Source organism: Cervus canadensis, chromosome 26, assembly GCF_019320065.1.
Source record: "Cervus canadensis isolate Bull #8, Minnesota chromosome 26, ASM1932006v1, whole genome shotgun sequence".
Taxonomy (NCBI): Eukaryota; Metazoa; Chordata; class Mammalia; order Artiodactyla; family Cervidae; genus Cervus; species Cervus canadensis.
The window spans coordinates 21,600,286-21,672,374 of record NC_057411.1 but is presented as its reverse complement, the minus strand read 5'-3'; the positions used below and the strand labels follow the sequence as shown (position 1 = coordinate 21,672,374).

The window sequence follows — 72,089 nt, the reverse complement described above, 5'->3', positions numbered from 1 at the left end:
GCTGTTGTTGTTCGGTCATTAAGTTATCTGAATCATTGCAATCCCATGGACAATAGCATGCTAGGCTCCCCTGTCCTTCATTATTACCCAGGGTTTGCTCAGATTCATGTCCATTGATTTAGTGATGCTATCTAACCATGTCATCCTCTGCCAGCCCTTCTCCATTTGCCTTCAACCTTTCCCAGATCAGGGTCCCTTTCAATGAGTTATCAGGTGGCCAGAGTATTGGAGCTTCAGCATCAGTACTTCCAATGAATATTCAAGATTGAGTTCATTAAAGATTGACTGGTTTGATGTCCTTGTAGTCCAAGGTATTCTCAAGAATCTTCTCCAACACCACAATTCAAAGGCATCAATTCTTTGGTGCTTAACCTTCTTTAAGGACTTCCTTGGTGGCTCAGACAGTAAAGCGTATGCCTACAATGTGGAAGACCTGGGTTCTACCCCTGGGTCAGCAAGATCCTCTGGAGAAGGAAATGGGAACCCACTCCAGTACTCTTGCCTGGAAACTCCCATGGATGCAGGAGCCTAGTAAGCTACAGTCCGTGGAGTCCCAAAGAGTCAGACACGACTGAGTAACTACACATTATCTTACCTTACCTACCCTTCTTTACTGCCCAACTCTCGTATCCATACATGATTACTGGAAAAAAAAATAACTTTGATTATATGGACCTTTTTTGGCAGATTGATGTCTCTGCTTTTAATACTCTGTCGAGATTTGTCTTAGCTTTTCTTCCAAGAAGCAAGTGTCTTTTCATTTCACGGCTGCAGTCATGATCCACAATGATTTTGGAGCCCAAGAAGATAAAATATGTCACAGCTCCCACATTTTCACCATATATTTGCCATGAAGTGATGGGACCAGATGCCATGGAGTTATTGTTTTGAATGTTGGGTTTTAAGACAGCTTTTTCACTCGCCTCTTTCACCCACATTAGGAGTCTCTTAGTTCCTCTTCACTTTCTGCCATTAGAGTGGTATCATCTGCATATCTGAGGTAGTTAATATTTCTTCCAGCAATCCTGATTCCAGCTTGTGACTCACCTAGCCCAGTATTTTACATGATGTACTGTGCATATATAAGTTAAATAAGCAGAGTGACTATATACAGCTTTTTTGTACTCCTTTCCCTATTTTGAACCAGTCTGTTGTTTCATGTCTGGTTCTACCTGTTGCTTCTTGACCTGCATACAGGTTTCTCAGGAGGTAGGTCAGATGGTCTGGTATTCCCAACTCTTTAAGAATTTTCCACAGTTTATTGTGATCCACACAGTCAAAGGTTTAGTGTAGTCAATGAAGCGAAAATAGATGTTTTTCTGGAATTCTCTTGCTTTTTCTATGACCTAATGAATGATGGCAATTTGATTTCTGGTTCCTCTGACTTTTTGAAACCCAGATTGCATATCTGGAAGTTCTTGGTTCATGTACTGCTCAGGCCAAGTAAATGATTTTTGAGTATTACCTTGCTAGCATGTGAAAGGAAAATAATTTTGCAGTAGTTTGAACATTCTTTGGCATTACCCTTCTTTGGGTTTGGAATGAAAACTTGCCTTATCCAGTCCTGTGGCCACTGCTGTGTTTTCCAAATTGGCTGGCATAGTGAGTGCAGCACTTTAACAGTATCATCTTCTAGGATTTGAAATACCTCAGCTGAAACTCCACTAGCTTTTTTCATAGTAATAGTTCCTAAGGTCCCATTTTCTTCACACTCCAAGATGTCTGGCTCTAGATGAGTGACCGCACCATCACGGTTATCCACGTTATTAAGGCCTCTTTTGTATAGTTCTTCTGTTTATTCTTGCCACCTCTTCTTAATATCTTTTGCTTCTGTTAAGTCCATACAATTTCTGTCCTTTATAGTGCCCATCTTTACATGAAAGGATCCCTTGGTACCTCTAACTTACTTGAAGAGCTCTCTAGCTTTCATATCCCATTGATTTCTCTATTTCTTTGCATTGTTCATTTAAGAAGGCCTTCTTTTCTCTCCTATCTATCCTCTGGAATTCTGCATTCAGTTGAGTATATCTTTCTTTCCCTTTCTCCCTTGGCTTTCACTTCCCTTCTTTTCTCAGCTATTTATAAAGCCTCCTCAGATAACCACTTTGCCTTCTGGCATGTCCTTTTCTTTGGAATTGTTTTTATCACTGCCTCCTGTACAATGTTACACACCTCTATCCACAGTTCCTCAGGCACTCTGTATATCAGATATAATCCTTTGAATCTATTCATCACCTCCCCTGTGTAATTTTATGGGATTTGATTTCTGTCATACATGAATGGCCTAGTAGTTTTCCCCACTTTCAATTCAAGATTTTCTTCAATTCAAATCTGAATTATACACTAAGGTGCTTATGATCTGAACCACACTCAACTCCAGGTCTTCTTTTGCTGACTGCATAGAACGTCTCAATTTTCAGCTGTAAAGAATATAATCAATCTGATTTTGATATTGACCATCTGGTGATGTCCATGTATAGAGTCATCAGTTCTTAGAAAAGGAAGTTTACTATGACCAATGAGTTCTCTTGACTAAAGTCTGTTAGCCTTGCCTGCTACTTTTAGTACTACAAGGCCAAACTTGCCTGTTATCTTAGATATCTCTTGACTTCTTACTTTTACATCCCAAACCCTATGATGAAAAGACTTTTTCTTCTTTTCTTCTTCTTCTTCTTTTTTTTTTTTTTTTAGTGTTAATTCTAGAAGACCTTGTAGGTCTTGCTGAATCAATCAACTTCAGCTTCTTCAGCCTTAGTGACTGTGGCATAGACCTGGATTGCTGTGATGTTAAATGGTTTGCCTTGGAAATGAAACAAGATCATTCTGTTGTTTTTGAGATTGCACCCAAGCACTGCATTTCTGATCTTTTTGTTGACTGTGAGGGCTACTCCATTTCTTCTATGGGATTCTTAACCACAGTGGTAGATATAATGGTCATCTGAAATAAATTCACTGAACTTGTCCATTTTAGTTCTTGGATTCCTGAGATATTGATGTTCATTCTTGCCATCTCCTGCTTGGCCATGTCCAATTACCTTGATTTTATTGGTCTAACCTTCCAGGATCCTATGTTCTTTACAGCATCAGACTTTCACCACCAGACATCTACAACTGAGCATCTTTTCTTCATTGGCCCGGTCACTTCATTCTTTCTGAAACTCTTAGTAATTGCCCTGCACTCTTTCTCAGCAGCATATTGGACACCTTCTGACCTGGAGAACTCATCTTCCAGTGTCATATATTTTTGCCTTTTCATATTATTCATGCAGTTCTCATGGCAAAAATACTGGAGTGGTTGGCCATTCTCTCCTCCAGTGGACCACACTTGTCAGCACACTCCACTATGACCCGTCTGCCCTTGGGGTGCCCTGCATAACATAGCTCATAGCTTCATTGAGTTACACAAACCCCTTTACCATGACAAGAATGTGATCTATGAAGGGGGTAATAAATTATAAATAAGCCAAAATATTAATCTTAAGAGATTGATTGCATACATTTTCCTCTTTGTAATCAAAACATGTAAAATTCTAATAAAATAACTTCCCATTTTAACTACTTGATATAATTAAACTTTTTTATAACAGTCAAAATAAATAAATCAGTGACCATTAAATCTGAAAATAGCACTCCATATAAAGAAAGCAAATAAATGTGTAGGTTACATGTAATCTGCCACCAACTTATTGTGATAGAAAAAAAATCAGCTATCCATGGAAGAACAGTTGTGATAAACTTAGACAGCATATTAAAAAGCAAAGACATCACTTTGCCCAGAAAAATCCACATAGTCAAAGCTATGATTTTTCAGTAGTCATTTATGGATGTGAGAGTTGGACCATAAAGAAGGCTGAGTGCCTAAGAATTAATGCTTTTGAATTGTGGTGCTGGAGAAGACTCTTGAGAGTCCCATGGAGTGCAGGATCAAACTAGTCAAACCAATGGAAATTAGCCTTGAATATTCATTGGAAGGACTGATGCTGAAGCTGAAGCCCCAATACCTTGGCCACCTGATGCAAAGAGATGACTTATTGAAAAAGACCCTGATGCTGAGGAAGATTAAGGGCAGGAGGAGAAGGGAGTGATAGAGGATGATTTGGTTAGATAGCAACACCAAATCAATGGATATGAATATGAGAAAATTCTGGGAGATAGTGAAGGATAGGGAAGACTAGCATGCTGCAGTCCATGCAGTGCAAGGAGTTGGACACTACTTAGTGACTGAAAACGAACAACAAAACAGTTTTTTAAATATTTGAGTTGGTCATTGAAAATCTCACTTGTCTGTGCCATCATGTGTACATAATTAACACATCAAACATAGGTATTCCTATTTATGTCTTTGTATTAATAGTTACCATTACTTAATATGCCTTCATATCCTTACATGTCATGTGGAGGACATGTAATTCTATGTATTTGAGTCAATTTAGAAATTATTAGTATAACTTTGATGTTCAACTCATAGAATAAGGTATTTCTTTTACCTTTAACAGGTTCTATGGAGATATGATGGCAAAAAACCAGATACCTTAGGACCCAACACCCGGTTGTATAAATGGCTTCCCCAGAATGACCTTCTTGGTGAGACTTGTCAGAACAAATAATGAAAACATGAAACAGCTGAGCAGAGTGAGAATGCTTCAACAGGAAACAAACTTACAAAGCAATTATTCAAACACTGAAAAAGAAAACTTTACTACTTTATTATAATTTTCTTTGCTATGGGAAAAAAGGAGAATATATAAAAGTTGTCATTTTATTCTACATAGTCACATCCCTTACAGCCAGAATCTTTACTTTAGCTGTAATTGCTTCTCACAGTGAACTTTTCAGTAACTTCCTGGATTGTTGTTCTCTCTCTGAATTCTTTCCTTATACTTATCTTTTCCATTCTATAGAAGCATAATAAATGATACTAAAAATGAGAACTCTCCTGCCATTACCAGTGACTCTCAATTTTCTATAAGAAAAAATTCACAATCATTTCTGTGAAGCAATAACACACTTCAAGATAAAATTTAGCTTTCCCTTCCTCTGGTTCCAGTGCCATTAACATTATCCTTCTTTTCCCCTGACACCATTCTTATAGAAATAAATGACTTTACTCTATCTTTAGGAGAATAAATTCCAGCATGCCCTCCTCTTTTTTTGCACATGTGGTTTCTTTTACCCAGAATGCTTTTTCAAGTTGTTCACCTGCCAATCCTGGATTCATTTGTGACGTTCAAGTCACTCAGTGCCTTTTTCACAAAGTCTTCATTTACCCCTTCAGCAGACATAGCCGTTTCTTCTCTGAGTTCTGAAAGCAAGTTAAAAACACTTTCATATACATAATAATCTGTTATCTTAAAGATAGTGCTTCTTCCAGTGCCTTATAATAAACACTTCTCATTTTATTCTGTTATAATTAATATTTTTACTGAAATCCACTCAATCCTAGGCCATCCAAAAACCAAAGCCTTTATAACTCATGGTGGAAGCAATGGCGTTTATGAGGCCATCTATCACGGGATCCCTATGGTGGGCACTCCTTTGTTTGATGATCAAGATGATAACATCGCTCGAATGAAAGCCAAGGGAACAGCTGTCAGGTTGGATTTCGAAACAATGTCAACAAGTGATTTGCTCAACGCATTGAAGGAAGTCATTAATAATCCTTCGTGAGTACATAGTTCAGTTCAGTTCATTTATATATATATATATATATATATATATATATATATATATTTTTTTTTTTTACTAGCTACTCTTTCTAGAGAAGTTCTCATTTGAAGATCAGGGAGGCAGCCATGAGTCTTAACATAAGCACAATGAGGTGTAAGATTTGCTCAATGCTTTGAAAACAGACAATAATAACAGGTTGTGAGTGTCACATTAAGATTTTTTCATGGTTTTATGGAAAAGGTTTGTCAGTGGTTTAAAGATAGTGGAGAAATTTTGAAAAACTTAATCATTAGAATGCGAAGAACTACTGAAATGGTAATAGAAGGATTAAGAAGCACTGAGAACAGTTACTGTAGGGAACCATGAATGCTGTGGATCCTCATCTGCCCACTTTACTCTCTTTCAGCATGTGAACTTCTCAAAGGTTTTAAACTCTTAAAATATGGTTTATTTTCATAAGTACCATGAAATAATCCATTAATCCATTTCAAATTCTGATTACATTTAATATTTTCCAAGTTTTCTATGCTAATATTTTGACTCCATCTCTGATAAATGATAAACAGTTATAACTTTCTAATTACCCAGTTTCAACTATGTATATACTATTTATAAAGGTGGGTATATTCTTGGTTTTTTTTTTTTTTTTTACTGTGGTCATTTTGTCTTGTTTGGAAGAATTATAAAATCTAAATGTAATTGACTTGGGAGGAGTATGCTGACGTGAAAATGTGAAAGTGTTGGTTTCTCAGCTGTGTTCGACTCTTTGGGACCCCATGGACTGTATCCCACCAGATTCCTCAGTCCATGGAATTTTCCAGGCAAGAACATGGGAGTAGGTAGCCATTCCCTTCTCCAGAGGATCTTGCTGACCCAGGTATCAAACCAGGTCTCTGCATTGCAGGCAGATTCTCTACATCTGAGCCACCAGGGAAGCCCATATGTTGGGATATTCCTTTTTTTAAAAATGCTACACAATTTCTAAAGGTTATTTTCCATTTAAAGTAATTAGCAAATAGCGGTTAAATTCCCGGTGTTTTGCAGCACCTCCTTGAGCTTATATTATTCCCAGTAGTTTTGCCTCCTACTCCCCCACCCATGTGATTCTACTCCCCCAAATCTGGTAACCAATAGATTGTTCTCTATATCTGCTGCTGCTGTTCTGCTGCTAAGTCGCTCCAGTCATGTCCGACTCTGTGGGACTCCACAGACGGCAGCCCACCAGGCTTCCCAGTCCATGGATTCTCCAGGCAAGAACACTGGAGTGGGTTGCCATTTCCTTCTCCAATGCATGAAAGTGAAAAGTGAAAGTAAGGTCGCTCAATCGTGTCCGACTCTTGGCGACCCCATGGACTGCAGCCTACCGGGCTCCTCCATCCATGGGATTTTTCAGGCAAGAGTCCTGGATTGGGTTGCCATTGCCTTCTCCGCTATCTGCTAGTCTGTAATAATATTTTGATCCCATCATTGATAAATGGTAAACAACTAGAATTCTCTAATTTACTCAACTACAACTATGTAGATACAGCTTATAAATTTAAGTTTATTCAGAGTTTTTTATTTGTGCTTGTTTTTGTCTTATTTGGAATAGATAGTTATGTTGAGATATCCCTGTTTCAAAGCCACATTTTCTGAAAACAGAAATATTTGATTTCCAAATCACTTCAGGATATACATGAATTTCAATGACACAATTATATTAATATCACAAATATGATGTATATATTCCCCTTTTTTTAATCATAATGACTTTGTAAATAAAACATTTTGAGAGTGTGTCAGTAATGACAGCAAAATGCATTTTGTGTTTCATAAGCAGTGTTATTTAAATTTAATTTTGGCACAGCTATTGTCCTAAGTGAGCAGCATGAAAAGCAATTTTTTTTTCTTTTTTTAAAAGAAACAACTCTATCATTTGCTGTTTTTATGGAAATGTACATATCTCTAGTATTTATATATCTTTTGAATTTTTAATAGTGTAGTGTTGGTGTCAAAAATGAAGATGTACTGAATGTTCATGATATGCTACATGTTGTATTTAGTAAAACAGTGTTACTTTACACATATTAAGTAACTTCTTTATTGTAGTCTATTCCTATTGTATTAAAAATATATTTCCAGGATTACTGTAGTCTTCTCAAAAACCCAGTTCTCATCCTGTGTTTTTGACAGAAAAGGGAGAAAAGTTACTTCCATTGTTATTACTACATTGCCATGATACAGTACTTTGTGATTTAAAGTTCATGAGCTATATCTCTTTATTCTTCTTTCTTGTCTATTAGTCTGCCAGCATTTCAACAGTAGAAACAAGTGTGTCTGCAATGCCTGAGAGTGAAATGTTGAGCCTTCTCCAGAATTTCTAGAACAAGAACCAGAACAACAATACTAGTAAACATCTACTGAGTGTCTACTGCATGCTAGGAATGCCTCTAAGAATCAGTAAAATATTCTCAAAATAATTAGATAAGGTACTATTCCTAGCCATTTTATATAACAATGAAAACCTGAGAAACAGGTTCTATCATGATTGAGCACTCCGAAGTAAAATTAAGAGTTTAAAAAATAAAAAAAGTTTTAAAACGTTAATAAAAAAAAATTTTTTTTTTTAAATCTGAGTAACAGAAAGAATAAAAAAGCAGCCAACAAAGTAAGAGTCAGGAATCAAACTGACTCAATCTACTTCCACACTTTCAACCACCACTTCACTAATGTAAGATCAGCCCTGTCTGGACATGTCTCCAAACCACATCACTGATTTACCTGCTATACCTGGATTATAACGTTTTGAAATACATCTACCAGGTCTATTAACAATTCTTTACGAGATAATTCAAACTCTGAACAAACATATTACGAATTTCTTTTTTTTATTGCCCTTTGGGACAGCTCATTCCATTCTTCAGAATGTACAATCTTGTTCTCTCCCATTTTCTTTCTTTTCTTTGTATCTTGAAATGCTATGCATTTAAGAAATCCTAGCCCTTAAGCTAATATCTCAATAATCACCTTGGAAAAAATTATCTATTTTTCTTCCACTCTGTGTTGCACTTTGTGTTACCATCTGCAAGAAAATTTCACATATTTACCTATTATAGCTCATTCCATAAATGATCACTGTTTGATTTTCCTTCAGCTACAAAGAGAATGTGATGAGATTATCAGCCATTCAGCATGATCAGCCGATGAAGCCCTTGGACAGAGCAGTCTTCTGGATCGAGTTTGTCATGCACCACAAAGGAGCCAAGCACTTGAGGCCAGCTATCCATGACCTCACCTGGTTCCAGTACCACTCTTTGGATGTCATCGGGTTCCTGCTGGCCTGTGCGGCAACTGCCATGTTTGTCATCACAAAATGTTGTCTATTTTGTTGCTGGAAGTTTGCTAAAACAGAAAAGAAGGGGAAAAGAGGCTAGCTGTATCTGAGACCTCAGCGCAGGGGTCCCCAACCTCTGAGATCTAATGCCTGATGATCTGAGGTCGAGCTGATGCAATAATAGAAATAAAGTGAGCAATAAATGTAATGTGCTTGAATCGTCCCAAAACCATTGCTTCCTACCCCAGTCCATGGAAAATTTGTCTTCCTCAAAACCAGGGACCTAAAAGGTTTGGTTCTGCTGCTCTAACAGTTCTGCCTCATAAATAGAACTCCTCCATAAAACTATGTGGGTATGTATTGAAATTTATTATTTTAATGCAAAAGTTGTACTAAAAAGATATGATTGAATTTAACGGTTTTTCACATGTTGAGTGTAGAAACAAGAACAATGAAAGTCTATTCATAGTATCAATATTACTTTGTAGATATTCAGAATTTTGTCTTCATTTCTGTATAAATTATAGCTTTTCCTTGCTATAGAAATTGTTCAATAATTGGAATTCTTTTGAAAGATTCACCCTTTACTTTTATTTGTGAGACCACTAATAGTTCTTCATTTTTATTGTGCATCTAGCCTCAACATCACTTTTTACCTAAAGGCATGGCAAGACACTTGCCTTCATCCAGTTAAACTCATTTGCCTTTGGAGTGTTTGTGGAATTAGAAGTATAGCAACTGCTACATGCTTCCTTTTATAAAATTGAGATATTTGCAAAAATCTTTAATTTCATGACCTAATTCTCTTTTTGTCATCCACCATTTATTCACCTATTATTTTGACTCCCATAATCAGCCTTTGCTAATGGATATAAGTTCTCAACTGTATGTTAGGAAAATTATAGCCTGAACTCTAAAGGGACTTTTGAATTTTCATTCTCTCCAAAGCTACCTGATTATATTTATGATTTTATCTATATCGATATACATAGCTAAATCTATGTATATTTTTACAAGTCAAGACACAGCACCACTTACTTGCAGATATGATGAAAAATTCAATGGGTTTGTTGAACATAGACTGAATTATTTGCTATTATATTATAATATGGGCTTCCCTGGTAGCTCAGCTGGTAAAGAAACCACCTGCAATGCAGGAGGTCCCAGTTTGATTCCTGGATTGAGAAGATTCCCCTGGAGAAGGGATAGGCTACCCACTCCAGTATTCTTGGGCTCCCCTGGTGGCTCAGATGGTAAAGAATCCGCCTGCAACAAAGGAGACCTGGGTTCGATACCACATTGGGAAGATCCCCTGGAGAAGGAAACAGCCACCAGCAGGCCAGTACTCTGGCCTGGAGAATTCCATGGACAGAGGAGCCTGGTAGGCTACAGTCCATGGGGTCTAAAAGAGTTGGACATGACTGAGCAACTTTCACTTTCACATTATGTTATACCATAACCACACTTTAGATCAGCATTTATCATTCTTTTGTCTCTTTCCTCAGGAAGCTACTGGTCATCCTTCTCATAACACTTACATGTGAACATTCAATCCTTTATCATGACAGAAAATATTATAGATACTATTTTCTTTAAACCTAGGTCCACTATGACTGAAATAATCAGAAACAATGAGCACAATACAAAAATCACATAAATTTTGTAAAAAATTGGTGAATCAGATGAAACAATCTGAAGGTACTGATGAAAACTATACATTAGGAAAGCAGTTTATAGTCAAAATATCCAGGTGATGGAATGAGTCTTGTCTTGTTGGTCAACGGGATCACCATCCACAACATATAAAAAACATTCATCAGCCTTAGGCATAATTTATTTTAAAAAAGAAACATTGATGTTCAGGGAATTATAGGAAATTTTACCATATAGAACACACCTAGGTAATTGGCATATACTTAAAGAAAAGTAGAACTAACAGAAAAGTAAGAAGGTAGAACCATATGTTTCCATAGTAGAAAATGTTTTTAAATCAAACGTATAGGATTACGCAGTTTTCCTCAAATCTACGTGGTGGCACTTTTAATAGACAAAGGGTTGGTAGTCACTGTGCAATAAGAAAGACTACAAATCGCCAATGAAAAGTCTAGCAGTCCAATATGAAAATAAATGAAAAGTATGAACAGCAAATTCACAGAAGTGAAATGGCCAATGATATGTAAAAGGTGACATGGAAACTCTGGGAAATTGAAATTGTCAACAAGTAATACTCCTACAAATAATCTGTCGAACAAGTAAACTGGTAGGACTAATTTTAAGGGAGTATAATGTGGAAATACCATTTAAATAAAATTTATGCACATTGTTTTATATTATCTGTCATGCAGAAAGACTTGCACATGTTCATAATTACATACTGAATATTCCCACTAGCACTTAAATGGCTATCAATTAGTGAACACATTCATCTACAACATAGGTATGAGTTATACAGCCATGAAAGAAAACAGGTAATTATGGGCAATATTGTTAAATACTCTCCATGTCACATTACTAAACAAATAAAAAGTTTGAGAAATTCTAAAAAAAAATAAGCATGAGACACGTCTTTGGAAATAAAATTAAACATATGTTGTGTAAATAAATGTAAATTTGTACACCACAGAGGAAACGATCTTTAGAATGCATTGAATATCCAATAACTTCCGGATGTTCAAGGTGGTTTTAGAAAAGGCAAAGGAACCAGAGATCAAATTGCCAACACCTGCTGGATCATTAAAAAGCAAGAGAGTTCCAGAAAAACATCTATTTCTGCTTTATTGACTATGCCAAGGCCTTTGACTGTGTGGATCACAATAAACTATGGGAAATTCTTCAACAGATGGGAACACCAGCCCACCTGACCTGCCTCTTAAGAAACTTGTATGCAGGTCAAAAAGCAACAGTTAGAATTGGACATGGAACAACAGACTGGTTCCAAATAGGAAAAGGAGTACGTCAAGGCTGTATATTGTCACCCTGCTTATATAACTTATAAGAGGAGTACATCATGAGAAACCCTGGGCTGAATGAAGCACAAGCTGAAATCAAGATTGCTGGGAGAAATACCAATAACCTCAGATATGCAGATGACAGCACCTTTATAGCAGAAGCTGAAGAAGAACTAAAGAGTCTCTTGATGAAAGTGAAAGAGGAGAGTGAAAAAGTTGGCTTAGAGCTCAACATTCAGAAGACTAAGATCATGGCATCCAGTCCCATCACTTCATGGGAAATAGATGGGGAAACAGTGGAAACAGTGGCTGACTTTATTTTTGGGGGCTCCAAAATCACTGTAGATGGTCATTAAAAGACACCTACTCCTTGGAAGGAAAGTTATGACCAACCTAGATACCATATTAAAAAGCAGATATGTTACTTTGCCAACAAAGGTCCATCTAATCGAGGCTATGTTTTTTCCAGGGGTCATGTATGGATCTGAGAGTTGGAATGTGAAGAAAGCTGAGCACCGAAGAACTGATCCTTTTGAACTGGGGTGTTGATGAAGACTCTTGAGAGTCCCTTGGAGTGCAGGGAGATCCAATCAATCCATCTTAAAGGAGATCAGTCCTGAGTGTTCATTGGAAGGACTGATGCTGAGGCTGAAACCCCAATACTTTGGCCACCTCATGCGAAGAATAGACTCATCGGAAAAGACCATGATGCTGGGAGGGATTGGGGGCAGGAGGAGAAGGGGATGACAGAGGATGAGATGGCTGGATGGCATCAAAGACTCGATGGACATGACTTTGGGTAAACTCTGGGAGTTGGTGACGGACCAACTGGCGAGCTGCAATTCATGGGGTTCCAATGACTGAGAGACTGAGAGAGACACGACTGAGAGACTGAACCGAACTGAACTGAACTGGACCGCAACACGGACTGACTGACAGTAGTTTAGAGTATCTTTTACTAACAATACTTTGGATTAATATTATCAAAATGGAAAATATTTAAGAGAAACAGTATGAATTTTGATATTATAATGGGATTGTGGGCAGGAAGATAAACCATCAAATTCTGCTTTGTCATTTGTTCCTTCTCATTGAAGGACTCTTGAGGACACAGTAAACATACAAATGTTCTCAAGAGTTAAATTTTAACAGTAAATACAGTAGCACAAGGACATTATGCAATAGTGATAAAAGTCTGGAATGCATCATGCAGATTGTGCTTGCTAGATAATCCTGGCCCCTTTCATTTCCCCTAAATTTTAAAGTAGCCCTATCAGTGTGCTTTGCAGGGTGCTCTTCAGAGAAAGGATGGTCAGGGCTCCCCAGGAGACCTCCAGATCCCATCCAGACACAGTGACTTAGAGAAAGAGAAACATCAGCCTCCCTGGTGACTTGGTCCTGCCAAAGTCTGAATCAGGAAGATCGAAGTGAAGATGGGATCCTGCCCTTAAGTAAACCCTGTGCATTGTAAGGTCTGGCCTTTAATGTACTCTGCTTCTAACCTGTCACATTGCTCCTCCTGCTTGAGGAGGGAGAGGGACTGTAAGAAGGAATCAAGCATAAGGAAACTGGCATGGAAAAGATTCAGCAGCCTCTTTCTCCATCAAATAGATTGGTACCTTATTTTCTAATACATAAAATTCCCCTGGAGTCTTTGGATATTTTGAAACACTTTTATAATTTGCTATCTGATATTGTAATCTTCTCCTAATAACCTATGTTGTTTCTTTGCTGATAGAATTACCTTACACTCCCAGAGCAAATAGAGGTTAAACACTGTAAATTATAATCCAATGTATGAGAATTGATTGGGAATTCCAAAATCCATACCTTACTTTTGTACTGGGTATAGGAACTACATGATTGCCACTGTCACTCCTTCGTAGTTCATTGTTAGTAAGTTCATGGTCAGCTCAATCAATTTTATTATCACAAAGGTGGAACTTTTTCAACAGCCTTATTGACACTTATAAATTACAAAAAAAAAAAAAGTCTTCCTTTATAAATGTGAACTATATCCAAACCAGGAAAGTTGAAACACTATTGATTCATATCAAAAATTACTAATTATTTTTTTCTTGTAGGTAATGCTTTACAATTTGTAATCTAAGAAGCTATACTTTTCAGGTGAAGTGAATTGAAGTGAAGTCGCTCAGTCATGTCTGACTCTTTGCAACACCGTGGACTGTAGCCTACCAGGCTCCTCTGTCCATGGGATTCTCCAGGCAAGAATACTGGAGTGGGTTACCATTTCCTTCTCCAGGGGATCTTCCCAACCCAGGGATCGAGCCCAGGTCTCCCACATTGGAGGCAAACGCTTTAACCTCTGAGCCACCAGGGAAGCTCATACTTTTCAGGTAGCCTTTATTAATTTATTACTAATAAGTTATATATAAAATTTATTTCTCTTAAGTGGCTGATTCAGTTCAGTTCAGTTCAGTCGCTCAGTCATGTCTGACTCTTTGCGACCCCATGACTGCAGCATGCCAGGCTCCTTCTCCATCACCAACTCCCGGAGCTTGCTCAAACTCATGTCCATCAAGTCGATGATGCCATCTAACCATCTCATCCTCTGCCATCCCTTTCTTCTGTCTTCAATCGTTTCTAGCATGAGGTTCTTTTCCAATGAATCAGTTCTTCACATCAGGGGGCCAAAGTATTGGAGTTTCGGCTTCAACTTCAGTCCTTCCAATGAACACCCAGGACTGATCTCCTTTAGGATGGACTGGTTGAATCTCCTTGCTGTCCAAGGGACTCTCAAGATTCTTCTCCAACACCACAGTTCAAAAGCATCAATTCTTTGGTGTTCAGCTTCTTACAGTCCAACTCTCACATCCAATCATGACTACTAAAAGCAATAGCTTTGACTAGATAGACCTTTGTTGGCAGAGTAACATCTCTGCTTTTTAATATGCTGTCTAGATTGGTCATAGCTTTTCTCCCAAGGAGCAAGTGTCTTTTAATTTCATGGCTTCAGTCACCATCTGCAGTGATTTTGGAGACCAAAAAAGTAAAGTCTCTCCTTGTTTCCATTGTTTCCCCATCTATTTGCCATGAAGTGATGGAACCGGATGACATGATCTTAGTTTTCTGAGTGTTGATTTTTAAGCCAAATTTTCACTGACCTCTTTCCCTCATCAAGAGGCTTTTTAGTTCTTCTTCACTTTCTGTCATAAGGGAGGTGTCATCTGCATATTTGAGGTTGTTGATATTCTCCTGGCAATCTTGATTCCAGCTTGTGCTTCATTCAGCCTGACATTTTGCATGATGTACTCTGCATATAAGTTAAATAAGCAGGGTGACAATATACAGCCTTGCCGTACTCCTTTCCTATTTTGGAAACAGTGGCTGATTACACATGTATTTTCCTTGTATATCAAAAGATGCATATCAAAATATATATATTAATGAGTGGATATATATAGCTCTCTTCTATAACATAAGCCAGTAAATGTCAATTTTGAAAATGAGGACTAGTATAAAATATAAAATTGTAAAATATATAATCAGCGTAAGCTTTGTAAAACTTGTGAATTCTGAATTTTTGTCAGTGACGTGTACAAAACTCTGAGGGCTGAAGATTTAAGGGATGTATAATTTTAAAAAATTAGAAAAAAATAAAGTATGTCAGTTATTAGAAATTTCCCACTGTCTTTTTGCTTTGGAATAAAGACCATCTAGAAACTTTTTAAAATATCTGAATTTGGCAATAAACCATCATTTGTCTATGCCATTATGTGTGAATGGTCATGATTATACTCCATAGCTGATTGAATATAGTAATAAGTATGTAAAATGTAGGTATTCCTACTAATGTCAATGCATTAGTAGTTATCATTGCTTAAGATCATTAATCCTTTCTTCCTTACATGCCATGTGGAAGACATTTAACTCGTTATTTTTTAATCTCTTTTGAATTCTAATGCTATAACTTTAAACTCATTGAGTAAGGTATTTGTGGTACCCTAACAGGCTCTATGGAGATACGATGGCAAAAAACTGAAACCTTAGGAGCCAATACTCATCTGTATCACTGAAACCCCAGAATTACCTTCTTGGCAAATATTGGCAAAACAAATGCTAAAAACATGATTAACAGCTGAGCAGAGTGATAGTACTTCAACAGGAAGCAAACATGCCCAGATTTCACAAAAGGTAAGTAAAGTAATTTAATAGTGGAAAAATATTTAATGAATCACTTAAATAATATAAAAGGTGTGATTACAATTTCTGCAAGAAAGGTAAACTACTATGATAGCTCCAACTTATCTCAGTTCAGTTCAGTCGCTCAGTCGTGTCCGACTCTTTGCAACCCCATGAATCGCAGCACGCCAGGCCTCCCTATCAATCACCAACTCCCGGACTTCACCCAAGCTCATGTCCATCGAGTAGGTGATGCCATTCAGCCATCTCATCCTCTGTTGTTCCCTTCTCCTCCTGCCCCGAATCCCTCTCAGCATCAGGGTCTTTTCCAATGAGTCAACTCTTCTCATGAGGTGCCCAAAGTACTGGAGTTTCAGCCTCAGCATCTGTCCTACCAATGAATACCCAGGACTGGTCTCCTTTAGGATGGACTGGTTGAATCTCCTTGCAGTCCAAGGAACTCTCAAGAGTCTTCTCCAACACCACACTTCAAAAGCCTCAATTCTTCAGCACTCAGCTTTCTTCACATTCCAACTCTCACATACATACACAAGCACTGGAAAAACCATAGCCTTGACTAGATTGATGTTTGTTGGCCATGTAATGTATTTGCTTTTTAATATTCTGTCCAGGCTGGTCATAAATTTCCTTGCAAGGAGAAAGCAGCTTTTAATTTCATGGCTGCAACCACCATCTGCAGTGACTTTGGAACCCCCCAAAATAAAGCCAGCCACTGTTTCCACTGTTTCCCCATCTATCTGCCATGAAGTGATGGGACCAGATGCCATGATCTTAGTCTTCTGAATGTTGAGCTTTAAGCCACGTGTTTCAGTCTCCTCTTTCACTTTCATCAGAGGGCTTTTTAGTTCCTCTTCACTTTCTTCCATAATGGTGGTGTCATCTGCATATCTGAGGTTACTGATATTTGTCCTGGGAATCTTGATTCCAGCTTGTGCTTCTTCCAGCCCAGTGTTTCTCCTGATGTACTCTGCATATAAGCTAAATAAGCTGGTGACAATATACAGCTTATCTGAAATATTTATAAAAACCAAAATATATATGGCAAGTGCTACAGTAGTTTAGAGTATCTTTTACTAACAATACTTTGGATTAACATTATCAAAATGGAAAATATTTAAGAGATACAGTATGAATTTTGATATTATAATGGGATTGTGGGCAGGAAGATAAACCATAAAATTCTGCTTTGTCATTTGTTCCTTCTCATTGAAGGACTCTTGAGGACACAGTAAACATACAAATATTCTCAAGAGTTAAATTTTAACAGCAAGTGCAGTAGCACAAGGACATTATGCAATAGTGATAAAAGTCTGGAATGCATCATGCAGATTGTGCTTGCTAGATAATCCTGGCCCCTTTCATTTCCCCTAAATTTTAAAGTAGCCCTATCAGTGTGCTTTGCAGGGTGCTCTTCAGAGAAAGGATGGTCAGGGCTCCCCAGGAGACCTCCAGATCCCATCCAGACACAGTGACTTAGAGAAAGAGAAACATCAGCCTCCCTGGTGACTTGGTCCTGCCAAAGTCTGAATCAGGAAGATCAAAGAGAAGAATGGGTCCTGCCCTTAAGCAAACCCTGTGCATTGTAAGGTCTGGCCTTTAATGTACTCTGCTTCTAACCTGTCACATTGCTCCTCCTGCTTGAGGAGGGAGAGGGACTGTAAGAAGGAATCAAGCATAAGGAAACTGGCATGGAAAAGATTCAGCAGCCTCTTTCTCCATCAAATAGATTGGTACCTTATTTTCTAATACATAAAATTCCCCTGGAGTCTTTGGATATTTTGAAACACTTTTATAATTTGCTATCTGATATTGTAATCTTCTCCTAATAACCTATGTTGTTTCTTTGCTGATAGAATTACCTTACACTCCCAGAGCAAATAGAGGTTAAACACTGTAAATTATAATCCAATGTATGAGAATTGATTAGAAATTCCAAAATCCATACCTTACTTTTGTACTGGGTATAGGAACTACATGATTGCCACTGTCACTCCTCTGTGGTTCATTGTTAATGAGTTCATGGTCAGCTCAATCAATTTTATTATCACAAAGGTGGAGCTTTTTCAACAGTATTATTGATACTTATAAATTACAAAAAAAAAAAAGTCTTTCTTTTAAATGTAAACTATTTCCAAACTAGGAAAGTTGAAACACTATTGATTCATATCAAAAATTACTAATCATTTTTTTCTTGTAAGTAATGCTTTGCAATTTTTAATCTAAGAAGCTATACTTTTCAAGTAGCCTTAGTTAACTTATTACTAATAAATTATAAATAAGATTGATTTCTCTTAAGTGGCTGATTCAGCTCAGTTCAGTTCAGTCACTCAGTCATGTCTGACTCTTTGTGACTCCATGGACTGCAGCATGCCAGGCGTCCTTCTCCATCATCAACTCCCAGAGCTTGCTCAAACTCATGTCCATCAAGTCAGTGATGCCATCTAGCCATCTCATCTTCTGCTGTCCCCTTCTCTTCCTGCCTTCAATCATTGCATCAACAGCATAAGGGTCTTTTCCAATGAGCCAGTTCTTCACATCAGGTGGCCAAAGTATTGGAGTTTCAGCTTCAACATCAGTCCTTCCAATGAATATTCAGGACTGATTTCCTTTAGGATTGACTGGTTTGATCTCCTTGCAGTCCAAGGGACTCTCAAGAGTCTTCTCCAACACCACAGTTCAAAAGCATCAGTTCTTTGGTGTTCAGCTTTCTTTATAGTTCAACTCTCACATCTATACATGACTACTGGAAAAACCATAGCTTTGACTAAATGGACTTTTGTCAGCAAAGTAATGTCCCTGCTTTTTATTTTATTTCTTTTTCATTTATTTATATTAGTTGGAAGCTAATTACTTTACAATATTGTAGAGGTTTTTGCCATACATTGATATGAATCAGCCATGGATATACATGTGTTCCCCATCCCGAATCCCCCTCCCACCTCCCTCCCCATCCCATCCCTCTGGGTCATCCTAGTGTACCAGCCCTGAGCACTTGTTCATGCATCAAACCTGGACTGGTGATCTGTTTCACAATTGATAATATACATGTTTCAATGCTATTCTCTCAGATCATCCAACCCTCGCCTTCTCCCACAGAGTCCCAAAAGTCTGTTCTATATATCTGTGTCTCTTTTTCTGTCTTGCATATAGGGTTCCCATTACCATCTTTCTAAATTCCATATGTATATGTTAGTATACTGTATTGGTGTTTTCCTTTCTGATTTACTCCACTCTGTAGAATGGGCTCCAGTTTCATCCAGCTCATTAGAACTGATTCAAATGTATCCTTTTTAATGGCTGAGGAATATTCTGTTTTGTATATATACCACAACTTTCTTATCCAGTCGTCCATTAATGGGCATCTAGGTTGCTTCCATGTCCTGGCTATTATAAACAGTGCTGCGATGAACATTGGGGGTACACGTGTCTCTTTTGGTTCTGGTTTCCTCGGTGTGTATGCCCAGGGGTGGGATTGCTGGGTCATATGGCAGTCCTATTTCCAATTTCTTTAAGGAATCTCCACACTGTTCTCCATAGTGGCTGTACTAGTTTACATTCCCACCAACAGTGTAAGAGGCTTCCCTTTTCTCCACACCCTCTCCAGCATTTATTGTTGTAGACTTTTGAATAGCAGCTATTCTGACTAGAGTGAGATGGTACCTCATTGTGGTTTTGATTTGCATTTCTCTAATAATGAGTGATGTTGAGCATCTATTCAAGTGTTTGTTAGCCATATGTATGTCCTCTTTGGAGAAATGTCTGTTTAGTTCTTTGGCCCATTTTTTGATTGGATCGTGTATTTTTCCAGAATTGCGCTGCAGGAGTTGCTTGTATATTTTTGAGGTTAATTCTTTGTCTGTTGCTTCATTTGCTATTATTTTTTCCCATTCTGAAGGCTGTCTTTTCACCTTGTTTATAGTTTCCTTTGCTGTGCAAAAGCTTTCAAGTTTAGCTAAGGCCCATTTTTTAATTTTTGCTTTTATTTCCAATATTCTAGGAGGTGGGTCATAGAGAATCTTGCTGTGATTTATGTCTGAGAGTGTTTTGCCTATGTTCTCCTCTAGGAGTTTTATAGTTTCTGGTCTTACATTTAGATCTTTAATCCATTTTGAGTTTATTTTTGTGCATCGTGTTAGAAAGTGTTCTAGTTTCATTCTTTTACAAGTGGTTGACCAGTTTTCCCAGCACCACTTGTTAAAGAGGTTGTCTTTTCTTCTTTGTATATTCTTGCCTCCTTTGTAGAAGATAAGTTGTCCATCAATACGTGGATTTATCTCTGGGCTTTCTATTCTGTTCCATTGATTTATATTTCTGTCTTTGAGCCAGTACCATACTTTCTTGAATACTGTGGCTTTGTAGTAGAGCCTGAAGTCAGGCAGGTTGATTCCTCCAGTTCCATTCTGCTTTCTCAAGATTGCTTTGGCTATTCGAGGATTTTTGTGTTTCCATACAAATTGTGAAATTATTTATTCTAGTTCTGCGAAGAATAACGTTGGTAGTTTGATAGGGATTGCATTGAATCTATAGATTGCTTTCGGTAATATACTCATTTTCACAGTATTGATTCTTCCAATCCATGAACACGGTATATACCATGTCTCTGCTTTTTGATATGCTGTCTAAGTTGGTCATAGTTTTTCTTTCAAGGAGCAAATGTCTTTTAATTTCATGGCTGTTATCACCATCTGCAGTGATTTTGGAGCCCAAAAATGTAACGTCTCTCCCTGTTTCCACTGTTTCCCCATCGAATTGTCATGAAGTGATGGGACTGGATGCCATGATTTTAGTTTTTTGAATGTTGAATTTTAAGCCAAGTTTTTCACTCATCTCTTTCACTTTCATCAAGAAGCTCTTGAGTTCTTCCTCACTTTCTGCCATAAGGGAGGTGTCATCTGCATATCTGAGGTAACTGATATTTATCCTGGCAATAACTCTGCATATATGTTAAATAAGCAGGGTGACAATATACATCAGTGATGTACTCCTTTCCCAATTTGGAAACAGTGGCTGATTACACATGTATTTATCTTGTATATCAAAAGATGTAAAAGATGTATATCAAAATATATATTAATGAGTGGATGTATAACTCTCTTCTATAACAGAAGCCAGTAAATATCAATTTTGAAATTTAGGACTAGTATAAAAAATAAAATTATAAAATAGATAATAAACTTAAATTTTGTAAGACTTGTGAATTCTGAATTTTTGTCAATGACATCCTTAAATGTCTGAGGGTTGAGGATTGAAGGGGTATAAAAGTTAAGAAAATTAGAAAAATATAAAATAAAGAAAGAAAGTATGTCAGTTATTAGAAATTTCCCAATGTCATTTTGCTTTAGAATAAAGACCATGTAATAACATTTTAAATATCTGAATTTGACAATGAAAACATCATCTGTCTATGCGATCATGTGTGAATAGTCATGATTATATTCCATAGATGATTGAATATAGTAATAAGTATGTAAAATGTAAGTATTCCTCTTTATGTCAGTGCGTTAGTAGTTATCCTTGCTTAAGATCACGCATCCTTTTTTCCTTACAAGCCATACGAAAGACATTTAATTAGTTATCTTTCAACCTCTTGAGTTCTAATGCTATAACTTTAAACTCAAGTATAAGGTATTTTTCTTACCCTAACAGGTTCTATGGAGATATGATGGCAAAAAAACAGACACTTTAGGACCCAACACTCGTCTGTATAACCCAGAATGAACTTCTTGGTAAATATTGGCAGAATAAATCCTAAAACATGATTAACAGCTGAGCAGAATGATAGTACTTCAACAAGAAACAAACTTATCAAGTGTTTATTATTAAAACATTCAGAAAGAAAACTTTACTTCTGTGTTTTTACTCCCAACAATAGAGGGGAGAAGGAAAATATATCATAGTTGGCACTGTATTCTACCTGGTCATGTCCCTTATGCCCAGAATTAAAATATCTTTATTTTGCCTGTAATTGCTTCTAACAGTGAATAGCTTAATGAGTTATTGTTCTACCTCTGAATTCTTTCCTTACACCTATTGGTTCTCCTGTGTAGGAGTATTTTAAATGCTATTGATAAATAACAGCTTCTTATTTATTACCAGTGACTCTCCATTTTCTACAAAAAAAAAAAAACAATCCACAATCATTTTCATGAACTGGTAGCATATTTCTTAATAAAATGAAGATTCTCCTTTCTTTGGTTCCACTGCCACTACCATTACCCTTTCTGTGACCTTGACACCATTCTCATCAGATTAAATGACTTCCTTAATCTTTATAGAGTATATTTCTGAATGCCCCCTTTTATGCATATGTAGTTTCTTTATGCAGAGAGTTCTTTAAGAAGTTCATCTACCAATCTTGAATTCACTTGTGAAGTTCAAGTGACAAAGCACTTCTTTCATGAAGTCTTCACTTATCTCTCCTCAGACAGGACTTTCTGGCTGTGAGTCTGAAAGCACTTTAAATGCAGTTTCCTATATGTAACCATCTGTTATCTTTAAAATACACTGCTTTTTACAGTGCTTTATAATGGCCATTTCTCATTTTATTCTGAATTATAGTTAACAATTTTACTGAAAGTCACTCAATGCTAGGTCATCCAAAAACCAAAGGCTTTATAACTCACGGTGGAACCAACGGCACTTATGAGGCCATCTACCATGAGGTTCCTATGGTGGGCTTTCCTGTGTTTGCTGATCAACCTGATAACATCGCCTGATGGACCACAGCACACCAGGCTTCCCTGTCCTTCACCATCTCCCAGAGTTTGCTCAAGCTCATCTCCATTGAGTCGGTGATGCTACCCAACCATCTCATCCTCTGTTATCTCCATCTGCTTTAACTCCTCACTGTCATCAGTAGGCAGATCGTTCAGACAAAAAAATCTATATGGCAATAGTGATCATAAATTATACAATTGACCAGTCAAATTTCATTGATATGTTTAGTATTGATGCATTACACTCAAAAAATCAGAACACACATCCTCAGTCTTTGAAGACTGCAGGATTTCTGCTGCTTTTTCATTTTAGTCCAGAACTTTCCCAAAATAATTTACATTGGTTTGCAGTTGGTCATTTACTGTTTTTGCTGTTTCTCTGAGGGACACAATTGTTGTGACCTCAAAACCCTCCATCTTGTTGATGTCACCTTATCTCTCTGTGTCACAGCGACTGCAGACACAGGAGTCTCACACTTGCTATTTTACACTAGTAGTCTTTCTCACAAAATATAATTGATGTGTGTGTACAAGATGGGTGACAGCACTGACAAATCAATACTAAACACACTGTATCATCTCGAAGTGCTCTGCACTTTGTCTTTTCATTGGATTTCCACATCTGCTGACTATTCATGTAATCTACTTTTTTAAGGAATACGGGTTATAATTTAACTTCTGGTTGATTTCTTCTGGATATAAGCCTGAGCAATAGCAAAAGTTTACAGTAATTATTTAAAAAGTACTACATATGAACAAGATGTCTATGAAAAGGCTCTCACTTCTGCTGCTGCTACAGCTGACTTCCTATTTTAGCACTGGGAATTGTGGAAAGGTGCTGGTGTGGCCAGTGGAATTTAGTCACTGGCTGAATATAAAGACAATTCTGGATGAACTTGTCACAAGGGGTCATGAAGTGACTGTTCTGATATCTTCAGCTTCCACTATTACTAATTCCAGCAAACCATCGACTATGAACTTTGAGACTTTCCCTGTATCTTTAACAAAAAGTGATTATGAGAATTTTATAGAACGTTTTCTTGAGAAATGGACGTATGCGGAAAAAGATTACTTTTGGTCCTATTTTTCAACAGTGAAAAGTTTATTTGGGGAATTTTTTGATATTGCTATAACTATGTGTAAAGACGCTGTTTCCAACAAGAAATTAATGACAAAACTAGAGGAATCAAGGTTTGATATCCTTATTGCAGATGCCGTTGGACCCTGTGGTGAACTGCTGGCTGAATTACTTAAAATACCATTCGTGTACAGTCATCACACCTCACCTGGCCATATAATTGAAAGGAATAGTGGAAGACTTCCATTCCCACCATCTTATGTACCTGTTATGTTTTCAGAATTAAGCGATCGCATGACATTCATGGAGAGGATCAAAAATATGTTATATACACTTTATTTTGACTTTTTCTTCCAGACACACAATGAGAAGAAGTGGAATCAGTTTTACAGTGAAGCACTAGGTAAGTTGGGCTTCCTGATAGCTCAGTGGTAAAGAATCTACCTGCCAATGCAGGAGACACAGGTTCAATCATTTGGTCAGGAAGATCCCTTGGAAAAGGAAATGGCATTCCATTCCAGTGTTTTTGCCTGGGAAATCCCATGGACAGAGAAGCCTTTTGGGCTATCGTCCATGGAGTTGGACAGAATCAGTTACCACTTAGCAACAAACAACGAGGTAAGTCATGTTTTTAGTTGGTTTCATTAAGTCCTATTTTTCCTAGTGCCTTGGAAGTTGAGTATGTATAAACATAAATTCACAAAAATTTACCTCAAATAAGTGAAACAGTGAAATAAAAATATAAAATGACCCTCAATCTAACCAATATTATGCAAACACTTAAATTATAGGGTAGGGTAAAGCGCATTACTAGTATCGGATACCAGGAAGTCACTTACCACAAATTGAAGTACCTAGGACTTCTACAAGTGACTATCCAAATTACAAAATTCTTCTTTTAATTTAAAGTCTTTAGGAATCTCATAAACTGTCTTGATAAATGAAGACATGTACATTGAGAGTTATACACATATTTGTAGTACAAATATCCAGTTAGCTTTTAGAAATTCTTTCTTCTTGTGTAAAAACAGATGTATTCCAGATCTATTTTATTATCCTATACTATGCTATGTTATATATTTATCAAACAACAGACACATTAAAACAACTTTGGCCACAACATCCAAAGTTGTTTTACAAAAATTATCTAATGTACACACATGACAATAGTCTCATTTCATCAAACATTTATTGGTTTTCTTTCTATTTTCAGGAAGACCTACTACCTTATCAGAAACAATGGGGAAAGCTGAAATGTGGCTCATTCGAACCTACTGGGACTTTTCATTTCCTCGTCCACTACTCCCAAATGTTGAATTTGTTGGAGGCCTCCACTGCAAGCCTGCCAAGCCCCTGCCCAAGGTCACCTACTCTTCCTTGTTGCTCTTTGTGAATGTTGTGTTTTCAATAGGAATCATTCTGTATTCTTTCTTTGGAATGTTTGATTATAGGTAGTCAGATGTGGGAACCTGGATAAAGTGACCTTCCACCTAGAAAGTGATGTATTTCTATATCAACACAGCTATCTGAATTTCATTATCATTACAGAATAAACTCCCTAGAGTACATTGGACACTTTAATAATACATCGATTAAATACAACTTCATTATTCAACACATAGAGAAGCATCATTCGTTAAAGAACAGTTATATTATACTTTTACATAAAAATATATATTTTATATAAATAAAATAATAGTTTTATTATCATCCGGTGATGCCATCCAACCATCTCATCTCACTATAATATGTTACATTACTATTGTATTATAATTATTATAGGATAATTTTGTATATAGCATATTCCAGAAGTGAGTATGAACATAGACAAATGGTGTAGGCACAGTTTCTACCACCTGACAGGCCACCTGGAATGACAGAACACAATCAAATTTTTTAAAATGTTATAATATGCAAAGACCAGAGTGTTAAAGAAATATTCAGCATGAATCATAGAAATTATCTCTGATTCATAGAAAATTATGAGATCTGAAGGATGCTCAGGGATAAACAGAAGGATTAGGGCAGGGTTGAAAGAAGATACAGGCTTCCCTCATAGCTCAGTTGGAAAAGATATAAAAGAAAGGTAGGTGGAGTAGTTATGACAGTTGCCAAAAAGTCCAAGTTTAGTCTAGATAGGAAAAGGCTGAATAAAAAGAAGATGATGCTGATGAGGTAAGTTGCAAACAGATAATTATAAAGATTTGAAACATCTAGTAGGGGCATTGGGAAGAATATTGAAAGGATTAAGAAAGAAAGAGATGGTGGTGGTGGTTTAGTCTTTAAGTCGTGTCTGACTCTTTCAATTCCATGGACTGTAGACTGCCAGGCTCCTCTCTCCATGGGATTCTCCAAGTGTGAATACTGGAGCAGGTTGCCATTTCCTTCTCCAGAGGATCTTTCCAACCCAAGAATCAAGCCCGGGTCTCCTGCATTGCAGGCAGATTCTTTACTGACTGAGCTATGACAAGAGCCCTGAGAAAGAGATAGTCATATATAACGTAAAAATAAAAAGCAAGACGTAGTCACTGGGTTGGATTGTAAATGGTTAACAGTAGGAAGAGACCATTTAACAGATTGTTGCTAGATACAGACAATAATGAGTGAAAACTAGAGTACAGTGTTCACAGAGATATTAAATTAACTCATTTTTTCTTTATTTTAAATTAATTAATTTATTTTAATTGGAGGATAATAACTTTACATTACTGTAGTGGGTTTTGCCATATATTGACATGAATCAGGATGGTTTACTTTAAACAAATTTAAATAAATCTCTGGGTTGGGAACAAAAACATATATTTATATATACATTCATATACATTTATATTGCTGGGAAAAGGCATTTATTTTAGCTAGTGCACTGGTGAAAAGCCTTAAAACTTTCAAAAATACTTTAGTATTTCATCTTCTTCATCTGATCTCCAAAACCTTAAAAATTCCTAACATTAAAAAAGTTGATATTAAATGCTGCTGCTGCTAACTCATTTCAGTCATCTCTGACTTTTTGTGACACTATGAACTGTAGTCCTCCAGGCTCCTCTGTCCACAGGATTCTCCAGGCAAGAATACTGGAGTGGGTAGCCATTCCCTTTTCCAGGAGATCTTCCCGACCCAGGGATCAAATCCTGCTTTCCTGCACTCCAGGCAGATTCTTTACCATCTGAGACACTAGGAAAGCCCAAACAATGCTAAATTATACCAAATCAGATGTAATAAAATATTTACTTGGAAAATACCAAACATAATAAGATCACAGTTTTCTTGAAGGTTAAAAAAGCATAAACTAGATTTACAATTTTCAGGATGTATATCATAGTGTATGTTTGATTATAGGAATAGAGTAAAGATTAAAATGAAAACACAAATTTTAGCATAATGTCTTCAAGGTCCACCCATGTTGTCAAAAACGGAAGGATTTCCTTCTTTCTCGTGGGTGAATAACATTCCATTCTGAGCATGTGTGTCTGTCTGTGTGTGTATGTCTGTGTGTATCTATGAAACATCTTTAAATAATTCATCCATTGGTGGGCACTTAAGTTTTTTCCCTTAGCTAATTGTGAATAATGTTGCAGTCAACATGGGAGCACATATACCTCTCACTGTCCTGTTTTTCTTTCCTTTGACCATATACCTGGAAGTAGAATTGCCAGATCATACAATAGATGTATCTTTAATTGTTTTAAGATCCTTCAATTTATGTTCCATAAGGGCTAAACCAATTTACATTCCCACTGAGAGTGTACAAGCTTTCACTTTTCTCCACATTCTCACAACACTTTTTTCTTCTTGGTTATAGACTTTCTAACAGGGGTGAGGTAATATCTGATAATATCTGATTGTGATTTTGAAATACTTTCCCTGATGATTACTGATGTTGAGTATCTTCTCCTATACCTGGTGATCATTTGGAAATCTTCTTTTTAAAGTGTCTATTTGTTCATCTGCCCATTCTTTCATTGAATTTTGCTGTATGAGTTGTGTATATATTCTGGATCTTATCCCCTCATTCAATATGTGGTTGCAAAACTTTTCTTCCATTCTGTAGATCACATTTTCATCTTGTAGATTATTTCTTTGGCTGTGCAGAAGCTTTTAAGCTTGATGTAGTCCCACTTGTGATTTTTTGTTGTTGTTGTTGTTGTCTTGATGTCATATAGAAAACATCATTTTCAAGATCAGTGCCAAGGAGTTTCATCCTTATATTGTCTTTTAGGGATGTTATGGTATCTGGTCTTATGTTTAATTCATTGATTCATTTTGAGTTGTTTTTGTGATGGTATAAGATAGAGGTCTCTTTATATATATATATATATATATATATATATATATATATATATACACACACACACACACATATATATGTTTATCCAGTTTTCTCAGAAAAGAAAGAAGTGACTAATATTTCCACAATGGATATTGTTGTATCCCTTGCTCCCATGTTGAATCGTGGTTGAACGCTGTATGCTGTTCCATGGTCTATGTGTCTATTTTGGGGCCAGTACACTATTATTTGAAATATTGAAACTTTATATTAAATATGAAATTTCAAGGTGTAATTCTTTTGGCTTTTGCTAATGTCAACATTTTAACAGTATTAGTCTTCTGGTCCACATCACAACATGACTTTCCATTTATTTGTGTTTTCCTCAATTTCTTAAAACTTCTTATAGTTATCACTGTACAGATCTTTCACTTCACTGATTAAATTCATTTTTAGTCATTTTCTTGCTTTTGATGCTATTGGAAATGGGACAGTTTTTTTTCAGGTGTTTCATTATTAGTACACAGTAATGAAGTTGAATTCTATGTAGTGATTTTATATCTTGCAACTTTACTGAATTTGTTGATTAGTTCAGGTTTTTTTTGTTGTTGTTTTTGAATCTGTGAGATTCTGTGTACAAAAAAAATCATGTCTTCTGCGAAAAATAAAAATCTTAATTCTTCCTTTCTATTTAGGATGTCTTTTATTTCTTTGTCTCACCTAGTTGTTCTAGCTAGAAGCTTCTACTAATATATTGAATCAGTGTGGGGGTAGGCATCCTTATTTTGTTTCTGATTAGAGCAAAAGCTTTCAAGTGTTCACTGTTGAGTATAACGTTAGCTTTGGGTTTGTCATATATGTTCTTGATTACACTGAGGTATGTTCCTTCTATACCCTATATGTTGAGGGTTTCATCATGAAAGAATGTCATACCCTGTCAAATGTTTTATGAACATCTATTGAGATAATCATGTTATTTCATACTTCATTCTATTTATCCTTGCATCACAGAAATAAATCTCACTTGATATTAGTATATAATTCTTTTAATGTGTTCTTGAATTGGCTTGTTGATATTTGTTAAGAATTTTTGCATCAATACTCAGTCTGGATATTGACCTTAGTTTTATCTTCTTGTAATTTCCTTATCTATCTGGTATCATGATCATGATGATGGCCTTGTAGGATGGGCTTGGAAATGTTCCTACCTTCCTCTTTAATTTTTAAAGATTTTTTTTGAAGAACTGGCATGAATTTTTCTATAATATATCATAGAATATGTCAGTGAAGCCATCAGGTCCTGGGCTTTTGTGTGTTGATAGGTTATTGATTACCAATTCAATTTCTTTACTTATTAGGAGTGTTCAGATTTTCTACTTCTTCCTGATTCAGTCTTGGTAGGTTTTGTTTCTAAGAAGTTCTCCACTCTTCTCATATATGTATTAATAATTTCTTAGCTTATAATTATTCATGGTAGTCTCAGAATCCTATGTATTTTTTCAGTATCAGTTGTGATGTCCCCATTTCATTTCTAATCTTATTTATTTGAGTCACTTTTTTTCTTGATTAGTCCAACTAAAGGTTTTCAATTTTGTTTATCTTTTTGACAAGACACAGAAGGACAAATACTGTAAGATATCACTTGTATATGAAATCTAAAAATGCTGAACTTGTAATAACAGAGAGTAATATGGTGGTTGCCAGGACTGAGAGGGGGGAGAAGAGGAGAAATGTTGTTTAAGGATACAAATTTGCATTTCTTAGTAAATAAGTACTAGAGATCTAAGGTACAGAGTAGTGAATATGCATACATGCCCAGTCATGTCTGACACTTTGCGACCCTGTGAACTATAGCCAGCCAGTCTCCTCTGTCGATGGGATTTCCCAGGCAGGAATATTGGGGTGGATTGCCATTTGAAATGTGGAATTATTCTAGTATAGAAAGTAACTTCTTTTTAATCAGATAGGATCAAGAACAACAAAGCAAAATAATTCAGAAACAATTCCAGGCAAATATGGATTCACCAGGAGCTTTATTTAGGTAGAAGTGAATTACTCAAAAGCTGACCAGACCTGTGCTGCAGAAAGCCCTGGATACCTCTTCCTCTGTGGAGCAGGTGCCCCCAGCGGGACTCATTGAAGTCATGCTGAAGGTCCTTCACTGCAGTTAGACATAGCACATGCATCTGTGACATTCATTATATAAGTTCAGGACAAAGGTATGATATGTAAAGAGACACAGCAGTATGGTGGCTCAAATAAGTAACTATACAAGAGTAACTTTGGATTATAAACAGAACTCACAGAACTATTTCATAGAACATCCAAGCCCATAATAATTGACTCCTCAAGTCAGTAGTTAGTAATTTAGACGGAGAGTTTGGAAATCATGACAAAGTTTAAGGTGAAGGATAGGATTACAGAGCTGAATGAATGACATAAAGTGATTAGGATCATATTTTTTTTTCATAGTGCTCATAGTCAGGAAATGAAATATTGATGAATAACCTAAAATAATTCTCAAAAAGCCTGTCTGGAATAAATAAATGATTTAGTAGAATTATAACAACAAAGAACCAAAGGGAGTTGAATCCTGCAAGTAACTTCCTTCCAAGAATCTATATTAGTAATTAACATCATGATTAATGAAGAGTCTGAGGATAATATAGCTTAATAGTATCTTCTTGTCACTACTGAGTACTGGCTCTATCTTATTTCCTGCTTATACAGAAACACATTTGCACAAATACATATAATGGAAGAATTTGACCTCATATCACCCATTCCTTTCCCAGGATCTCAAGGATGAAAAATACTTTTTTTTTTTTTTAAAAAAAAAGGGAACATTTTAAAAAATAATATGAAGTTCCCCCCAAAAAAATTTTTAATGATTTTTTATTGCTGAATATTTATTAACACAACTGACCAAAGTCCAAGAGGTGAAGTTAACATGTTCAAGAGAATTGGGGGAGTGGGGTGGGTGAGGGAGGGAAATCACTCTATTAGCTAACTGTATAGTATGTCATAAGAATAATGTGCACATTCTAACATAAAACCTGTCTATGCATAGAGCTCAGCAGTTCCTTTCCTGGGTTTATATCCAAAATAATTGAAATTGGGATCTCAATGAGATATCTGTACAACATATGCATAAAAGCTGTATTCAAAGGAGCCAAGAGGTTGAAGCAACCCAAATGTCCATCAACAGAGGAAGCAATAAACAAAATGTCATATATACAAACAATGGAATATTACTCACCTTTAAAAGGAAATTCTGACACATGTCACAACATCAATGAACCTTACATTAAGGGAAAATAATTAGTCAGAAAAAAGACAAATACTGTACAATTCAACTTATAAGAAGTATCCAGACTAATCTCACTTGTAGAAACAGGGTAGAATGAAATTTGCCAAAGGCTGGAGAAAGAGGAAAGTAGAGTTTCTTAATGATCATAGACTTCCAGTCTTGTCAGATGAAAAAGTTCTGGAGATTGGTTGCACCATGTGAATATACTTAACACTAATATACTATACACTTAGGAACAATTAAGAAAGCAAATTTTATGCCATGTGTATCTTACCACAATATATTTGTAGGAAATGACTACTCTAGTATCTTGAGACAATTTCTGATTTTCTCTCTTTAGTTGCTTGTAGCAATTCCTTCAATAATGTATGCTATGCTGCTGCTCTTTTGTGATGGAGCAAATTCTTTTTTCACAGGAAATGGAAGACTTTGTGCAGAGCTCTGGAGAAAATGGTATTGTGGTGTTTTCTTTGGGGTCAATGGTCAGTAACATGTCAGAAGACAGAGCCAAGGTGATTGCATCAGCTCTCGCTCAAATTCCACAAAAGGTAGATACAATAACTTAATCACGGACAACTATTTAATGAGTCTGTTAAACTCTGTAAAGATCTGATTTTAGACATTTACTATCAGAAAGGTAAATAATATGATAGCAGCAATTTATCTTATATCTATACATACATATATATATATATATATATATATGTATGTGTATATAAACCAAAATATACAGGGCAGGTGCTACTGCAGTACAGGGAGTGCTTTTGATCCATGATAATTTTAATTATTCAACATAGTAATCAAAAAGAGTGATATTTAAGAGACACAGTGTGACTTTTGGTGTTATTAATACAATGGTAGCATGGGCAGGAAGATTAACCAGTAAATTCTGCTTTGTCACTTGTCCCTTTTCCTTGAAGGACTCCTGAGGACAAAACACACATACAGACGCTCTCAGGAGTTAAATTTTAACAATAAATGTAGCTAAGCAATATTGATTCAAGTCAAACAATTACACTGTTCATTGTTTTTGAAAGTAGTGCTTAATAATTTGTAATTTAAAAGAACATACTTCTTTGACAGCACTAATTAACTTATTATTAAAAAATTATGCTATTGTTGTTCGGTCATTAGGTTATCTGAATCATTGCAATCCCATGGACCTCAGCATGCTAGGCTCCCCTGTCCTTCACTATTACCCAGGGTTTGCTCAGATTCATGTCCATTGATTTAGTGATGCTATCTAACCATGTCATCCTCTGCCAGCCCTTCTCCTTTTGCCTTCAACCTTCCCCAGATCAGGGTCTCTTCCAATGAGTTATCAGGTGGGCAGAGTATTGGAGCTTCAGCATCAGTACTTCCAATGAATATTCAAGGTTGGGTTCATTAAAGACTGACTGGTTTGATGTCCTTGCAGTCCAAGGGATTCTCAAGAATCTTCTCCAGCACCACAATTCAAAGGCATCAAATCTTCAGCTTTTAACCTTCTTTAAGGACTTCCCTGGTGGCTCAGATGGTAAAGCATATGCCTACAATGTGGGAGACCTGGGTTCTATCCCTGGGTCAGCAAGATCTTCTGGAGAAGGAAATGGGAACCCACTCCAGTACTCTTGCCTGGAAAATCCCATGGATACAGGAGGCTGGAAGCTACAGTCCGTGGAGTCGCAAAGAGTTGGACACGACTGAGTGACTTCAACTTATCTTACTTTACCTACCCTTCTTTACTGTCCAACTCTGATATCCATACATGATTATTGGGAAAAAATATAGCTTTGATTACATGGACTTTTTTTTGGCAGAGTGATGTCTCTGCTTTTAATACTCTGTCTAGAATTGTCTTAGCTTTTCTTCCAAGAAGCAAGTGTCTTTTCATTTCATGGCTGCAGTCACAATCCACAATGATTTTGGAGACCAAGAAGATAAAATATGTCACAGCTTCCACATTTTCCCCATATATTTGGCATGAAGTGATGGGACCAGATGCCATGGAGTTATTGTTTTGAATGTTGGGTTTTAAGACAGCTTTTTCACTCTCCTCTTTCACCCACATCAAAGTCTCTTAGTTCCTCTTTACTTTCTCCTATTGGCGTGGTATCATCTGCATATCTGAGGTAGTTAATATTTCTTCCAGCAATCCTGATTCCAGATGTGAGTCACCCAGCCCAGTAGTTTACATGATGAACTGTGCATATGTAGGTTAAATAACCAGAGTGACAATATACAGCTTTTCTGTACTTCTTTCCCTATTTTGAACCAGTCTGTTGTTTCACGTCTGATTCTAACTGTTGCTTCTTGACCTGCATACAGGTTTCTCTGGAGGCAGTTAAGCTGGTCTGGTATTCCCAACTCTTTAAGAATTTTCCACACTTTATTGTGATCCACACAGTCAAAGCTTTAGCGTATTCAATGAAGCAAAAATAGATGTTTTTCTGGAATTCTCTTGCTTTATCTATGACCTAATGAATGATGGCAATTTGATCTCTGGTTCCTCTGCCTCTTCTAAACCTAGATTGTACATCTGGAAGTTCTTGGTTCGTGTACTGCTCAGGCCGAGTTAAATAATTTTTGAATATAACCTTGCTAGCATGTGAAAAGAACATAGTTTTCCAGTACTTTGAACATTTTTTGGCATTATCTTTCTCTGGTTTTGGAATGAATACTTGCCTTTTCCAGTCCTGTGGCCACTGCTGTGTTTTCCAAATTTGCTGTCATATTGAGTGCAGCACATTCACAGCAACATCTTTTTTTTTTTTTTTCCATTTGTTTTTATTAGTTGGAGGCTAATTACTTTACAATATTGTAGTGGTTTTTGCCATACATTGACATGAATCAGCCATAGATTTGAAATACCTCAGCTGAAATTCCACTAGCTTTCTTCATAGTAATACTTCCTAAGGCCCCATTTTCTTCACACTCCAAGATGTTTGGCTCTAGGTGAGTGACGGCACCATCATGGTTATCCACGTTATTAAGACCTCTTTTGCATAGTTCTTCTGTGTATTCTTGCCACCTCTTCTTAATACCTTCTGCTTCTGTTAGGTCCATACAATGTAAGTCCTTTATTGTGCCCATCTTTGCATGAAATGATCCCTTGGTACCTCTAACTTACTTGAAGAGATCTCTAGTCTTTCATATCCCATTGATTTCTCTTTCTTTGCATTGCTCATTTAAGAAGTCCTTCTTATCTCCCCTATCTAATGCCTGGAATTCTGCATTCAGTTGAGTATATCTTTCTTTCCCTTTATCCCTTGGCCTTCACTTCCCTTCTTTTCTCAACTATTTATAAAGCCTCCTCAGATAACCACTTTGCCATCTGGCATGTCCTTTTCTTTGGGATTGTTTTGATCGCTGCCTTCTGTACAATGTCACACACCTCTATCCACAGTTCTGTATATTCCACAGGCACTCTGTATATCAGATATAATCCCTTGAATCTATTCATCACCTCCACTGTGTAATTTTATGGGATTTGATTTCAGTCATACCTCAATGGCCTAGCGGTTTTCCCCACTTTCAATTTAAGTCTTTCTTCAATTCAAATCTGAATTATGCACTAAGGTGCTCATGATCTAAACCAGAGTCAACTCCAGGTCTTCTTTTGCTGACTGCATAGAGCGTCTCCATTTCATCTGTAAAGAATATAATCAATCTGGTTTCGATATTGAGCATCTGGCGATGTCCATGTATAGAGTCATCAGTTGTTGGAAAACGATGTTTACTATGACCAGTGTGTTCTCTTGACTAAAGTCTGTTAGCCTTTGCCTGATCCTTTTAGGACTACAAGGCCAAACTTGCCTGTTATCCTTGATATCTCTTGACTTCTTTACATTCCAATCCCTATGATGAAAAGACTTTTTCTTCTTCTTCTTCTTCTTCTTTTTAGGGTTAATTCTAGAAGGTCTTGTAGGTCCTGCTGAATCAATCAACTTCAGCTTCTTCAGCCTTAGTGGCTGTGGCACAGACCTGGATTGCTGTGATGTTCAATGCTTTGCCTTGGAAATGAAACAAGATCATTCTCTTGTTTTTGAGACTGCACACAAGCACTCCATTTCTGATCTTTTTGTTGACTGTGAGGGATACTCCATTTCTTCTAAGGGATTCTTAAACACAGTAGTAGATATAATTGTCATCTGAATTAAATTCACTGAACTTGTCCATTTTAGTTCATGGATTCCTGAGATATTGATGTTCACTCTTGCCATCTCCTGCTTGACCTTGTCCAATTACCTTGATTTCATTGGTCTAACATTCCAGGATCCTATGTTCTTTACAGCATCAGACTTTCACCACCAGACACATCTACAACTGAGCATCATTTCTTCATTGGCCCAGTCACTTCATTCTTTCTAGAACTCTTAGTAATTGCCCTCCACTCTTTCTCGGCAGCATATTGGACACCTTCTGACCTGGAGAACTCATCTTCCAGTGTCATATATTTTTGCCTTTTCATATTGTTCATGTGGTTCTCATGGCAAAAATACTGGAGTGGTTGGCCATTCTCTCCTCCAGTGGACCACACTTGTCAGCACACTCCACTATGACCCATCTGCCCTTGAGGTGCATAGCTTATAGCTTTATTGAGTTACACAAACCCCTTTACCATGACAAGGATGTGATCTATGAAGGGGCTAATAAATTATAAATAAGCCAAAATATTAATCTTAAGAGATTGATTATATACATTTTCCTCTTAGTAATCAAAACATGTAAAATTCTAATAAAATAACTTCCCATTTTATCTACTTGATATAATTAAACCCTTTTATAACAGTCAAAAATAAATAAATCAGTGACCATTGAATCTGAAAATGAGCACTCCATATAAAAAGAAAGCAAATAAATGTATAGGTTATGTGTAATCTACCACTGACTTATTGTGATAGAAACAAAACCAGCTATCCATGGAAGAAAAGTTATGACAAAATTAGACAGTGTATTAAAAAGCAAAGACATCACTTTGCCCAGAAAAGTCCATATAGTCAAAGCTATGGTTTTTCAGTAGTCATGTATGGATGTGAGGGTCGGACCATAAGGAAGGCTGAGTGCCAAAGAATTGATGCTTTTGAATTGTGGTGCTAGAGAAGACTCTTGAGAGTCCCATGGAGTGCAGGATCAAACCAGTCAAACCAATGGAAATTAACCTTGAATATTCATTGGAAGGACTAATGCTGATGCTGAAGCTCCAATACCTTGGCCACCTGATGCAAAGAGATGACTCATTGAAAAAGATCCTGATGCTGAGAAAGATTAAGGGCAGGAGGAGAAGGGAGTGACAGAGGATGAGTTGGGTAGATAGCAACACCGAATCAATGGATCTGAATATGAGAAAATTCTGGGAGATAGGGATGGACAGGGAAGCCTAGCATGCTGCAGTCCATGCAGTGCAAGGAGTTGGATACAACTTAGTGACTGAAAAGCAACAACAAAACAGTTTTTTAAATATTTGAGTTGGTCATTGAAAATCTCACTTGTCTGTGCCATCATGTGCACATAATTAACACATCAAACATAGGTATTCCTATTTATGTCTTTGTATTAATAGTTACCATTACTTAATATGTCTTCATATCCTTACATGTCATGTGGAGGACATGTAATTCTATGTATTTGAGTCAATTTAGAAATTATTAGTACAACTTTGAAGTTCAACTCATAGAATAAGTTATTTCCTTTACTTTTAACAGGTTCTATGGAGACATGATGGCAAAAAACCAGATACCTTAGGACCCAACACCCGGTTGTATAAATGGCTTCCCCAGAATGACCTTCTTGGTGAGACTTGTTAGAACAAATAATGAAAACATGAGTAACAGCTGAGCAGAGTGACAATGCTTCAACAGGAAACAAACTTACAAAGCTATTATTGAAACGCTGAAAAAGAAAACTTTACTAATTTTTATAATTTTCTTTGCTATGGTAAAAAAGGAGAATATATAAAAGTTGTCATTTTCTTCTACGTAGTCACATCCCTTACAGCCAGAATCTTTACTTTAGCTGTAATTGCTTCTCACAGTGAACTTTTCAGTAACTTCCTGGATTGTTGTTCTGTCTCTGAATTCTTTCCTTATACTTATCTTTTCCAACTGTAGAGGTATGTTAAAAGCTACTAAAAATAAGAACTCTCCTGCCATTACCAGTGACTCTCAATTTTCTGTAAGAAATAATTCACAATCATTTCTGTGAGTCAATAACTTCAAGATAAAATTTAGCTTTTCCTTCCTCTGGTTCCAGTGCCACTAACATTATCCTTCTTTTCCCCTGACACCATTCCTATCAAACTAAATGACTTCACTATGTCTTTAGGAGAATAAATTCCTGCATGCCTTCCTCCTTGTTTGAACATGTGGTTTCTTTTACCCAGAATGTTCTTTCAAGTTGTTCACCTGCCAATCCTGGATTCATTTGTAATGTTCAAGTGACTCAGTGCTTCTTTCACAAAGTCTTCATTTACCCCTTCAGCAGACATAGCCATTTCTTCTCTGAGTTCTGAAAGCAAATAAAAAGCTCTTTCATATGTGTAATAATCTGTTATCTTAAAGATACTGTTTCTTCCAGTGCCTCATAATACTCATTTCTGACTTTATTCTGAGTTATAGTTAATAATTTTACTGAAATCGACTCAATCCTAGGCCATCCAAAAACCAAAGCCTTTATAACTCATGGTGGAAGCAATGGCGTTTATGAGGCCATCTATCATGGGATCCCTATGGTGGGCACTCCTTTGTTTGCTGATCAAGCTGACAACATTGCTCGAATGAAAACCAAGGGAACAGCTGTCAGGTTGGACTTGGAAACAATGTCATCAAGAGATTTGCTCAACGCATTGAAGGAAGTCATTAATAATCCTTCGTGAGTACATATATCAGTTCAGTTCGGTTCAGTATATATATATATATATACATATATATATATATATATATGTTTTTTTTGTTGTTGTTGTTGTTTTGTTCTTTTTCTTTTTTTTTTTAACCAGCTAATCCTTCTAGAGAAGTTCTCATCTGAAGATCGGGGAGGCAGCCATGAGTCTTCACATAAGCACAATGAGGTGTAAGATTTGCTCAATGCTTTGAAAACAGACAATAATAATGGGTTGTGAGTGTCATATTAAGATTTTTTCATGGTTTTATGGAAAAGTTTTTTCAGTGGTTTAAAGATAGTGGAGAAATTTTGAAAACTTAATCATTAGAATGTGAAGAACCACTGAAATGGTAATAGAAGGATTAAGAAGCACTGAGAACAGTCACTGTAGGGAACTGAAAGGTTGTTGCTGAATGATAAGACGCGGGATTCTTGGCCTCCGGAGGAGACGAATTCAATCCAGGGCCAGAGACCAGGCTGGATCGCTCAGAGCTTTTGTGTAATAAAGTTTTATTAAAGTATAAAGGAGATAGAGAAAGCTTCTGACATAGGCATCAGAAGGGGGCAGAAAGAGTATCCCCCTCCTAGTCTTTAGCTGTAAGTTATATAGTCACCCACAGTCTGTTAATAAAAAGAAAGAAATGTCTTAAAATTTAGAATGGCACCAGGTAATTCATCCCCGGCCATAAAATGGTTGACTTGAATCTTGCAGAAGGGCAGATTCCCAAACAAATTGTTTCGTTTACATGGATTAGGGGAACAATATCTGAGTAAATAGGTTGGGCCATTTGGCGGAACTTACAGAGTCTGGGGTAAATTAACATATCTTAAGACAAACATTTCAATAAGAAAAAAATGTATTGGTTAACTCAAGGTTTGAGAATAGTTAGCTTCAGGTGAAACCAGGTGTCATGGCAACACAGCATTTTAAGAGAAACCTCCTTTTAAATTTGTATAGAGAAGAAAAAAAAATATCGCTGGTTTGTTCCTCCTGCCGCTCTCTCTTAAGAGAGATAAAAATGTCTAACACTTGCAGCCTATTTCCTCCCTTTGGAGACCCTTGGCCTTCCTGCCTGTTACCCTCTCAGAACCACGAATGCTGTGGATCCTCATCTGCCCAGTCTACTCTCTTTCAGCATGTGAACTTCTCAAAGGTTTTAAACTCTTAAAATATGGTTTATTTTCAGTAAACCACCATGACATAATCTATTTCAAATTCTGATTACATTTAATATTTTCCAAGTTTTCTATGCTAATATTTTGACTCCATCTCTGATAAAGGATAAACAGCTATAATTTTCTAATTACCCAGTTTCAATTATATATATTCTATTTATAAAGGTGGGTATATTCTTGGGGTTTTTTACTGTGGTCATTTTGTCTTGTTTGGAAGAATTATAAAATCTAAACATAACTGACTTGGGAGGAGTATGTTGACGTGAAAAAGTGGAAGTGTTGGTTTCTCAGTTGTGTTCGACTCCTTGGGACCCCATGGACTGTATCCCACCAGACTCCTCAGTCCGTGGAATTTTCCAGGCAAGAACATGGGAGTAGGCAGCCATTCCCTTCTCCAGAGGATCTTGCTGACCCAGGTATCAAACCAGGTCTCTGCATTGCAGGCAGATTCTTTACATCTGAGCCACCAGGGAAGCCCATATGTTGGGATATTCCTTTTTGTAAAAATGCTACACAATTTTTAAAGATTATTTTCCATTTAAAGTAATTATCAAATAGTGGTTAAATTTCCAGTGTTTTACAACACCTCCTTGAGCTTATATCATTCCCAATAATTTTGCCTCCTACTCCCCCACCTGTGTGTTTCTACTCCCCGAGATCTGGTAACCAATAGATTGTTCTCTGTATCTGCTGCTGCTGCTGATAAGTCACTTCGGTCGTGTCCGACTCTGTGTAATCCCATAGCCAACTCCCACCAGGGAGACTCTAGGCAAGGACACTGGAGTGGGTTGCCATTTCCTTCTCCAATGCATGAAAGTGAAAAGTGAAAGTAAGGTTGCTCAGTCGTGTCCAACTCTTCACAACCCCATGGACTGCAGCCTACCAGGCTCCTCCATCCATGGGATTTTCCAGGCAAGAGTCCTGGAGTGGGTTGCCATTGCCTTCTCCGCTATCAGCTAGTCTGTAATAATATTTTGATCCCATCATTGATAAATGGTAAACAACTAGAATTTTCTTTTTACTCAATTACAACTATGTAGATACAGCCTATTAATTTAAGTTTATTTAGAGTTCTTTTACTTGTGCTTGTTTTTGTCTTATTTGGAATAGATAGTTATGTTGGGATATCCCTATTTCAAAGCCACATTTTCTGAAAACAGAAATATTTGATTTCCAAATCACTTCAGGATATACATGAATTTCAATCACACAATTATATTAATATCACAAATATGATGTATATATTCCCCCCTTTTTTTTAATCATAATGACTTTGTAAAGAAAATGTATTGAGAATGTGTCAGTAATGGCAGCAAAATGCATTTTGTGTTTCATAAGCAGTGTTATTTAAATTTAATTTTAGCACAGCTATTGCCCTAAGTGACCAGCATAAAAAGCACTTTTTTTCTTTCTTTTTTTTTTGAAATTTCCTTATTTTATTTTTTCCCAGTTTTTTTTATTAGTTGGAGGCTAATTACTTTACAATATTGTAGTGGTTTTTGCCATACATTGACATGAATCAGCCATAGATTTACATGTATTCCCCATCCTGAAACCCTCCTCCCACCTCCATCCCCATCCCATCTCTCTGGGTCATCCCAGTGAACCAGCCCAAGCACTTGTCTCATGCGTCCTACCTGGACTGGTGATCTGTTTCACACTTGATAATATACATGTTTCGATGCTGTTCTCTCAGATCATCCCACCCTCGCCTTCACCCATAGAGTTCAAAAGTCTGCTCTATACATCTGTATCTCTTTTTCTGTCTTGCATATAGGGTTATCGTTACCATCTTTCTAAATTCTATATATATGCATTAGTGTACTGTTTTGGTGTTTGTCTTTCTGGCTTACTTCACTCTGTATAATGGGCTCGTTTTATCCACCTCATTAGTACTGATTCAAATGTATTCATTTAAGTGGCTGAGTAATATTCCATCGTGTATATGTACCATAGCTTTCTTATCCATTCATCTGCTGATGGTCATCTAGGGTGCTTCCATGTCCTGGCTATTATAAACAGAGCTGTGCTGAACATTGGGGTACACGTGTCTCTTTCAGTTCTGGTTTCCTCAGTGTGTATGCCCAGGAGTGGGATTGCTGGGTCATATGGCAGTTCTCTTTCCAGTTTTTTAAGGAATCTCCACACTGTCCTCCATAGTGGCTGTACTAGTTTGCATTCCCACCAACAGTGTAAGAGGGTTCCCTTTTCTCCACACCCTCTCCAGCATTTATTGCTTGTAGACTTTGGGATAGCAACCATTCTGACTGGCGTGTAATGGTATCTCATTGGGGATTTGATTCGCATTTCTCTGATAATGAGTGATGTTGAGCATCTTTTCAGGTGTTTGTTAGCCATCTGTAGGTCTTCTTTGGAGAAATGTCTGTTTAGATCTTTGGCCCATTTTTTTTATTGGGTCATTTATTTTTCTGGAATTGAGATGCAGGAGTTGCTTGTATAATTTTGAGATTAATCCTTTGCCTGTTGTTTCATTTGCTATTATTTTGTCCCATTCTGAAGGTTGTCTTTTCACCTTGCATATAGTTTCCTTTGTTGTGCAAAAGCTTTGAAGTTTCATTAGGTCCCATTTGTTTATTTTTTCTTTTATTTCCAATATTCTGGGAGGTGGGTCATAGAGGATCCTGCTGTGATTTATGTCGGAGAGTGTTTTGCCTATGTTCTCCTCTAGGAGTTTGATAGTTTCTGGTCTTACATTTAGATCTTTAATCCATTTTGAGTTTATTTTTGTATATCATACTTGAAAGTGTTCTAGTTTCATTCTTTTACAAGTGGTTGACCAGTTTTCCCAGCACCACTTGTTAAAGAGATTGTCTTTTTTCCATTGTATATCCTTGCCTCCTTTGTCAAAGATAAGGTGTTCATCGGTATGTGGATTTATCTCTGGGCTTTCTATTTTGATCCATTGATCTATATTTCTATCTTTGTGACAGTACCATGCTGTCTTGATGACTGTGGCTTTGTAGTAGAACCTGAAGTCAGGCAGGTTAATTCCTACAGTTCCATTCTTCTTTCTCAAGATTGCTTTGGCTATTCAAGGTTTTCTGTATTTCCATACAAATTGTTAAATTATTTGTTCTAGTTCTGTGAAGAATATCGTTGGTAGCTTGATAAGGATTGCACTGAATCTATAGGTTGCTTGGGTAGTATACTCATTTTCACAATATTGATTCTTTCAATCCATGAACACAGTATATTTCTCCATCTATTTGTGTCCTCTTGATTGCTTTCATCAGTGTTTTATAGTTTTCTATAAAGGTCTTTTGTTTCTTTAGGTAGATATACTTCTAAGTATTTTATTCTTTTTGTTGCAATGGTGAATGGTATTGTTTCCTTAATTTCTCTTTCTGTTTTCTCATTGTTAGTATATAGGGATGCAAGGGATTTCTGTGTGTTAATTTTATATCCTGTAACTTTACTATATTCATTGATTAGCTCTAGTAATTTTCTGGTAGAGTCTTTAGGGTTTTCTATGTAGAGGATCATGTCATCTGCAAACAGTGAGACTTTCACTTCTTTTCCTATCTGGATTCCTTTTATTTCTTTTTCTGCTCTGATTGCTGTGGCCAACACTTCCAAAACTATGTTGAATAGTAGTGGTGAGAGTGGACACCCTTGTCTTATTCCTGATTTTAGGGAAAATGCTTTCAATTTTTCACCATTGAGGATCATGTTTGCTGTGGGTTTGTCATATACAGCTTTTTTATGTTGAGGTATGTTCCTTCTATGCCTGCTTTCTGGAGAGTTTTTATCATAAATGGATGTTGAATTTTGTCAAAGGCTTTGTCTGCATCTATTGAGATAGTCATATGGTTTTTATCTTTCAATTTGTTAATGTGGTGTATTACATTGATTGATTTGCGGATATTAAAGAATCCTTGCATTCCTGGGATAAAGCCCTCTTGGTCATGATATATGATCTTTTTAATATGTTATTGGATTTTGTTTGCTAGAATTTTGTTAAGGATCTTTGCATCTATGTTAATTAGTGATATTGGCCTGTGGTTTTCTTCTTTTTTTGTGGCATCCTTGTCTTATTTTGGTACTAGGGTGATGGTGGCTTCGTAGAATGAGTTTGGAAGTTTACCTTCTTCTGCAATTTTCTGGAGGAGTTTGAGTAAGATAGGTGTTAGCTCTTCTCTAAATTTTTGGTAGAATTCAGCTGTGAAGCCATCTGGTCCTGGGCTTTTGTTTCCTGGAAGATTTCTAATTGCAGTTTCGATTTCCTTGCTTGTGATGGGACTGTTAAGGTCTTCTATTTCTTCCTGGTTCAGTTTTGGAAAGTTATATTTTCCAAGAATTTGTCCATTTCTTCCAAGTTGTCCATTTTATTGGCATAGAGCTGCTGGTAGTACTCTCTTATGATCCTTTGTATTTCAGAGTTGTCTGTTGTGATCTCTCCATTTTCATTTCTAATTTTGTTAATTTGGTTCTTCTCCCTTTGTATCTTAATGAGTCTTGCTAACGGTTTGTCAATTTTGTTTATCTTTTCAAAAAACCAGCTTGTAGCTTTGTTGATTTTTGCTATGGTCTCTTTAGTTTCTTTTGCATTTATTTCTGCCCTAATTTTTAAGATTTCTTTCCTTCTACTAACCCTGGGGTTCTTCATTTCTTCCTTCTCTAGTTGCTTTAGGTGTAGAGGTAGGTTATTTATTTGACTTTTTTCTTGTTTCTTGAGGTAAGCCTGTATTGCTATGAACCTTCCCCTTAGCACTGTTTTTACAGTGTCCCATAGGTTTGGGGTTGTTTTGTTTTCATTTTCACTCGTTTCTATGCATCTTTTTATTTCTTTTTTGATTTCTTCTATGATTTGTTGGTTGTTCAGAAGCGTGTTATTTAGCCTCCATATGTTTGAATTTTTAATAGTTTTTTTTCCTGTAATTGAGATCTAATCTTACTGCATTGTGGTCAGAAAAGATGACTGGAATGATTTGTTTCTTTTAATTTACCAAGGCTAGATTTATGGCCCAGGATGTGATCTATTCTGAAGAAGGTTCCATGTGCACTTGAGAAAAAGGTGAAGTTGATTGTTTTGGGATGAAATGTCCTATAGATATCAAATGGGTCTAGCTGGTCCATTGTGTCATTTAAAGTTTGTGTTTCCTGGTTAATATTCTGTTTAGTTGATCTGTCCATAGGTGTGAGTGGGGTATTAAAGTCTCCCACTATTATTGTGTTATTGTTAATTTCCCCTTTCATACTCGTTAGCATTTGCCTTACATATTGCAGTGCTCCTATGTTGGGTGCATATATATTTATAATTGTTATCTCTTCTTCTTGGATTGATCCCTTGATCATTATGTAGTGTCCTTCTTTGTCTCTTTACACAGCGTTTATTTTAAAGTCCATTTTATCTGATATAAGTATTGCGACTCCTGCTTTCTTTTGGTCTCCATTTGTGTGAAATATTTTTTTCCAGCCCTTCACTTTCGGTCTGTATGTGTCCCTTGTTTTGAGGTGGGTCTCTTGTAGACAACATATATAGGGGTCTTGTTTTTGTATCCATTCAGCCAGTCTTTGTCTTTTGGTTGGGCCATTCAACCCATTTACATTTAAGGTAATTAATTTTTTTTCCATATATTTTTATTAGTTGGAGGCTAATTACTTTACAATATTGTAGTGGTTTTTGTCATACATTGACATGAATCAGCCATGGATTTACATGTATTTCCCATCCCAATCCCCCCTCCCACCTCCCTCTCCACCCAATCCCTCTGGGTCTTCCCAGTGCACCTGGCCTGAGCACTTGTCTCATCCATCCAACTTGGGCTGGTGATCTGTTGCACCCTAAATAATATACATGTTTCAATGCTGTTCTCTCAAAACATCCCACCCTCGCCTTCTCCCACAGAGTCCCAAAGTCTGTTCTGTACATCTGTGTCTCTTTTTCTGTTTTGCATATAGGGTTATTGTTACCATCTTTCTAAATTCCATATATATGTGTTAGTATATTCTATTGGTCTTTATCTTTCTGGCTTACTTGAATCAGTTCTAATCAGATGGATGAAACTGGAGCCCATTATACAGCATGATGTAAGCCAGAAATTTTAAGATAATTTTGATAGGTATGGTCCCGTTGCCATTTGGTTTTTTTGTTTTGGGTTCACATTTCTACAACCTTTCTTGTTTCTGTCTAGAGCATATCCTTTAGCATTTGTTGAAGAGCTGGTTTTGTGATGCTGAATTCTCTCAGCTTTTGCTTGTCTGTAAAGCTTTTGAATTCTCCTTCATATCTGAATGAGATCCTTGCTGGGTACAGTAATCTTGGTTGTTGGTTATTCTCTTTCATTACTTTAAGTATGTCCTGCCATTCCCTTCTGGCCTGAAGAGTTTCTATTGATAGATCAGCTGTTATCCTTATGGGAATCCCTTTGTGTGTTATTTGTTGTTTCTCCCTTGCTGCTTTTAATATTTGTTCTTTGTGTTTGATCTTTGTTAATTTGATTAATATGTGTCTTGGGATGTTTTGTGCCTTGGGTTTATCCTGTTTGGGACTCTCTGGGTTTCTTGGACTTGTGTAACTATTTCCTTCTCCATTTTAGGGACGTTTTCAACTATTATCTCCTCGAGTATTTTCTCATGGCCTTTCTTTCTGTCTTCTTCTTCTGGGACTCCTATGATTCGAATGTTGGGGCATTTCACATTGTCCCAGAGGTCCCTGAGGTTGTCCTCATTTCTTTTGATTTTTTTTTCTTTTTTCCTCTCTGCTTCATTTATTTCCACCATTTTATCTTCTACCTCACTTATCCTATCTTCTGCCTCCTTTATTCTACTGTTAGTTCCCTCCAAAGTGTTTTGATCTGACTTATTGCATTATTCATTTTTAATTGACTTTTTTTTTTCATTTCTTCTAGGTACTTGTTAAACATTTCTTGCATCGTCTCAATCCTTGTCTCCAGGATATTTATCTGTAACTCCATTTTGTTTTCAAGATTTTGGATTATTTTTTACTATCATTATTCTAAATTCGTTTTCAGGTAGATTCCCTATCTTCTCCTATTTTGTTTGGCTTGGTGGGCATTTTTCATGTTCCTTTACCTGCTGGGTATTTCTCTGCCTTTTCATCTTGTTTAGATTGCTGTGTTTGGAGTGGCCTTTCTGTATTCTGGTGGTCTGTGGTTCCTTTTTAATGTGGAGGTTTCTCCCAGTGGGTGGGTTTGGACAATCGGGCTTGTCAAGGTTTCCTGGTTAGGGAAGCTTGCGTCAGTGTTCTGGTGCATGGAACTGGATTTCTCTCTGGAGTGCAAAGGAGTGTCCAGTAGTGAGTTTTGAGGTGGGTCTATGTGTTTGGTGTGACTTTGGGCAGCCTGTATGTTGAGGCTCAGTGCTATGTTCCTGCATTGCTGGAAAATTTGCATGGTATGTCTTCCTCTGGAACTTATTGGCTTTTGGGTGGTGGTTGTTTTAAGTGTAGGTGTGGAGGCTTTGAAATGATCTCTTATTACTTAGTGTTCCCTGTATTCAGGAGTTTTCTGGTGTTCTCAGATTTTGGGCTTGAGTCTCCTGCCTCTGGATTTCAGTCTTATTCTTCCAGTAGCCTCAAGACTTCTCCAAGTATACAGCACTGATAATAAAATTTCTAGGTTAATGGTGAAAAGATTCTCCACAGTGAGGGACACCCAGAGAGGTTCACAGAGTTACATGAAGAAGAGGAGAGGGAGGAGGGTGATAGAGATGAGCAGGAGGAGAAAAGGGGGGACTCAAGAGGAGAGAGACAGATCTATGCAGTGCTCTGTTCCCTAAGTGTTCTCTGCAGCCCAGAACACCCACAGAGATTCACAGAATTAGATTTAGGAGAGAAGGGGGAGGGAGGAAATAGAGGTGATCTGGGAGAGAAAAAGGAGAGTCAAAAGGGGAAAAGAGTAATCATCACACTCCTGAGTAAAAATGGGTACTGAATATTGGATTCTTAAATGTCCAAAATTTATATCAAATACTGAAAAGCAAATATTAAAAATCTAGAGTAGAGGTTAGGCTCTTAAAATTACAATATTAAAAACAAAAACACAAAAAATTTAAGAAATATATATGAAGTTCACTTTAAAAATAAGGTATTTTTGTTTTTTGCAAGGTTATAGTGAAATGAAAATGAAAATTAAGGAGTAATAGAGGAGTAATATCAGACTTTAAAAGAAAATAAAATAAAATGAAAATTAAGGAGTAATAGAGGAGTAATAGGTAATTTAAAAGAAAATAAAAGAGAAAAAATTTAAGAAAAAGACAAAAAAAATTTTTTAATTAAAAAAATAGTTAAAATATATCTAGGAATTTCTCTGGAGCTGTTGTGGGCAGTGTGAGTTTGGTTCAGTTTCAGATAGCTTCTTGTTCCAGCTTACACTTCTCAATATCTATAGGGCCCTTCCAGTGTAGTTGGTGTTAACTACAGAGATTTTAATCTATTGCACCTGTCGCTTCTGAAGCAGTTCCCTTTGTTTATTTGGCTTCTGTTTACAGGTCTCTTCAGTGTCTAATTTCTGCCTTAACACAAGCGGGTGGAAGTGGTCTCTTGTTTAGGTTCGCTTGTTCAGTCGTGCTTTGGGGAGGGAGGGGCACTGCAGACAAATGTCACTGCCTGTGTGGGGAGCACTCTCAGTGTTCTGGCCACACTGGGTTTCTCCACTCACGGCACGCGTGCTTTCCCCGTCTACACTACTCAGGCTCCAGGCTGCTCTATAGGGAGCGGGCCCTGAGTTGCCTGCAGTTCCAGTTTTCAGGTTCTCCACAAAAGCGCAGACTCAGTTGGGTCTGCATTTTGTGCCTTCCCCACCCGAGCAGCTCAGGCAGCCAGGAGCTTGATGAGCGCACTCTCCCCGGGCGCGGTGTGCCTTCTCCCCTCCGAGGTCCCAGCCTAGGTTTCGCGCACACCGCTCCGGTGCGCCTTGTGTCTGTTCTTGGGAGCTGGCCTATAGCTGAGACCCTCCCACCGGATGTCAACCATCCAGAATCTCAGGAAATCTTTGGTTAGAAATTGGAAGCCTCTTTGCAGTTTGGTAGGGGATGCTGTCTCTGGGGCCGAGTTTGCCCCTTTCCCCTCCCCTCTGCCTCCTGCCTCTGGCGTGGGATGGGCCAGTCCACCACCACCGGCTAGCTTTCTCTGAAATTCCTCAGTCTTTCCTTTGTTCTGTGAACAGGCCAGCAGTGTGTTCGGTTAGCGCTTTTCACCGGTTAATTTTCTCTCTCTCTCTTGCTATCCCATAGTTTAAGTTGCTATCTCACGTTAGCTCCATCCGATTGCCCTCAGGACATTCAGGCCCGGTCCTTACCCTAAGCAATGCCGCCCGCTCCTCTCTGTTCAGCCCCCACTTGCTGGTGGCAGATGCGAGCGTCTGGGGTACTTTTCTCCTAGGAGTTGCTTTTAGGCATGAAATCTGTGGGTTTTATTTATTTTTCTTCCCAGTTAGGTTGTCCTCCAAGATTCAAAAACTTCCCCCAGACCCGCCAGTGAGAGGGTTTCCTGGTGTTTGGAAACTTCCTCTATTATGACTCCCTTCCCGGGACGGGGCTCCATCCCTAGCTCTTTCGTCTCTCTTTTTATGTTTTCTATGTTGTCCTACCTCCTTTCAAAGACAATGGGCTGCTTTTCTGGGCACATGATGTCCTCTGCTAGCGATCAGAAGTTGTTTTGAGGAGTTTGCTCAGCATTCAAATGTTCTTTCGAAGAATTCGTAGGAGAGAAAGTGGTCTCCCCATCCTATTCCTCCCCCATCTTAGCTCCTCCTTTTTTCTCTTTTTTTAAGAGAAAAAAATCTTTCATCTGCTGTTTTTATGTAAATGTACATATCTCTGGTATATTTGTATGTCTTTTTAATTTTTAATAATGTAATGTTGGTGTTAAAAATGAAGATATACTGAATGTTCATGATATGCTGCATGTTGTATTTAGTAAAACAGTGTTACTTTACACATATTAAGTAACTTCTTTATTGTAGTCTATTCCTATTGTATTAAAAATATATTTCCAGGATTACTGCAGTCTTCTCAAAAACCCAGTTCTCCTCCTGTGTTTTTGACAGAAAAGGGAGAAAAGTTACTTCCATTGTTATTACTACATTGTCATGTAATAACACTTTGTGATTTAAAGTTCATGAGCTATAGCTCTTTATTCTTCTTTCTTGTCTATTAGTCTGCCAGCATTTCAACAGTAGAAACAAGTGTGTCTGCAATGCCTGAGAGTGAAATGTTGAAGCTTCTCCAGAATTTATAGAACAAAAACCAGAACAACAATACTAGTAAATATTTACTGAGTGTCTACTGCATGCTAGGAATGCCTCTAAGAATCAGTAAAATATTCTCAATATAATTAGATAAGGTACTATTCCTAGCCATTTTATACAACAATGAAAACCTGAGAAACAGGTTCTATCATGATTGAGCACTCCGAAGCAAAATTAAAAGTTTAAAAAATAAAAAAAGTTTTAAAACGTTAATAAAAATTTTTTTTTTTAATCTGAGGAACAGACAGAATAAAAAAGCAGCCAACAAAGTAAGAGTCAGGAATCAAACTGTCAATCTACTTCCACACTTTCAACCACCACTTCACTAATGTAAGATCAGCCCTGTCTGGACATGTCTCCAAACCTCATCACTGATTTACCTGCTATATCTGGATTATAACATTTTGAAATACATCTACCAGGTCTATTAACAATTCTTTATGAGACAATTCAAACTTTGGACAAACATATTACGAATTTCTTTTCTTTTATTTCCCTTTGGGACGGCTCATTCCATTCTTCAGAATGTACAATCTTGTTCTCTCCCATTTTCTTTCTTTTCTTTGTAGCTTGAAATGCTATGCATTTAAGAAATCCTAGCCCTTAAGATAATATCTCAATAATCACCTCAGAGAAAATTATCTATTTTTCTTCCACTCTGTGTTGCACTCATTGTAACCATCTGCAAGAAAATTTCACATATTTGCCTATTATAGCTCATTCCATAAATGATCACTGTTTGATTTTCCTTCAGCTACAAAGAGAATGTGATGAGATTATCAGCCATTCAACATGATCAGCTGATGAAGCCCTTGGACAGAGCAGTCTTCTGGATCGAGTTTGTCATGCGCCACAAAGGAGCCAAGCACTTGCGGCCAGCTATCCATGACCTCACCTGGTTCCAGTACCACTCTTTGGATGTCATCGGGTTCCTGCTGGCCTGTGTGGCAACTGCCATGTTTGTCATCACAAAATGTTTTCTGTTTTGTTGCTGGAAGTTGACTAAGAGAGGAAAGAAGGGGAAAAGAGACTAACTGTATCTGAGACCTCAGTGCAGGGGTCCCCAACCTCTGAGATCTAATGCCTGATGATCTGAGGTCGAGCTGATGCAGTAATAGAGATAAAGTGAGCAATAAATGCAATATGCTTGAATCGTCCCAAAACCATTGCTTCCTACCCCAGTCCATGGAAAAATTGTCTTCCACGAAACTGGTTCCTGGGGCCTAAAAGTTTGGGTACTGCTGTTCTAGAAGCTCTGCCTCATAAATAGGACTCCTCCATAAAACAATGTGGGTATGTATTGAAATTTATTATTTTAATGCAAAAGTTGTACTAAAAAGATATGATTGAATTTAACTGTTTTTCACATGTTGTGTGTAGAAACAAGAACAATAAAAGTCTATTCATAGTATCCATATTACTGTGTAGATATTCAGAATTTTACCTTCATTTTTGTATAGAATTTTGTAGCTTTTCCTTGTTATAGAAATTGTTCAATAATGGGAATTCTTTTGAAAAATTCACCCTTTAATTTTATTTGTGAGACCACTAATAGTTCTTCATTTTTACTATGCATCCAGCGTCAACATCACTTTTTACCTAAAGCCATGGCAAGACACTTGCCTTCATCCAGTTAAACTCATTTGCCTTTGGAGAGTTTGTGGAATTAGAAATATAGCAACTGCTACTTGCCTCCTTTTATAAAATTGAGATATTTGCAAAAATCTTTAATTTCATGACCTAATTCTCTTTTTGTCATCCACCTTTTATTCACCTATTATTTTCACTCCCATCAGCCTTCACTAATGGATACAAGTTCTCAACTGTATGTTTAGAAAATTATAACCTGAACTCTAAAGGGACTTTTGAATTTTCATTCTCTCCAAAGCTACCTGAATATATCTATGGTCTTACCTATATCTATATGCATAGATAAATCTATGTATATTTTTACAATTCAGGACACAGCACCACTTAGCTACTTGCAGATATGATGAAAAATTCAATGGGTTTGTTGAACACAGACTGAATTATTTACTATTATATCATAATATGGGCTTCTCTGGTAGCTCAGCTGGTAAAGAAACCGCCTGCAATGCAGGAGATCTTGGGTTGATTCCTGGGTTGAGAAGATTTTCCTGGAAAAGGGATAGGCTAGCCACTCCAGTTTCCTTGGGCTCCCCTGGTGGTTCAGATGGTTAAGAATCTGCCTGCAACAAGGGAGACCTGGGTTCAATACCACATTGGGAAGATCCCCTGGAGAAGGAAACAGCTACCAGCAGGCCAGTACTCTGGCCTGGAGAATTCCATGGACAGAGGAGCCTGGCATGTTACAGCCCATGGGGTCCCAAAGACTTGGACATGACTGAGCAACTTTCACTTTCATATTATATTATACTATAACCACACTTTAGATCAGCGTTTATCATTCTTTTGTCTCTTTCCTCAGGAAGCTATTATGTCGTCCCTCCCATAACACTTACATGTGAACACTCAATCTTTTATCATGACAGAAAATATTATAGATATTATTTTCTTTAAACCTAGGTCCACTATGACTGAAATAATCAGAAACAATGAGCACAGTACAAAAATCACATATTTGTTAAAAAATTGGTGAACCAAATGAAGACAATCTGAAGGTACTGATGAAAACTGTACATCAGGAAAGCAGTTATAATCAAAATGTCCAGGTGAGGGAATGAAGCTTGTCTTGTTGGTCAAAGGGATCACCATCCACAACATATAAAAAACATTCATCAGCCTTAGGCATAATTTATTTTAAAAAAGAAACATTGATGTTCAGGGAATTATAGGAAAATTTACCATAGAATTTTCCATAGAACCCACCTAAGTAATTGACATATATTTAAAGAAAAGTAGAACTAACAGAAAAGTAAGAAGGTAGAACCATATGTTTCCATAGGAGAAAATGTTTTTAAATCAAGCATATAGACTTACAAAATTTTCCTCAAATCTACATGATGGCACTTTTAATAGACAAAGAGTTGGTAGTCACTGTGCAATAAGAAAGACTACAAATCGCCAATGAAAATTCTAGCAGTCCAATGTGAAAATAAATGAAAAGTATGAACAGCAAATTCACAGAAGTGAAATGGCCAATGACATATAAAAGGTGACAGGGAAAATCTGGGAAATTGAAATTGTCAACAAGTAATATTCCTACAAATGATTTGTAGAACAAGTAAACTGGTAGGACTAATTTTAAGGGAGTATATTATGGAAATACCATTTAAATAAAATTTATGCACACTGTTTTATATTATCTGTCATGCAGAAAGACTTGCACATGTTCATAATTACATACTGAATATTCCCACTAGCACTTAAATGGCAATCAATTTGTGAACACACTTATCTACAATATAGGTGTGAGTTATACAGCCATGAAAGAAAACAGGTAATTATGGTCAATATTGTTATTAAATACACTCCATGTCACATTACTAAACAGATAAAAAGATCCAGAACTTCTAAAAAAAAAAAAATCAGTATTACACTCGTCTTTGGAAATAAAATTAAACATATTTTATGTAAATATATGTAAATTTGTAGACCACAGAGGAAACGATCTTTAGAATGCATTGAATTTCTGACAACTTCCAGATGTTCAAGGTGGCTTTAGAAAAGGCAAAGGAACCAGAGAATAATTGCCAACATCCTCTGGATCATTGAAAAAGCAAGAGAGTTCCAGAAAAATATCTATTTCTGCTTTATTGATTATGCCAAAGCCTTTGACTCCGAGGATCATAATAAACTATGGGAAATTTTTCAAGTGATGGGAATACCAGACCACCAACCTGCCGCTTAAGTAACCTGTATGCAGGTCATGAAGCAACAGTTAGAACTGGACATGGAACAACAGTCTGGTTCCAAATAGGAAAAGGAGTATGTCAAGGCTGTATATTGTCACCCTGCTTATATAACTTATATGTGGAGTACATCATGAGAAACGCTGGGCTGGATTAAGCACAAGCTGGAATCAAGATTGCCAGGAGAAATATCAATAATCTCAAATATGCAGATGACACCACCCTTATTGCAGAAAGTGAAGCGGAACTAAAAAGTCTCTTGAGGAAAGTGAAAGAGGAGAGTGAAAAAGTTGATTAAAGCTCAGCATCCAGAAACTAAGATCATGGCATCCAGTTCCATCACTTTATGGGAAATAGATGGGGATGGGGAAACAGTGGAAATAATGGCTGACTTTATTTTTTTGGGCTCCAAAATCACTGCAGATGGTGATTGCAGCCATGAAGTTAAAAGAAGCTTACTCCTTGAAAAGAAAGTTATGACCATCCTAGATAGCATAATAAAAAGCAGAGACCTTACTTTGCCAACAAAGGTTCATCTAGTCAAGGCTATGGTTTTTCCAGTGGTCATGTATGGATGTGAGAGTTGGAATGTGAAGAAAGCTGAGCACTACTGAATTCATGCTTTTGAACTGTGGTGTTGGAGAAGACTCTTGAGAGTCCCTTGGACTGGAAGGAGATCCAACCAGTCCATCCTGAAGGAGATCAGTCCTGGGTGTTCATGGGAAGGACTGATGTTGAGGCTGAAACTCCAATACTTGGGCACCTCATGCAAAGAGTTGACTCATTGGGAAATGACCCTGATGCTGGGTGGAATTGGGTGCAGGAGGAAAAGGGGACGACAGAGGATGAGACGGCGGGATGGCATCACTGACTCGAAGGATACGAGTATCTGTAAACTCTGGGAGTTGGTGATGGACAGGGAGGCCTGGCGTGCTGCCATTCATGGGGTCACAACGAGTCGGGCATGACTGAGTGACTGAACTGAACTGGACCACGACACTGACTGACTGACAGTAGTTTAGAGTATCTTTTATTAACAATACTTTGGATTAACATTATCAAAATGGAAAATATTTAAGAGATCCAGCATGAATTTTCATACTATAATGGGATTGTGGGCAGGAAGATAAACCATCAAATTCTGCTTTGTCATTTGTTCCTTCTCATTTAGGACTCTTGAGGATACAGTAAACAGAAATATTCTCAGGAGTTAAATTTTAACAGTAAGTGCATTAGCACAAAGACATTATGCAATACTGACAAAAGTCTGGAATGCATCACGCAGGTTTTACTTGCCCGATATTCCTGGCCCCTTTCATTTCCCCTAAATTTTAAAGCACCCTGTCAGTATGCTTTGCAGGGTGCTATTCAGAGAAAGGATGGTCAGGGCTCCCCAAGAGACCTCCAGATCCCATCCAGACACAGTGACTTAGAGAAAGAGAAACATCAGCCTCCCTGGTGACTTGGTCCTGCCAAAGTCTGAATCAGGAAGATCAAAGAGAAGAATGGGTCCTGCCCTTAAGTAAACCCTGTGCATTGTAAGGTCTGGCCCTTAAAGTACTCTGCTTCTAATCTGTCACATTGCTCCTCCTGATTGAGGAGGGAGAGCGACTTTAAGAAGGAATCAAGCATAAGGAAACCGGCATGGATAAGATTCAGCAGCCTCATTCTCCGTCAAGTAGAATGGTACCTTATTTTCTAATACATAAAATTCCCCTGGAGTCTTTGGATATTTTGAACTACTTTTATAATTTGCTATCTGATATGGTAATCTTCTCCTAATGACCTATGCTGTTTCTTTGCTGATAGAGTTATTTTACGTTCCCAGAGCAAATAGAGGTTAAACACTATAAATTACAATCCAGTGTATTAGAATTGATTGGAAATTCCAAAATCCATAACCTACTTTGGTACTGGGCATAGGAACTACAAGATTGCCACTTTCACTCCTATGTGATTCAGTGTTAATGTGTTCATGGTCAGCTCAATAAATTTTATCATCTCTTAAAGTAATGAAAGAGAATAACCTACAACCCAGATTACTGTACCCAGAAAGGATCTCATTCAGATATGAAGGAAAATTCAAAAGCTTTACAGACAAGCAAAAGTTGAGAGAATTCAACACCACCAAACCAGCTCTTCAACAAATGCTAAAGGATCTTCTCTAGACTGGAAACACAGAAAGGTTGTATGAACGTGAACCCAAAACAACAAACCAAATGGCAACGGAACCATACCTATCAATAATTACCTTAAATATAAATGGGTTGAATGCCCCAACCAAAAGACAAAGACTGGCTGAATGGATACAAAAACAAGATCCCTATATATGTTGTCTACAAGAGACCCACCTCAAAATAAGGGACACATACAGACTGAAAGTGAAGGGCTGGAAAAAATATTTCATGCAAATGGAGACCAAAAGAAAGCAGGAGTCGCAATACTCATATCAGATAAAAGAAACTTCAAAATAAAAGCTGTGAAAAGAGACAAAGAAGGACACTACATAATGATCAAAGGATCAATTCAAGAAGAAGAAGTAATAATTATAAATATATATGCACCTAACTTAAAAGCACCACGATATGTAAGGCAAACGCTAATGACTATGAAAGAGAAAATTAATAGTAACACAATAATAGTGGGAGACTTTAATACCCCACTCACACCGATGGACAGATCAACTAAACAGAAAATTAACAAGGAAACACAAACATTAAATGACACAGTGGACCAGCTAGACCTAATTGTTATCTACAGGACATTTCACCACAAAACAGTCAACTTCACCTTTTTCTCAAGTGCACACGGAATCTTCTCCAGAACAGATCACATCCTGGGCCATAAATCTAGCCTTGATAAATTCAAAAAAATTGAAATCATTCCAGTCATCTTTTCTGACCATAATGCAGTAAGATTAGATCTCAATTACATGAAAAAAAAAAACTATTAAAAATTCAAACATATGGAGGCTAATAACACGCTTCTGAACAACCAACAAATCATAGAAGAAATCAAAAAAGAAATAAAAAGATGCATAGAAATGAATGAAAATGAAAACAAAACAACCCCAAACCTATGGGACACTGTAAAAGCAGTGCTAAGGGGAAGGTTCATAGCAATACAGGCTTACCTCAAGAAACAAGAAAAAAGCCAAATAAATAACCTACCTCTACACCTAAAGCAACTAGAGAAGGAAGAAATGAAGAACCCCAGGGTTAGTAGAAGGAAAGAAATCTTAAAAATTAGGGCAGAAATAAATGCAAAAGAAACTAGAGACCATAGCAAAAATCAACAAAGCTACAAGCTGGTTTTTTGAAAAAAATAAACAAAATTGACAAACCGTTAGCCAGACTCATCAAGATACAAAGGGAGAAGAACCAAATTAACAAAATTAGAAATGAAAATGGAGAGATCACAACAGACAACACTGAAATACAAAGGATCATAAGAGACTACTACCAGCAGCTCTATGCCAATAAAATGGACAACTTGGATGAAATGGACAAATTCTTAGATAAGTATAACTTTCCAAAACTGAACCAGAAATAAATAGAGGATCTTAAGAGACCCATCACAAGCAAGGAAATCGAAACTGTAATCAGAAATCTTCCAGGAAACAAAAGCCCAGGACCAGATGGCTTCACAGCTGAATTCTACCAAAAATTTAGAGAAGAGCTAACACCTATCTTACTCAAACTCCTTCAGAATATTGCAGAAGAAGGCAACCTTCCAAAGTCATTCTATGAAGCCACCATCACCCTAGTACCAAAACAAGCCAAGGATGCCACAAAAACAAAACTCCAGGCCAATATCACTGATGAACATAGATGCAAAGATCCTTAACAAAATTCTAGCAAACAAAATCCAATAACATATTAAAAAGATCATACATCATGACCAAGTGGGCTTTATCCCAGGAATGCAAGGATTCTTTAATATCTGCAAATCAATCAATGTAATACACCACATTAACAAATTGAAAGATAAAAACCATATTATTATCACAATAGATGCAGAAAAAGACTTTGACAAAATTTAACATACATTTATGATGAAAACTCTCCAGAAAGCAGGCATAGAAGGAACATACCTCAACATAATAAAAGCTATATATGACAAACCCACAACAAACATTATCCTCAATGGTGAAAAATTGAAAGCATTTCCCTTAAAGTCAGGAACAAGGGTGTCCACTCTCACCACTATTATTCAATATAGTTTTGGAAGCGTGGGCCACATCAATCAAAGCAGAAAAAGAAATAAAAGGAATCCAGATAGGAAAAGAAGAAGTGAAACTCTCGCTGTTTGCAGATGACATGATCCTCTACATAGAAAACCCTAAAGACTCTACCAGAAAATTACTAGAGCTAATCAATGAATACAGAAATGTTGCAGGATATAAAATTAACACACAGAAATCCCTTGCATCCCTATATACTAACAATGAGAAAACAGAAAGAGAAATTAAGGAAACAATATCATTCACCATTGCAACAAAAAGAATAAAATACTTAGGAGTATATCTACCTAAAGAAAAGAAAGACCTATACATAGAAAACTATAAAACTTTGATGAAAGCAATCAAGAGGACACAAATAGATGGAGAAATATACCGTGTTCATGGATTGGAAGAATCAATATTGTGAAAATGTCTATACTACCCAAAGCAATCTATAGGTTCAATGTAATCCCTATCAAGCTACCAACGGTATTTTTCATAGAACTAGAACAAATAATTGCAATTTGTATGGAAATACAAAAAACCTTGAATAGCCAAAGCAATCTTACGAAAGAAGAATGGAACTGGAGTAATCAACCTGCCTGACTTCAAACTATACTACAAAGCCACAGTCATCAAGACAGTATGGTACTGACACAAAGACAGAAATATAGATCAATGGAACAGAATAGAAAGCCCAGAGATAAATCCACGAACCTATGGAAACCTTATCTTCTACAAAGGAGGCAAAGATATATAATGGAAAAAGACAACCTCTTTAACAAGTGGTGCTGGGAAAACTGGTCAACCACTTGTAAAAGAATGAAACTAGAACACCTTCTAACACTATACACAAAAATAAACTCAAAATGGATTAAAGATCTAAATGTAAGACCAGAAACTATAAAACCCCTAGAGGAGAACATAGGCAAAACACTCTCTGACATAAATCACAGCAGGATCCTCTATGACCCACCTCCCAGAATATGGGAAATAAAGCAAAAATAAACAAATGGGATCTAATTAAACTTAAAAGCTTTTGCACAGCAGAGGAAACTATGAGCAAGGTGAAAAGACAGCCCTCAGATTGGGAGAAAATAATAGCAAACAAAGCAACAGACAAAGGATTAATCTCAAAATTATGCAAGTATCTCGTGCAGCTCAATTCCAGAAAAATAAATGACCCAATCCAAAAATGGGCCAAACAACTAAACAGACATTTCTCCAAAGAAGACATACAGATGGCTCACAAACACGTGAAAAGATGCTCAACATAACTCATTATCAGAGAAATGTAAATCAAAACCACAATGAGGTACCATCCCACTCCAGTCAGGATGTCTGCTATCCAAAAGTCTGCAAGCAATAAATGCTGGAGAGGGTGTGGAGAAAAGGGAACCCTCTTACACTGTTGGTGGGAATGCAAACTAGTACAGCCACTATGGAGAACAGTGTGGAGATTCCTTAAAAAGCTGGAAATAGAACTGCCATATGACCCAGCAATCCCACTCCTGGGCATACACACTGAGGAAACTAGATCTGAAAGAGACATGTGCACCCCAATGTTCATCGCAGCTCTGTTTACAATTGCCAGGACATAGAAGCAACCCAGATGCGCATCAGCAGATGAATGTATAAGGAAGCTGTGGTGCATATACACAATGGAATATTACTCAGCCATTAAAAATAATTCATTTGAATCAGTTCTAATGAGATGGATGAAACTGGAGCCCATTCATTATACAGAGTGAAGTAAGCCAGAAAGATAAAGACCAATATAGTATACTAATGCATACATATGGAATTTAAAAAGATGGTAACAATAACCCTATATGCAAAACAGAAAAAGAGACACAGATGTACAGAATAGATTTTGGGACTCTGTGGGAGAAGGCGAGGGTGGGATGTTCTGAGAGAATAGCATTGAAACAAGTATACTATGAAGGGTGAAACAGATCACCAGCCCAGGTTGGATGTATGAGACAAGTGCTCAGAGCTGGTGCACTGGGAAGACCCAGAGGGATGGGATGGGGAGGGAGGTGGGAGGGGGAATGGGATAGGTAACACATGTAAATCCATGACTAATTCATGTTAATGTATGACAAAAACCACTATAATATTATAAAGTAGTTAGCCCCCAACTAATAAAAATAAATGAAAAAAAATAAAAATAAATAAATTTTATTATCACAAAGCTGGAACTTTTTCAACAGCCTTATTGATACTTATAAATTACAAAAAAAAAAAAAAAAAAGTCTTCCTTTATAAATGTAAACTATCTCCAAACCAGGAGAGTTGGAAACACTTTTGATTCACGTCAAAAATTACTAATTGTTTTTTTCTTGTAAGTAATGCTTTACAATTTGTAATCTAAGAAGCTATACTTTTCATGTTGCCTTAATTAATTTATTACTAATAAATTATAAATAAGATTTATTTCTCTTAAGTGTCTGATTCAGTTCAGTTCAGTTCAATCATTCAGTCATGTCTGACTCTTTGCGGCCCCATGGACTGCAGCATGGCTGGCTTCCATCTCCATCACCAACTCCCGGAGCTTGCTCAAACTCATGTCCATCAAGTTGGTGATGCCATCTAACCATGTCATCCTCGGCCGTCCCCTTCTCCGCCTGCCTTCAATCATTTCTAGCATCAGGGTTTTTCTAGTGAATCAGTTCTTCACATCAGGTGGCCAAAGTATTGGAGTTTCAGCTTCAACATCAGTCCTTCCAATGAATAGTCAGGACTGATTTCCTTTAGGAATGACTGGTTTGATCTCCTTGCAGTCCAAGGGACTCTCAAGATTCTTCAACAGCACAGTTCAAAAGTATCAATTCTTTGGTGTTCAGCTTTCTTATTGTCCAACTCTCACATCCATACATGACTAAAAACAATAGCTTTGACTAAATAGACCTTTGTCTGCAAAGTAATGTCTCTTCTTTTTAATATGCTGTCTGGGTAGGTCATAGCTTTCCTTCCAAGGAGCAAGTGTCTTTTAATTTCATGGCTGCAGTCACCATCTGCAGTGATTTTGGAGACCAAAAAAGTAAAGTTTCTCCCTGTTTCCATTGTTTCCCCATCTATTTGCCATGAAGTGATGGAACCAGATGACATGATCTTAGTTGTCTGAAAGCTGAGTTTTAAGTTTTCACTCACCTCTTTCACTCATCAAGGGGCTCTTTAGTTCTTCTTCACTTTCTGTCATAAGGGAGGTGTCATCTGCATATGTGAGGTTGTTGATATTTCTCCTGGCAATCTTGATTCCAGCTTGTGCTTCATCCAGCCTGGCATTTTACATGATGTACTCTGCATATAAGTTAAATAAGCAGAGTGACAATATACAGCCTTGACCTACTCCTTTCCCAATTTGGAAACAGTGGCTGATTACACATGTATTTTCCTTGTATATCAAAAGATGTAAAAGATATATATCAATATATATATTAATGAGTGGATATATAGCTCTCTTCTATAACATAATCCAGTAAATATCAATTTGAAAATGAGGACTGGTATAAAATATAAAATTGTAAAACATATAATAAACTTATGCTTTGTAAAACTTGTGAATTCTGAATTTTTGTCAATGACGTGTACAAAACTCGAGGGTTGAAGATTGAAGCGGCATAAAACTTAAGAAAATTAGAAAAAAAAAATAAAGTATGTCAGTTATTAGAAATTTCCCACTGTCATTTTGCTTTAGAATAAAGACAGTCGAGCAACTTTTTAAAAACATCTGAATTTGGCAATGAAAACATCATTTGTCTATGCCATCATGTGTGAATGTTCATGTTTATACTCCATAGCTGAATATAGTAATAAGTATGTAAAATGTAGGTATTTCTAATAATGTCAGTGCATTAGTAGTTATGTTCCTTAAGATCATTAATCCTTTCTTCCTTACATGCCATATGGAAGACATTTAACTAGTTATTTTTTAATCTCTTTTGAATTCTAATGCTATAACTTTAAAGTCATTGAATAAGGTATTTGTGTTACACTATTTATGTGAGAATTGGACTGTGAAGAAAGTTGAGTGCCAAAAAATTGATTCTTTTGAACTGTGGTGTTGGAGAAGACTCTTGAGAGTCCCTTGGACTGCAAGGAGATCCAACCAGTCCATCCTGAAGGAGATCAGTCCTGGGTGTTCGTTAGAAGGACAGATGCTGAGGCTGAAACTCCAATACTTTGGCCGCCTCATGTAAACAGTTGACTCATTGGAAAAGACCCTAATGCTGGGAGGGATTGGGGGCAGGAGGAGGAGGGGATGACAGAGGATGAGATGGCTGGATGGCATCACCAATTCGATGGGCATGAGTTTGAGTAAACTCCGGGACTTGGTGATGGACAGGGAGGCCTGGCGTGCTCCAATTCATGGAGTCACAAAGAGTCGGACACGACTGAGCGACTGAACTGAACTGAGCTGAGCTGAACAGGTTCTATGGAGATACGATGGCAAAAAACTAGACACCTTAGGACCCAATATTTGTCTGTATAACTGAATCCCCCAGAATGACCTTTTTGGTAAATATTGGCAAAACAAATGCTAAAAACATGATTAACAGCTGAGCAGAGTGATAGTACTTCAACAGGAAGCAAATTTGCCCAGATTTCACAAAAGGTAGGTAAAGTAATTTAATAGTGGAAAAATATTTAATGAGTCACTTAAATAATATAAAATGTGTGGTTATAATTTCTGCAAGAAAGGTAAACTTCTATGATAGCTCCAACTTAGTTCAGTTCAGTTCAGTTTAGTTGCTCAGTCGTGTCCGACTCTGCGACCCCATGAACCACAGCACGCCAGGCCTCCCTGTCGATCACCAACTCCCAAAGTTTACTCAAAATCATGCCCATCGAGTCAGTGATGACATCCAGCCATCTCATCCTCTGTCTTTCCCTTCTCCTCCTGCCCCCAATCCCTCCCAGCATCGGGGTCTTTTCCAATGAGTCAACTCTTAGCATAACATGGCCAAAGTATTGGAGTTTCAGCCTCAGCATAAGTCCTTCCAATGAACACCCAGGACTGATCTCCTTTACAATGGACTAGTTGGATCTCCTTGCAGTCCAAGGGAGTTTCAACAGTCTTCTGCAACACCACAGTTCAAAAGAATCAATTCTTCAGTGCTCAGCTTTCTCTATAGTCCAACTCTCACATCCATACATGACCACTGGAAAAACAATAGCCTTGACTAGATGGACCTTTGTTGGCAAAGTAAGGTCTCTGCTTTCTAATATGCTGTCTAGGCTGGTCATAACTTTCCTTGTAAGGAGTAAGCACCTTTTAATTTCATGGCTGCAATCACCATTTGCAGTGATTTTGGAGCACCAAAAAATAAAGTCTGACACTGTTTCCACTGTTTGCCATTTATTTCCCATGAAATGATGGGACCAGATGCCATGATCTTAGTCTTCTGAGTGTTGAGCTTTAAGCCAACTTTTTCACTCTCCTCATTCACTTTCTTTTTTTTTTTTTTATTATTATTATTTTTTTTTCAAGTGGGTTTGTCATACATTGATATGAATCAGCCATGGATTTACATGTATTTTCATCAAGAGGTTTTTTAGTTCCTCTTCACTTTCTGCCATAAGGGTGGTGTCATCTGCATATCTAAGGTTACTGATATTTCCCCAGGCAATCTTGATTCCAACTTGTGCTTCTTCCAGTCCAGCATTTCATGATGTACTCTGCATATAAGTTAAATAAGCAGGGTGACAATATACAGTTTACATCAGATATTTATAAAAACCAAAATATATTTGGCAAGTGCTACAGTAGTTTAGAGTATCTTTTATTAACAATACTTTGGATTAACATTGTCAAAATGAAAAATATTGAAGAGATCCAGCATGAATTTTTATATTATAATGGGATTGTGGGCAGGAAGATGAACCAACAAATTCTGCTTTGTCATTTGTTCCTTCTCATTTAGGACTCTTGAGGACACAGTAAACATACAAATATTCTCAGGAGTTACATTTTAACAGTAAGTGCATTAGTACAAAGACATTATGCAATACTGACAAAAGTCTGGAATGCATCATGCAGGTTTTACTTGCCCGATATTCCTGGCCCCTTTCACTTCCCCTAAATTTTAAAGCACCCTGTCAGTGTGCTTTGCAGGGTGCTATTCAGAGAAAGGATGGTCAGGGCTCCCCAGGAGACCTCCAGATCCCATCCAGACACAGTGACTTAGAGAAAGAGAAACATCAGCCTCCCTGGTGACTTGGTCCTGCCAAAGTCTGAATCAGGAAGATCAAAGAGAAGAATGGGTCCTGCCCTTAAGTAAACCCTGTGCATTGTAAGGTCTGGCCCTTAATGTACTCTGCTTCTAATCTGAAACATTGCTTCTCCTGCTTGAGGAGGGAGAGGGACTGTAAGAAAGAATTAAGCATATGGGAACTGGCATGGAAAAGATTCAGCAGCCTCTTTCTCCATCAAATAGAATGGTACCTTATTTGCTAATACATAAAATTCTCCTGCGGTCTTTGGATATTTTGAACTACTTTTATAATTTGCTATCTGATATGGTAATCTTCCCCTAATGACCTATGCTGTTTCTTTGCTCATAGAGTTACTTTACATTCCCAGAGCAAATAGAGGTTAAACACTATAAATTATAATCCAGTTTATGAAAATTGATTAGGAATTCCAAAATCAGTACCTTACTTTTGTACTGGGCATAGGAACTACATGATTGCCACTTTCATTCCTTTGTGGTTCATTGTTAATGTGTTCATGGTCAGCTCAATAAATTTTATTATCACAAAGGTGGAACTTTTTCAGCAGCCTTATTGATACTTATAAAATACAAAAAAAAAAAAAAGCCTTCCTTTATAAATGTAAACTCTTTCCAAACCAGGAAAGTTGAAACACTCTTGATTCACGTCAAAAATTACTAATTGTTTTTTTCTTGTAAGTAATGCTTTACAATTTGTAGTCTAAGAAGCTATGCTTTTCAGGTAGCCTTAATTAATTTATTACTAATAAATTATAAATAAGATTGATTTCTCTTAAGTGGCTGACTGAGTTCAGTCACTCAGTCATGTCCGACTCTTTGTGACCCCATGGACTGCAGCATGCCAGGCTTCCCTCCCCATCACCAGTTCCTGGAGCTTGTTCAAACTCATGCCCAAGTCAGTGACACCATCTAACCATCTCATCTTCTGTCGTCCCCTTCTCCTCCTGCCTTCAATCGTTTCTGGCATCAGGTTCTTTTCCAGTGAGTCAGTTCTTCACATCAGGTGGCCAAAGTATTGGAGTTTCAGCTTCAACATCAGTCCTTCCAATGAATATTCAGGACTGATTTCCTTTAGGATTGACTGGTTTGATCTCCTTGCTGTCCAAGGGACTCTCAAGAGTCTTCTCCAACACCACAGTTCAAAAGCATCAATTCTTTGGTGTTCAGCTTTCTTTATAGTTCAACTCTCACATCTACACATGACCACTGGAAAAACCATAGCCTTGACTAGATGGACCTTTGTCAGCAAAGTAATGTGTATTTTTTTTTTTAATTTATATTAGTTGGAAGCTAATTACTTTACAATATTCTAAAGGTTCTTGCTATACATTGATATGAATCAGCCATGGGTTTAGATGTGTTCCCCATGCTGAGCCCCCCTCCCACCTCCTTCCCCATCCCATCCCTCTGAGTCATCCTAGTGCACCAGCCCTGAGCACTTGTCTCATGCATCAAACCTGGACTGGTGATCTGTTTCACAGTTGCTATTAACATGTTTCAGTGCTATTCTCTCAGATCATCCCACCCTTTCCTTCTCCCACAGAGTCCAAAAGTCTGTTCCATACATCTGTGTCTCTTTTTCTGTTTTGCATATAGGGTTATTGTTACCATTTTTCTAAATTCCACATATAAACATTAGTATACTGTATTGATGTTTATCTTTCTGACTTACTTCACTCTGTAGAATGGGTTCCAGTTTCATCCACCTCATTAGACCTGATTCAAATGTATCCTTTTTATTGACTGAGTAATATTCCATTTTGTATATGTACCACAGCTTTCTTATCCAGTCATCCACTGATGGGCATCTAGGTTGCTTCCATGTCCTGGATATTATAAACAGTGCTGCGATGAACATTGGGGTACACGTGTCTCTTTCACTTTTGGTTTCTTCAGTGTGTATGCCCAGGAGTGGGATTGCTGGGTCATATGGCATTTCTATTTCCAGTTTTTTTAAGGAATCTCCACACTGTTCTCCAGAGTGGCTGTACTAGTTTGCATTCATACCAACACTGTAAGAGGGTTCCCTTTTCTCCACACCCTCTCCAGCACGTATTGCTTGCAGACTTTTGGATAGCAGCCATTCTGACTGGAGTGGGATGGTACCTCATTGTGATTTTGATTTGCATTTCTCTAATAATGAGTGACTTGAGTATCTTTTCATGTGTTTGTTAGCCGTCTTTATGTCTTCTTTGGAGAAATGTCTGTTTAGTTCTTTGGCCCATTATTTGATTGGGTCATTTATTTTTCTGGAATTGAGCTGTAGGGGTTTCTTGTATGATTTTGAGATTAATTCTTTGTCAGTTGCTTCATTTGCTATTATTTTCTCCCAATCTGAGTGCTGTCTTTTCACCTTGTTTATAGTTTCCTTTGTTGTGCAAAAGCTTTTAAGTTTCACTAGGTCCCATTTGTTTATTTTTGCTTTTATTTCCCATATTCTGAGAGGTGGGTCATAGAGGATCCTGCTGTGATTTATGTTGGAGAGTGTTTTGCCTATGTTCTCCTCTAGGAGTTTTATAGTTTCTGGTCTTACATCTAGATCTTTGATCCATTTTGAGTTTATTTTTGTGTATCGTGTTAGAAAGTGTTCTAGTTTCATTCTTTTACAAGTGGTTGACCAGTTTTCCCAGCACCACTTGTTAAAGAGGTTGTCTTTTCTTCTTTGTATATTCTTGCCTCCTTTGTAGAAGATAAGGTATCAATACGTATGTGGATTTATCTCTGGGCTTTCTATTTTGTTACATTGACTTATATTTCTGTCTTTGTGCCAGTACCATACTGTCTTGAATACTGTGGCTTTGTAGTAGAGCCTGAAGAAAGGCAGGTTAATTCCTCCAGTTCCATTCTTCTTTCTTAAGATTGTTTTGGCTGTTTGAGGCTTTTTGTATTTCCATACAAATTCTGAAATTATTTGTTCTAGTTCTCTGAGGAATACCATTGGTAGCTTGATAGGGATTGCATTGAATCTATGGATTGCTTTGGGCAGTATACTCATTTTCACAATATTGATTCTTCCAATCCATTAACATGGTATATACAGTGTCTCTGCTTTTTAATGTGCTGTCTAGGTTGATCATGGTTTTTCTTTCAAGGAGCAAATGTCTTTTAATTTCATGGCTGTAGTCACCATCTGCAGTGATTTCATAGCCCAAAAAAGTAATGTCTCTCCCTGTTTCCACTGTTTCCCCATCGATTTGTCATGACGTGATGGGACCGGATGCCATGATTTTAGTTTTCTGAATGTTGATTTTTAAGCAAAGATTTTCACTCAGCTCTTTCACTTTCATCAGGAGGCTCTTTAATTCTTCTTCACTCTCGGTCATAAAGTAGGTATCATCTGCATATCTGAGGTAATTGGTATTTCTCCCAGCAATCACTCTGCATATATGTCAAATAAGCAGGGTGACAATATACCGCCTTGATGTACTCCTTTCCCAATTTGGAAACAGTGGCTGATGACACATGTATTTACCTTGTGTATCAAAAGATGTAAAAGATTTATATCAAAATATGTATTAATGAGTGGATATATAACTGTCTTCTATAACATAAGCCAGTAAATATCAATTTTGAAAATTAGGACTAGCATAAAAAATGAAATTGTAAAATATATAATAAACTAAAGCTTTGTAAAACTTGTAAATTATGAATTTTTGTCAGTGTATGTTTAAACCTCTGAGGGATGAGGATCGAAGGGGTATAAAAGTTAAGAAAATTATAAAAAATAAAATAGAGAGATAAAGTATCTCAGTTATTAGAAATTTCCCACTCTCTTTTTTATTTAGAATAAAGACCATTTAGCAACTTTTTAAAATATCTGAATTTGGCAAGTAAAACAACATTCTTCTATGCCATTATGTGTAAATGGTCTTGATTATATTCCATAGCTGATTGAATACAGTAATAAGTATGTAAAATGTAAGTATTCCTACTGATGTCAGTGTGTTAGTAGTTATCCTTGCTTAAGATCACACATACTTTCTTCCTTACATGCCATATAGAAGATATTCAACTAGTTATCTATTAATCTCTTGAATTCTAATGCTATAACTTTAAACTCAAGAATAAGGTATTTTTCTTACCCTAACAGGTTCTATGGAGATATGATGGCAAAAAAACAGATACCTTAGGACCCAACACTCGTCTGTATAACCCAGAGTGACCTTCTTGGTAAATATTGGCAGAACAAATGCTAAAAACATGATTAACAGCTGAGCAGAATGATAGTACTTCAATAAGAAACAAACTTATCAAGTGTTTATTATTAAAACATTCAGAAAGAAAACTTTACTTCTGTGTTTTTACTCCCAACAATAGAGGGGAGAAGGAAAACGTATCATAGTTGGCACTGTATTCTACCTGGTCATGTCCCTTATGCCCAGAATTAAAATATCTTCATTTTGCCTGTAATTGCTTCGGACAGTGAATAGCTTAATGGGTTATTGTTCTACTTCTGAATTCTTTCCTTACTCCTATTGCTTCTCCTGTGTAGGAGTATTTTAAATACTACTGATAAATAACAGCTCCTTCTTTATTACCAGTGACTCTCCATTTTCTACAGAAAAAATCCACAATCATTTTTGTGAACTGGTAGCATATTTCTTAATAAAATGAAGATTCTCCTTTCTTTGGTTCCACTGCCACTACCATTACCCTTTCTGTGACCTTGACACCATTCTCATCAGATTAAATGACTTCCTTAATCTTTATAGAGTATATTTCTGAATGCCCCCTTTTTTATGCATATGTGGTTTCTTTTACCCAGAGTGTTCTTTAAGTTGTTCATCTGCCAATCTTGAATTCACTTGTGAAGTTCAAGTGACAAAGCACTTCTTTCATGAAGTCTTCACTTAACACTCCTCAGACAGGAGTTTCTGGCTGTGAGTTCTGAAAGCAATTTAATTGCAGTTTCCTGTGTGTAACCATCTGTTATCTTAAAAGCACACTGCTTTTTACAGTGCCTTATAATGCCATTTCACATTTTATTCTGAATTATAATTAACAATTTTACTGAGAGTCACTTAATACTAGGTCATCCAAAAGCCAAAGGCTTTATAACTCATGGTGGAAACATCGGCACTTACAAGGACATCTATCATGAGATCCCTATGGTGGATATCCCTGTGTTTGCTGATGAATCTGATAACATCGCCTGATGGACCACAGCACACCAGGCTTCCCTGCCCTTCACCATCTCCCAGAGTTTGCTCAAGCTCATGTCCATTGAGTCAGTGATCCTACCAAACCATCTCATCCTCTGTCTTTGCCTTCTGCTTTAACTCCTCACTGTCATCAGTAGGCAGATCGTTCACACAAAAAAATCAATATGGCAATAGTGATCATAAATTATACAATTGACCAGTCAAATTTCATTGGTATCTTTAGTATTAATGCATTACACTCAAAAATCATAACACACATCCTCAGTCTTTGCAGACTGCAGGATTTCTGCTGCTTTTTCATTTTAGTCCAGAACTTTCCCAAAATAATTTACATTGGTTTGCAGTTGGTCATTTACTGTTTTTGCTGTTTCTCTGAGGGACACAATTGTTGTGACCTCATAACCCTCCATCTTGTTGATGTCACCTTATCTCTAATTCTGTGTCACAGCGACTGCAGATGCAAGAGCCTCTCACTTGCTATTGTTTTACACTAGTCGTCTTTCTCACAAAATATAATTGATGTGTGTGTACAAGATGGGTGACAGCACTGAAAAATCAATACTAAACACACTGTATCATCTCGAAGTGTTCTGCACTTTGTCTTTTCGTTGGATTTCCACTTCTGCTGACTATTCATGTAATCTACTTTTTTAAGGAATAGAAGTTATCATTTAACTTCTGGTTCATTTCTTCTGGATATAAGCCTGAGCAATAGCAAAAGTTTACAGTAATTATTTAAAAGTACTACATACGAGCAAGATGTCTATGAAAAGGCTCTCGCTTCTGCTGCTGCTACAGCTGACTTGCTACTTTAGCACTGGGAGTTGTGGAAAGGTGCTGGTGTGGCCAGTGGAATTTAGTCACTGGCTGAATATAAAGACAATTCTGGATGAACTTGTCACAGGGGGTCATGAAGTGACTGTTCTGATATCTTCAGCTTCCACTATTACTAATTCCAGCAAACCATCGACCATGAAATTTGAGACTTTCCCTGTATCTTTAACAAAAAACGATTATGAGAATTTGATGGAGTTTCTTCTTGAGAAATTGACGTATGCGGCGAAAGGTTCCTTTTGGACCTATCTTTCAGCAGTGAAAATGTCATTTTCGGAATTTTATGATGCTGCTATAACTATGTGTAAAGACGCTGTTTCCAACAAGAAATTAATGACAAAACTAGAGGAATCAAGGTTTGATATCCTTATTGCAGATGCCGTTGGACCCTGTGGTGAACTGCTGGCTGAATTACTTAAAATACCATTCATATACAGTCATTACACCTCACCTGGCCATATAATTGAGAAGAATAGCAGAAGACTTCCATTCCCACCATCTTATGTACCTGTTATGTTTTCAGAATTAAGTGATCGCATGACATTCATGGAGAGGATCAAAAATATGTTATGTACACTTTATTTTGACTTTTTCTTCCAGACATACAATGAGAAGAAGTGGAATCAGTTTTACAGTGAAGCACTAGGTAAGTTGGGCTTCCTGACAGCTCAGTGGTAAAGAATCTACTGCCAATGCAGGAGACACCAGTTCGATCCTTTGGTCAGGAAGATCCCTTGGAAAAGGAAATGGCATTCCATTCCAGTGTTTTTGCCTGGGAAATCCCATGGACAGAGAAGCCTGTTGGGCTATATCCCACGGTGTTGAAAAGAGTCAGTGGTAACTTAGCAACCAAACAACTAGGTAAGTCATGTTTTTAGTTGGTTTCATTAAGTCCTATTTTTCCTAGTGCCTTGGAAGTTGAGTTTGTATAAATATAAATTCACAAAAATTTATCTCAAATAAGTGAAACAGTGAAATAAAAATATTAAATGACCCTCAATCTAACAAATATTATGAAAACACTTAAATTATAGGGTAGGGTAAAGCCCATTACTAGTATCAGATACCAGGAAGTCATTTACCACAAATTGAAGTACCTAGGATTTCTGCAAGTGACTATCCAACTTACAAAATTCTTCTTTTTTTAACTTAAAATCATTAGGAATCTCATAAACTGTCTTGATAAATGAAGACATGTACATTGAGAGTTATACACATATTTGTGGTTCAAATATCCTGTTAGCTTTTAGAAATTGTTTCTACTTGTGTAGAAACAGATGTTTTCCAGATATATTTTATTATCCTATACTATGCTATGTTATATATTTATCAAACAACAGATACATTCAAACATCTTTGGCCACAACATCTCAAGTTGCTTTACAAAAATTATCTGATATACACACATGACAATAGTCTCATTTGATCAAACATTTGTTGGTTTTCTTTTTACTTTCAGGAAGACCTACTACCTTATCAGAGACCATGGGGAAAGCTGAAATGTGGCTCATTCGAACCTACTGGGACTTTTCATTTCCTCGTCCACTACTCCCAAATGTTGAATTTGTTGGAGGCCTCCACTGCAAGCCTGCCAAGCCCCTGCCCAAGGTCACCTACTCCTCCTTGCTGTTCTTTGTGAATGTTGTGTTTTCAATAGGAATCATTCTGTATTCTTTCTTTGGAATGTTTGATTACAGGTAGTCAGATGTGGGAACCTGGATAAAGTGACCTTCCACCTAGAAAGTGATGTATTTCTATATCAACACAGCTATCTGGATTTCATTATCATTACAGAATAAACTCCCTAGAGTACATTGGACACTTTAATAATACATCAATTAAATACAACTTCATTATTCAACAAATAGAGAAGCATCATTCATTAAAGAACATTTATATTATACTTTTACATAAAAATATATATTTTATATAAATAAAATAATAGTTTTATTATCATCTGGTGATGCCATCCAACCATCTCATCTCACTATAATATGTTACATTACTATTGTATTATAATTATTATAGGATAATTTTGTATATAGCATATTCCAGAAGTGATTATGAACATAGACA

At 37.0% G+C, this 72,089-nt stretch overlaps 2 protein-coding genes and 1 pseudogene across 12 annotated transcripts in view; all 3 read left to right on the top strand.

Annotated features, from left to right (window-relative positions):
• LOC122428291 (UDP-glucuronosyltransferase 2B18-like) overlaps positions 1-9,451 on the top strand; it is a 24,704-nt gene extending 15,253 nt beyond the window's left edge. For 4 of the 7 annotated variants that reach the window (XM_043448214.1, XM_043448216.1, XM_043448215.1 and 1 more), the window contains 3 exons: positions 4,497-4,584; positions 5,444-5,663; positions 8,801-9,451. In XM_043448214.1, coding sequence (XP_043304149.1) covers positions 4,497-4,584; positions 5,444-5,663; positions 8,801-9,080 — 588 coding nt within the window. In that variant the 3' untranslated portion in view covers positions 9,081-9,451. Of the gene's footprint in view, positions 1-4,496; positions 4,585-5,443; positions 5,664-7,949; positions 8,066-8,800 lie in introns of those variants that run through there. The other 3 variants (XM_043448211.1, XM_043448212.1, XM_043448213.1) reach the window with 3 other exon arrangements.
• Positions 9,452-17,320: 7,869 nt separating this feature from the next.
• LOC122428290 (UDP-glucuronosyltransferase 2B18-like) lies at positions 17,321-51,143 on the top strand. Of its 5 annotated transcripts, none has more exons than XM_043448207.1 (7): positions 17,321-17,674; positions 24,244-24,289; positions 25,100-25,248; positions 31,877-32,008; positions 37,145-37,232; positions 38,090-38,309; positions 50,481-51,143. In XM_043448207.1, the coding sequence occupies exons 1-7, from the start codon at positions 17,642-17,644 to the stop codon at positions 50,758-50,760; spliced, it is 948 nt and encodes a 315-aa protein (XP_043304142.1). In that variant the 5' UTR covers positions 17,321-17,641; the 3' UTR covers positions 50,761-51,143. The 5 variants fall into 5 exon arrangements, with proteins under 5 accessions (XP_043304142.1, XP_043304144.1, XP_043304141.1 ...); XM_043448209.1 differs by having other exon boundaries at positions 17,323-17,679; XM_043448206.1 differs by lacking the exon at positions 17,321-17,674 and adding an exon at positions 17,766-17,822.
• Positions 51,144-69,899: 18,756 nt separating this feature from the next.
• The window catches only part of LOC122428272, a 17,781-nt pseudogene continuing 15,591 nt past the window's right edge, over positions 69,900-72,089 (top strand).

Bases quoted from the DNA above. Each gene is read 5' to 3' on its own strand.
- LOC122428290 (XM_043448205.1), top strand. From the start codon at position 23,560: ATGAACAAGATGTCTATGAAAAGGCTCTCACTTCTGCTGCTGCTACAG. The intron at 37,233-38,089 runs GTGAGACTTGTT...ACTCAATCCTAG, and splicing joins TCCCCAGAATGACCTTCTTG to GCCATCCAAAAACCAAAGCC. The intron at 38,310-50,480 runs GTGAGTACATAT...ATTTTCCTTCAG, and splicing joins GAAGTCATTAATAATCCTTC to CTACAAAGAGAATGTGATGA.